Consider the following 68,155-nt stretch of genomic DNA (forward strand, 5'->3'; position numbering starts at 1 on the left):
ATAGTGGAGATCTATAGACCAAGTAACAAAACCCTGATCTGAAGGTCTCAGTCTCTGCTCCGAACATTGATCCCTAATGCAAACAGGAGGGGAATCTGACTGAAAGTGACCAAATAACAAATATGTAGAAAATAAGTCACTGATCACACACAGCCGGGTTATCTATCCCAACCGTATCATCTCCAAGGCCTCATTTCTATCATTTGGTGGGGTACCAGGCAGGGCACACCTGAGGCTAGCCTTATACTAGACTGACAGGAGACCACCAGCCACTATGTCTCATCTACTTACTAAACATATATATATATATATATATATATATATATATATATATTATATATATATATATACTCTTATTATTCTCCAATCAAACAATGAACAGAGAAATGCACAAAAAATGACACTATCCACTTTACAGTTGTTGCCCCTTATCAGAGCCCCTTGAAGCTCCCCCTGGGGCTTCTCTATTTCTGCTGCCTGAGGTGTTATAGATGGTGATGATGGTACTTGTAGTTCCTCCTGAGGTATTATAGATGGTGATGCTGATACTTGTAAATCTCCCTGAGGTGTTATAGATGGTGATGCTGATACTTGTAGTTCTCCCTGAGGTGTTATAGATGGTGTTGTTGGTACTTGTATTTCTCCCTGAGGTGTTATAGATGGTGATGATGATACTTGTAGTTCTCCCTGAGGTGTTATAGATGGTAATGATGATACTTGTAGTTCTCCCTGAGGTGTTTTAGATGGTGATGATGATACTTGTAGTTCCTCTTGAGGTGTTATAGATGGTGATGATGATACTTGTAGTTCCTCTTGAGGTGTTATAGATGGTGATGATGATACTTGTAGTTTTCCCTGAGGTGTTTTAGATGGTGATGATGATACTTGTAGTTCCTCTTGAGGTGTTATAGATAGTGATGATGATACTTGTAGTTCTTCCTGAGGTATTATAGATGGTGATGATGATACTTGTAGTTCTTCCTGAGGTCTTATAGATGGTGATGATGGTACTTGTAGTTCTCCCTGAGGTGTTATAGATGGTGAGGATGGTTCTTGTAGTTCCCCCTGGGGCTTTTCTATTACTGCTGCCTTAGGTGATAATGGAGAAGCCCTTGATGATGATGAGGAGCAGAGACAATCAGACAACAGGGAGTAGGGGCAGTGAGGTGCAACAGTGACTTTTACTTAAAGTGGAAGCATTAGAAGGATAGAACTTGAACAGTTCCTTTGTGCTTAATATCTGTCAATATGTCCGCCTGCCAGAGAAGGGTGACTGATGTTACATTGGAGATTGTTGTTGTGTGTGGAGTCGCCCTTTTGTATGCTGGTAGATAGAAAAGCACAACCCAGTGGGATGGGAATCCTTTAGGGTATCTGGGCCGGGCCGTAAGCCACAATGTTTCAGACCCCAGAATATATAAGGATATGTGGAGGAGCGGCCCCTCAGTGTGATACCGTGATGAGGAAGTAGATCAGGCTCCTCGCTCTCTTGGTAATGTCATCTGTAATATAAGCTCCTTGGCTCCACAACTCCTATAGGTCACACTATCTCGGGTATACAGACTTCCATAAATCTCCTGACAGGCTGTAGTCTCCTCAGAAGATGTTACCACAACTTCACCCCACTAACCCACCGACTAACTTCCTATCACAGCTGCACCCCACTAACCCACCGACTAACTTCCTATCACAGCTGCACCCCACTAATCCACCGACTAACTTCCTGTCACAGCTGCACCCCACTAACTTCCTGTCACAGCTGCACCCCACTAACTTCCTATCACAGCTGCACCCTACTAACCACCGACTAACTTCCTGTCACAGCTGCACCCCACTAACCACCGACTAACTTCCTATCACAGCTGCACCCCACTAACCCACCGACTAGCTTCCTATCACAGCTGCACCCCACTAACTTCCTGTCACAGCTGCCTCTTGAGGGGAGCTCCGCCCTCTTTCTGGAGCTTTCTCCTAGCTGGTGTAGTACAGTGAGGAGGCAGCTGGTGTTGCTATGGTAACTCCCTGCTGTGGTGCGTGTATCTATGGCGACCCATCTCCAGCATGGCTCCTCTCTATGTCACTATAACACAAGCTCCATTCTCTGCCTGACCGCAGGGAACATATACTGGTGATGTCCCCCAAGTCATCATGTGAATGGGGTGTGAGAACAATGGGAGTATTTCCTCATTGATCCTTCATCGCCGGTTTAGGCCTCCGCCTCCTGCCAGCTCCAGGATCCCCCATAATGCCTCATACCTTCCTCATCGCAGGCACAGCACAGGTTTTGGGGTGTACCCCCATTAATCACTCACATGTCGGGGTCTATAATAATTCATAATAATGATAATAATTTTTATTTATATAGCGCCACTTTTTATTATACAGAAAGATGATATAAATTACATTTAATGCCATTTCATTGTATTTTTTCTCTACAGCAATTAGTTATTTATTTTATTAGCACAAATGAAGCCAAAGTTCTGTCCAATTTATTGTGTGTGACGGGAAACCTCATAGACAGCCCCTCGAAGAAATAGGAGTCACCATTTCATAATGCAACCTGAATTGTACCGTCTACCAGGAACCGCCTTGTCCCACTGCTTACCGTCTACCGGGAACCGCCTTGTCCCACTGCTTACCGTCTACCGGGAACCGCCTTGTCCCACTGCTTACCGTCTACCGGGAACCGCCTTGTCGCACTTCTTACCGTCTACCGGGAACCGCCTTGTCGCACTGCTTACCGTCTACCGGGAACCGCCTTGTCGCACTGCTTACCGTCTACCGGGAACCGCCTTGTCCCACTGCTTACCGTATTCCTGTAACCGCCTTGTCGCACTGCTTACCGTCTACCGGGAACCGCCTTGTCGCACTGCTTACCGTATTCCTGTAACCGCCTTGTCCCACTGCTTGTTGTGCTGCTGCCTAGTGTGAATGGGGTCCATGATCCAACATAACCCCATTGACTTGTATGGGTGATGAAAGTGTGTGTTGAAAGTGACCTCCCCTTCAGTGTGTGACAGCGGCGTCTGGCAGCAGCTGCAGTCCTGATTGGCTCTCTAACTGCCGGAGCGCCCCCCCGCTGGCCAGGAGTGAGCGCACAGCTCGCACACCCCAAGGGCCGACCCTGAGACTCACACACACATAAGAATTGTCAGCAGTCGTCACTACTCCCAGCAAATCCTGATGGTGTGAACAGCGACTGAGAAATAAATGTGGCATATAGTGATATATAACCTAGTGCTGAGGTGGATAGGAATCCAGCGGGTGCAGTGCTGGGGGCCACAATATGGCTGCAGCTCTTATGCTGCATGTCACCATGGAATAATAGAAGATGGATTTACTGGGTAATGAGAATACTAGCGGAGGAGGCCGAGAGGTGAAGCTAGGAACCCTGACATGGGCCGGAAGACCCGGCAGCCTAATGATGCAGATAGGAGGCGGCCGGGGTACGGGCTATGTGGGAAGAGTCCTGGGCCTGAGGGAAGAGAGAAGGGGGAGGGAAGAGAAGAGGGGGAGGAAAGAGAAGAGGGGGAGGAAAGAGAAGAGGGGGAGGAAAGAGAAGAGGGGGAGGAAAGAGGAGAGAGGGGAGGAAAGGGAGGGGGAAAGGGAGGGGGAAAGGGAGGGGGAAAGGGAGGGGGAAAGGGAAGAGGGAGGGGAGAGGGAGGAGGGAGAGGGAGGAGGGAGAGGGAGGAGGGAGGGGGAAAGGGAGGAGGGAGGGGAAAGGGAGGGGGAAAGGGAGGAGGAAAGGGAAAGGGAGGGGAGGAGGAAAGGGAGGAGGGAGGGAGAAGGGAGGGGGAAAGGGAGGGGGAAAGGGAGGGAGGAGGGAGGGGGAAAGGGAGGGGGAAAGGGAGGGGGAAAGGGAGGGAGGAGGGAGGGGGAAAGGGAGGGGGAAAGGGAGGGGGAAAGGGAAGGGGAGAGGGAGGAGGGAGAGGGAAAGGGAGGAGGGAGGGGAAAGGGAGGAGGGAGAGGGAGGGGGAGGAGGAAGAGGAAAGGGAGGGGGAGGGGGGAGGGAGGGGGAGGAGGGAGAGAGAGGGGGAGGAGGGAGAGGAAAGGGAGGAGGGAGGGAGGGGGAGGAGGGAAAGGGAGGAGGGAGAGAGAGGGGGAGAGAGGGGGAGGAGGGAGAGGGAAAGGGAGGAGTGAGAGGAAAGGGAGGAGGGAGAGAGAGGGGGAGGAGGGAGAGGAAAGGGAGGAGGGAGGGAGGGGGAGGAGGGAGAGGGAAAGGGAGGAGGGAGAGAGAGGGGGAGGAGGGAGAGAGAAAGGGAGGAGGGAGAGGGAGGGGAAGGAGGGAGAAAGAGAGGAGGGAGAGGAAAGGGAGGAGGGAGAGAGAGGGGGAGGAGGGAGAGAGAGGGGGAGGAGGGAGAGAGAGAGGAGGGAGAGGAAAGGGAGGAGGGAGAGAGAGGGGGAGGAGGGAGAGAGAGGGGGAGGAGGGAGAGGAAAGGGAGGAGGGAGAGAGAGGGGGAGAGGGAGGGGGAGGAGGGAGGGGAAAGGGAGGACGGAGAGGAAAGTCTAGTGAAATTTTACAGACATTTCTCTAGTCTTTAATTTGCAATAAGGAAACAATCACACATCCGGGATCTGCTGCAGATTGATGCAATCACACATCCGGGATCTGCTGCAGATTAATGCAATCACACATCCGGGATCTGCTGCAGATTGATGCAATCACACATCCAGGACCTGCTGCAGATTGATGCAATCACACATCCGGGATCTGCTGCAGATTGATGCATCCTTAGGTCCCAGTCATACATCAGTAACCCTCTCTGTAATGGCGGACCCCTAACCACAGACAGGATCAGGAATGTGTAGCTGTCGGCATATGCAGGGACCTCGGTCATACAGGTGACACGGACGCACAATGTCCCCAATACAGATCATCAGTAACACCTACAGAGTACAGTCTATGGAGCCATAGAACTCAATGAGTCTGCATGTGTGACAGCGGCCATAATTTGGGGAGGGGGAGGGAGGATGTGTTATAGCAGGTCAAGGATAGGAAGGGGGGAGGTGTTATAGCAGGGTCAGGGATGGGAGGGGGAGGGAGGATGTGTTATAGCAGGGTCAGGGATGGGAGGGGGGGAGGTGTTATAGCAGGTCAAGGATAGGAAGGGGGGGAGGTGTTATAGCAGGTCAAGGATAGGAAGGGGGGGAGGTGTTATAGCAGAGTCAGGGATGGGAGGGGGAGGGAGGATGTGTTATAGCAGGGTCAGGGATGGGAGGGGGGGGAGGATGTGTTATAGCAGGTCAAGGATAGGAAGGGGGGAGGTGTTATAGCAGGGTCAGGGATGGGAGGGGGAGGGAGGATGTGTTATAGCAGGGTCAGGGATGGGAGGGGGAGGGAGGATGTGTTATAGCAGGGTCAGGGATGGGAGGGGGAGGGAGGAGGTGTTATAGCAGGGTCAGGGATGGGAGGGGGAGGGAGGATGTGTTATAGCAGGGTCAGGGATGGGAGGGGGAGGGAGGATGTGTTATAGCAGGGTCAGGGATGGGAGGGGGAGGGAGGATGTGTTATAGCAGGGTCAGGGATGGGAGGGGGAGGGAGGATGTGTTATAGCAGGGTCAGGGATGGGAGGGGGAGGGAGGAGGCGGGGCACATGAGATGATCTGCCCCTCCCTTACATATATGAAACAATCACTTGGCAGACATTTGCCAAGTTTACCTGTGACGGGACGCGGCTCTCCTACCTGGCACTATGATTAGTTCCCGCTACATTACAATTACAACTGAATTTTGATAATTTTTTATTTTATATCAAACCTGGAAGAATATAAGAGAATACAGGAAGCTAGAGGACTGATAATTCTAAGTAATTTATTATTACCCATTCCAGGGCTCCATGGCCTCCTCTCAGAGGTTACTGTTACATAATGATGTACTTCCTGTGATGCCGGGATACTTCTCCGGATCTGGGGAGCCCCCATAGTCACAGCCAAAGATACTTTTAAATAATGAACAAATAGGTAAAATGATTATTAATCTCTTAATTGCATTAACCTCTTAACATCCCATGACGTACTGGTACACGTGCATGATGTGAGCCTTCTCTGTACTACACCAGATCGGCTAATTAACCATTCAAATGCTGTTAAAAAGCCTTTCCTTGTCGTCTAGTGGAGGGAGATTGGCCCCAGATGGCCAATTAGTTGTACTTACCACCCTGGGCCTTAGCAATGCTCTGATGCTGGTCCTGACTCAGCAATTGCTAGACGCTGCCATTAGCAGCACTGAGTAATCGAGTGCAGATGACATAGATCAATGCAGTACATATGTGCTGCATTGATCTCTACGAGCAATCAGTGTATTGCTCATAGAAATGCTCGGGGGGGATTTCAAATGTGTGTAAAAAAAAAATATTAAAAAAATCCCTTCCCATATTACAACTTTAAATTGACCGCCTTTTCCTATCTATTTTTTTTTGAATAAACATATTTGCTTTGGCAGCGCGAGGAATCGCAATTACTGCTCACACAGCCCCATAGACCAAAAACTTACAGCGTCATCTCAGTAGGGAAGAAGACGTAAAATAAAATGAAAGTTCTATGAATTGCCGAGAGTTGTAATCGCACCGACCCAAAGAACATGAGCACGGAGCACGGAGCGTCAACACCCAACCCTCCGGAAATGAAAAAATAGCTTTTTCTTTTTATCTCACCCTGTAAATATTTTATTTTCCAGTTTTGTGGCATATTTGATGGAACCATTAAGTGTGTGACTGCACGGTACGATTGGCGTCAGAGTAAGATGCCGGTCTGTACAAGCGCTGTGGCCTCTTACACACCTGGAGGGAAAAATAAAAGTGCAAACAATGAATATTGTCTCCGTCCTTAAGGGGTTAATGGAGTGGAACGAGATCCGGCATTAGACGATTTCTCATACATCTTCCAGTTTCAGCCGACATTGGTCGTCACTTTCCAGCATCTCCAACTCTTTCATGTCCAGTAAAGGCCAGAGCTCTGAGAAGCTGGTGGCGTTCGTTTTTTGTGGTTGGGTAACAAGCCTTATGTCACGGAGAGTCTTGGTCTCGTCTGTCGGATATTTCCCCATTCTCTTCATATCGTTCTCCCAGGATTCATACTTTTCAAGGCTGGTCATGAAAACCTGGACATTCTCACATGACCCTTTGCAGGTGCGGAACTTGATGTCAAGGTCAACCTGGTCAATGGTGAGATGAATAAATGGGTCAAACACTCAATGTGTGATACGTATGAGGCTACATTAGGCTAGGAGCCGGATCTCCACACACAGGATTTTGCTGAATATTTTTATCAGTTTTTTGTAAACAAAACCAGGAGTGGACAGAAAACGAAGAAAGTCTGGCCGCCATTTATTAGCAAATAAAGGCCGTTGTTTTAAAATAATATCAGAATATTGGTAGCAGAATACTGAGGGAACCTCCTGTGTGAACATGGCCTAAGGCTGGGCTCACACTGGGTTTTTGCTTTCTGTTTAATGGATCCGTTTTTGAATTGTTAATTTTAACGTACAGGAAAAAGTTTATTTGTTCTCTGAAAAAAAAAAAGAAGGATCGGATTTTTATAATGTAAATCAATGGATAACGGATCCTAGGGGATGGCGTACACCGGCGTTAGTTTTTACACCCATTTTTTTTCCATAAAACAGATCAGTTAAATGGAAAATAAAAACACAGTGTGAACGCAGACCAATAAAGAGATACTGCGCAAACTAATAGTATGGGCCTCATCTGTGTGATCACCCAGGATATATAATATCACTAATAGTACCAATGTGATGTCCCACATGGGTGGGTTTTTTTTGGTTCTCCTGTGCACCTCTCAAAAAGTTTCTTCTTTCAGGTTAGAAAGTGGTGATGAAGTAGTCTGCAGTTTCGCCACTAGGTGATAGTGTTTTATATGTCCATGTATTGCACATTATTGTATTGTATATCACAGTCAGTGAAACCTTAAGAGGGTAGTGCGGCGCTCAGAAATTATTCACAGAATAACACACATTACAAAGTTATACAACTCTGTGATGTATGTTATGTCTGTGAACCGCCCCCTTCCCGTGTCCCACCACCCCCGCCCGTGTACCCGGAAGTGTGTGGTGCATTATATATTACCTGATCCGTGTCGAGGCCGTCCGCCATCTTGTGCCAAACGTCATCTTCGGACGGACGGCTGTGCTCAGCCGCGATTGGCTCAGCACAGTTATGCTCAGCCAATCGCGGCTGAGCAGCTGATGACGCGGCAGAGGACACGGATCAGGTCATGTATAATGCACCACACACTTCCGGGTACACGGTGGGGGTGGTGGGACACGGGAAGGGGGCGGTTCACAGACATAACATACATTACAGAGTTGTATAACTATGTAATGTGTGTTATTCTGTGAATACTTTTTTAGCGCCGCACTACCCCTTTAAGGTTTCCTATGTACCATGTGTTATTCTTGACCAATAGGAGGTGTTCTCTACTTCTAACCAATCTCTTTTCTCCTTTCTCCTGCACACACTCATCCCCACCACTCACATGGAACACTCTAGGCCCCTGTAGGAGGAGTTACATGGTGGAGGAGGTGCACAGTTAGTTCTTACCAGATTCTCAGAGAGGGAAGACACAAAAACAGATGTTACTGCAGTAGTTAAGCCAGGGCCTGGCTGATGCCAGGACCCTTTACAGGGACAAGCGATGCGGTCTAGTCTAGACACTCAGGTGTATAGATGCAGCTAGAGACAACCAGTTTTTGTCTATTACCACTAAGTTCATTATGCAGTGCTAGGCACTTTAAAGTGACCCTGTCCCCCTTTTTGGATTCTGACATCTCTACACAGGTGTAAAGGGTAAATTTAGCAGTTTTCACACCTTATTTTATATCATACGTCATGCAGCTTGTTCAAGTAAAAAGTGATCTTATCATCTGCAGATTGTGCTAAGTGGGCGGGGCTTCACAGCAACAGCTCCACTGAGCCCCGCCCCACCTCACCATTGGCCACGCCCCTCTGTGACATCATCAACATATAGGCCCCATCTCCTTGGCACCCATTGGTATGGGCTGACCCAGAGGGGGTGGAGCCTAGACCTTTAAGCCAGCCTGTTCCAATGGTCAGTGAGGGGAGGAGCATATGTGCCTATGACGTCGTGGAGGGGCGGGGCCAATGGTGGCGCTATGGGTGGGGCCAAGTGGCTAATGCTGTGAAGCCCCACCCACTTAGCACAATCTGCAGATGATAAAAAATCACTTGAACAAGCACCATGACGTATGATATAAAATAAGGTATGAAAACTGCTAAATTTACCCATTACACTTGTGTAGAGATGTCAGAATGCACAAGGGGGGGGCAGGGTTACTTTAAAGGGAGAGGAATCAAGGAACACCCTAACCCACGCCGAGAACACCTCTACACAGAGCAGGGCAGTATTCTGAGTACAAGAGGAACTAGCCTGGATAGGTCAAAGTTACTGTAAAGAAGGTCTACGTATCCTAGCTCACAGTGCAGGTAACTAGGACACCCCCCCTGGACACTTACAGTAGCTATGCCTAGATAACCACAGCTGGGGCTTGTAGGACCCTGACAGGACGGGTAGCTCAACACTGTAGGGCAGAAGGTGGTCAGACCAAAGTCTAAACACAACTACAAGTAAACTTCTCACTATAAAGTATATCTTTTCAAGTTCAGGCAGAGTACACAGCTACATTGGGTTGGGCCTACTCTGACAAACTCCTCTACTCTTCAAGCACTGCTACAACTACCTCTTTTACTCTACTCCTTCAGCATCTCCTTAAAGAGGACCTGTCACCCCCCGTGCCAGGGTGACAGGCTCCCGACCCCCGTTAGAGCCCCCTATACTCACGTGATCCCGCCGGGTCCCGCTTCCTGATCCGGTCGGGTCACAGAGATATCAGCGCCCGAAGCCCGCCGCGCACTGACAGGAGAGTCCGATGCCCATAGAGAGTGACGGAGCATTCATTCTCTATGGGCATCTGACTCTGCTGTCAGCGCGCACCGGGCTTCGGGAGCTGATATCTCCGTGACCCGACCGGATCAGGAAGCGGGACCCAGTGGGATCAGGTGAGTATAGGGGGCTGTAACGGAGGGGTCGGGAGCCTGTCACCTCGGCACGGGGGGTTGACAGGTCTCCTTTAAGTACAACGAGTTCCAGCACTAAAGTCTGTGTCAACCATTTATCTATTCTGTAAAAGTCTTGTGTATTATTCAGAGACTCTACAGTAAGCTTGTTCTATTTTTCCATCACTGGGACTCTATTCTATACGCACCAGCACCTACACACACAACACCGCACACCTTGGGTTATTTTTCCCCTTTCTATGGGTGGCGTAACTGATAGACCTCATGTATGTATAGGCCCCCATGTATGTATAGGGACCCCGTGTATGTACAGGGACCCCGTGTATGTATAGGGACCCCGTGTATGTACAGGCCCCCATGTATGTATAGGACCCCCGTGTATGTACAGGCCCCCATGTATGTATAGGCTCCCATGTATGTACAGGCTCCGTGTATGTATAGGGACCCCGTGTATGTACAGGCCCCCATGTATGTATAGGCCCCCATGTATGTATAGGCCCCCATGTATGTATAGGCTCCCATGTATGTACAGGCTCCGTGTATGTATAGGCCCCCATGTATGTACAGGCCCCCATGTATGTACAGGCCCCCATGTATGTACAGGCCCCCATGTATGTATAGGCCCCCATGTATGTATAGGCTCCCATGTATGTATAGGCTCCGTGTATGTACAGGCTCCGTGTATGTATAGGCCCCCATGTATGTATAGGCCCCCATGTATGTACAGGCCCCCATGTATGTACAGGCCCCCATGTATGTACAGGCTCCGTGTATGTACAGGCTCCGTGTATGTATAGGCCCCCATGTATGTATAGGCCCCCATGTATGTATAGGCCCCCATGTATGTACAGGCTCCGTGTATGTATAGGCCCCCATGTATGTATAGGCCCCCATGTATGTACAGGCCCCCATGTATGTACAGGCCCCCATGTATGTATAGGCCCCCATGTATGTATAGGCCCCCGTGTATGTATAGGCCCCCCATGTATGTACAGGCCCCCATGTATGTACAGGCTCCGTGTATGTACAGGCCCCCATGTATGTATAGGCCCCCATGTATGTACAGGCCCCCGTGTATGTATAGGCCCCCATGTATGTACAGGCCCCCGTGTATGTATAGGCCCCCATGTATTGCCCTTACATCAGACTAGTGAGTCCATCCCGGCTTATGTCGGCCCACATGAAATCCTTGCGTTACTATCTGCTCTTCATAGAAATACTATAGCCGCCATTTACCTCCAGTCTCCGCATTGCCGCCAGCTGCTCTTCTATCGCGCTGTGGAGGCGTCTGAGATCTCTTACTTGTTCCTTCACTTTTAGTTTCAGATCATTAAGTTTCTTCCTCAGTTTATTTCCAAGATTTGCAACATTTTTCACTGTTTCTGATTAAAAAAAAACACAAACAAACCCACAATTACCGATTTACGAGTACATTACTGGTCAATTAAAGGGGAACACTACCAATTCATTAAAGGGGAACATTACTGGTTAATCAAAGGGGAACATTACTGGTTTATTAAAGGGGAACACTACTGGTTTATTAAAGGGGAACACTACTGGTTTATTAAAGGGGAACTCTTGTCATAATACTCTGTAGGTTGTGGGGATCCATCCATGATCATTAGCGTCATAGAACCTCAGTCCCAGTGAGCAGGTTGTCGCTCGGCCGACATCAAGCATCATTTTGTTTTTTGTTTGTTTTAGTTTTTAACCCTTTAAGCCCTGAAACACTACGTTGACTTTTTTAGACATTGCCTTTAAGTTCTGTTTCTCCTTCACAGTATTTTCCTGTGTTGAATACAGCTCGCTAGGAACCCTATGCAAGGGATAAGCCTAGAGGTCAGACCCCCACTTTAACTATTTCAAGGCTGGGCCAGTGTGCCCCATTAGAGGGAATCCATCACTACAGAAATCTCATATATACCGGTGGCCCCTGTGCATCCATTTTAATAAAGCATCTAAACCCATACTCAAAGAAGCTTTCAATCAATCCAGGTGTCATGGAGGCGGAGTCTAGAGTGTCCTGTACCCTAGGCCTACAATGCTGCAGTATGCACACTCCAATATTCATCAGCAAGAAAGGCTCAACTTATGTCACACTGTGATTACACTATTGTGCGGACCCTCTGGGATGTTGTGTCGGAGGAGCGGCCGGTTACTTGCTAGGTGGTCAGGTGTGACGCCACTCCGGTGGTGATTGGCCGAGATACAGCCGGACCTTAGGATGTTACTTTGTCACGCCAGTGCCGGGTGGGCACACAGGTGTGATAGCACGCCTGCTTTTATTTTATAAGGCCGGTTGTACCCTTGTCCCCTGTGGGCGGTGCCCCTCCGGGTTGCTGCCGGGTCCCTTGGGATGGTGTATAGTGATAAGCGAGTACTAAAATGCTCGGGTGCTCGTTACTCGAGACGAATATCTCCGATACTCGAGTGCTCGTTTCGTGTAATGAACCCCATTGAAGTCAATGCGAAACTCGAGCATTTTTGCAGGGGACCCAAGTTCGGTAGAGGGAAGGTCGTGTGAAAACCTGTCAACTTCAAAAAACAAGTAAGGGATGAGGAAACCAGGAATACAGACACTATCACAGAGGCCGGATCTAGCAGAACAGACAAGCTGCAAAACTATCAAGAGCTCAGAGTGGAGCGAGGGAGAAGCACAGCTATAAGGGATCAGAAGTCCCGGACTCCAAGCGGAGAGGTGGAGCAGGAGAAACACACAAGAACTCCCAGAAGGCCAGAGGTGAGGAGACCTGTCAATCACACCACAGCAGACACAATCAGAGAACAGACCACAGCAAGGAAAGTGCAGGGAGAACTAAGAAACATGGACCGGAACACAGAAGACATCAGCAGAGAACACAGTAAAACCAGGAACGGATCATGGCCAAAAGCGCAGTCTTTGGCGCAGAGGTGGAATCTTCGCAGCAGAGGGGGGCACTGATGCCTTTTCAGGCGCGATCATGACAGCCTGACACCACAGACCCAGATCAAGATGGAGAATACAATCATCCAATAAAAATAGCCGGATTATGGCTGGATCTAGCCTCACCCCCTCATGCAGTTGTGTGTAAGAGGCAAAATCATTGGAGGTCGGGAAGAAGAATAACAATACAGTCTTCTTAGGAGGAATTTAATTTGATCGGATGAATACACTTTCAATCCTTTAAAAAGTCTCTAAGAGAGGGCAAGTGTCTATTAAAAAGACCCGGTCACTCCTGCCTTCAAAAGGCTACAACGTCCGAGGAAGGTAGAAGGTGCTGGTGAAAGGAGGGCAGAGGACACCCCTAAGATAAGATGACATCCAGATAATAAGGTTCGAAATGGACAAGACAAGGAAGGTAAATTGAATTTGACTTTGAATTTGACTGTAGCAGTTGGGGTAACATTCCCTGCATCATGTGACTCCCCACTTCTCCCCCCCACTGCTGTTTCGACTTTGAATTTGACTGTAGCAGTTGGGGTAACTTTCCCTGGTTGACTTGCGGAAATGCGCTCAGATGTGGTGCACCTTGGTGAGCAAGTCAGCCACATTGGGGAAGGTTTTAAGGAACCGCAGCAAAACTAGGTTGAAGATGTGGGCCAGGCATGGTACATGTGTGAGGCTGCCGAGTTGCAGAGCCGCCACCAGGTTCCGCCCGTTGTCACACGCAACCAAGCTCACTGCTAATTACACAGGGCGATGCAATACACAGGGCGATGCAATACACAGGGCGATGCAATACACAGGGCGATACAATACACAGGGCGATACAATACACAGGTGATACAATACACAGGTGATACAATACACAGGGTGATGCAATACACAGGGTAATACACTACACAGGTGATCCAATACACAGGTGATCCAATACACAGGTGATACAATACACAGGTGATACAATACACAGGTGATACACTACACAGGTGATACAATACACAGGTGATACAATACACAGGTGATACAATACACAGGGTGATACAATACACAGGTGATACAATACACAGGTGATACAATACACAGGTGATACAATACACAGGTAATACACTACACAGGGTAATTAGCAGAGAGCTTGGATATGGCTTCAATAGGACATAAATAAATTAAAAAATTAATAAAGGTCAGCGCTGTCAGTTGTCAGGTGGATGCGCTTAGTGACTGATGACCCCGCTCTGACAACACGCCAGGGGCCGCCCAGCACCTCCAAGTCAGAAAGTAAGAAAGACAGAAATCTGGAAATATACTGGTGGTCCCAATAGTTTTGGGGGGCTGTGAGATACAATCTGGTGGTGGCTGCACCTATATACACTCTCTGACACCCCCGTCCAATGAGCAGTGAAGTTCTATGCAGGATGTACTACAAATCCCAGCTATACAGTACAGTACACCAGGACCACACCTAACACCTAATGCCCCCTCTCTGCCAGCAGCCGGTCACCACAGTGTGCTGATGAAATCGCGGTAGCAGCACTGCAAGTCCCAGCCAGCAGTCTGTAGTAATAGTAATAATAAAAGCTTTAAGCCCTGAAAAGGTCTGTGTGTTTGTATTGCTGGTATATACCCGGCCTACTGGAAGGCTATATCCTACACTGACACTCTCCCTGACCAGCAGCAGCTCTCTCCCTGATCTCTCACAGCATGTGTCTGAAGCCAGCACTGCCCCCGCCCAGTTTTATATGGCAGGGTCATCTGATCTGGCCAACCAATCGCTGTTATCGACATGTATGGGTCCCACGTGATCGCAGGATGTACCAAAGAGTCTCCTGCATCTTTATTGGCTGAGAAATAGCGCCCAAACTTACAGGAAACGGATGCCGAGATTTCCTTGAGTATCGCGAGATGCTCGTCCGAGTAACGAGAACCATTGAGTACCCTAATACTCTAAGGAGTACCAAGCTCGGACCAGCATGCTCGCTCATCACTAGTAGTGTAGTCACAGATGGCCATAATGGTGTAGTGACCCTCCTGGACTATCGGATCTGCCACCCACAGAAAGGGGAAATGTCCCAGGCTCGTGATGAACACTGTGTCGGTGTGAGGCAAAGAATCACAGAGTCTCTTTATCTTAAATAAGTCATTTTGTACTGGAGAAGTACGTGTGTGCAGCAGGTTATACAGTTGTGCCTTGACAATAGAAGGTTCTCATGAGAAAGCACTTGATAAGACACTTGATAACACTGGACTATACAGCGACCAGATCTGTGATAGGAATACAGCAAGGAGTACAGTCGTGCTGACTGGGTAGCATGTTGAGACATACAAAGAATCAGAGTAGCAGAGAGGAGGATGTCATGAGAGTCTCAACCCAAGTAGTACTGTGCTCTGCCGGGATGTTGGAGGATGAGGTAGAAGAACACTTAGAAGAAGAAGGGAATATTTGTGCCCGTGTTTTGACTTTTGGGTCTTTGCACCACCTAATGCCCATCAGTGTCGGGTGACCCGTCCTAGAGGGTGACACAAGGCCCCAGACCTTGTTACCTGGGATGAGCGGAATGCTTAGAATTTCCTGCTGACAATGCTGAGAATTTCCTGCTGAGTTCCTAGGCTCTTAGCAACTTTGCTCTATCTGGATCAGTTTCTAGCTTACTGCTGTCTGTGGATACTGTCCTGCACTGTGACTCTTCTAGTCCATGGCGTCGGTTGAGGTTGTCCCTGACTTGTCCTCTACTGTGAGGGGTTTAACACTGCATAGTGTTGTATATAGTAATCTGAGGAGAAACTGTTAGCTGTGTCTTGTCTTGCTTCCTACCCATACGGGGTCTAGCTAACACTGACCTATTCGAGAGCAGGGGGACCTGGCAGAGGGCCAGAGCCCAGAGGGGACCACGGTAGAGAGCTGTTTAGCTTGCGTCCTTCCACTACAATGTCCAGCTCTAAAGACATACACACTTCCTCAGTGCATCTAAGGTGCGCTGTGAGTGGGTGAAGAGTGCAGTAGAAGAAGTAAAGAGAGAGATGATAAGAGAGAAGAAGAGGAGATTCCCATAGGTTAACAGATCCATGTGACACACAAATAAACAATAACCCTTTACATACTTCAGCCGTGCAGCATCTGAGTATATATATACCTAATACAGCGACATCTAGTAGCAAAACTCTATCACTACCTTCATCACCACCGACTAACAATAAGTATGGGCTTTTACGAAGGGTGTAACCTATAGCAACACCCGTGGTGGGATACCACACTATTGTGACACAGTCAGAGAGCCCTGAACACCTGTCACCCTGTGATGTCCTATTGTGCCATTCTGCCAGCTACAGCACACTGTCACCACATTAGGTGGTATATACAACTATACAGATATACAACTATATAAATATACAACTATACAGATATACAACTATACAGATATACAATGCTGAATGAAAACATAGCTGCTGCCCTCCAGGGTGAGAGGGGAAGGAGACCGCCCCACGTGTTTCCTCCTGGAACACTTCATCAGGGGGATTTATTAGCAGCCACCATGTGCCGGTATATGTCCTGGTTGTTGTACTGCTCTTGTGTGCACCTTATGGGGGTGACGTGGGTCACTGTGTTATATATATATATATATATATATATATATTTCCCTTACGTCCTAAGCAGCAGCACATAATGGGGAAGATTCTATCTTCCTGCAATGATAGGACAGATGGTAACAAGCAATAAAGGGTTATTTGCCCCGCCTATAAGGCCCTATGCTGACCCAGCCTCCTTGTGTTTTTTTCTGTCCTTCTGTGGGACAGGTGGTAGGAGGAGAGCAGGCTCAGGCCTATGTGTGTCCTGTAGGACAGGTGGTAGGAGGAGAGCAGGCTCGGGCCTATGTGTGTCCTGTAGGACAGGTGGTAGGAGGAGAGCAGGCTCAGGCCTATGTGTGTCCTGTAGGACAGGTGGTAGGAGGAGAGCAGGCTCAGGCCTATGTGTGTGTCCTTCTGTAGGACAGGTGGTAGGAGGAGAGCAGGCTCAGGCCTATGTGTGTCCTTCTGTAGGACAGGTGGTAGGAGGAGAGCAGGCTCAGGCCTATGTGTGTCCTGTAGGACAGGTGGTAGGATAGGAGCAGACTCAGGCCTATGTGTGTCCTTCTGTGGGACAGGTGGTGGTAGGAGGAGAGCAGGCTCAGGCCTATGTGTGTCCTGTAGGACAGGTGGTAGGAGGAGAGCAGGCTCAGGCCTATGTGTGTCCTGTAGGACAGGTGGTAGGAGGAGAGCAGGCTCAGGCCTATGTGTGTCCTGTAGGACAGGTGGTGGTAGGAGGAGAGCAGGCTCAGGCCTATGTGTGTCCTGTAGGACAGGTGGTAGGAGGAGAGCAGGCTCAGGCCTATGTGTGTCCTGTAGGACAGGTGGTAGGAGGAGAGCAGGCTCAGGCCTATGTGTGTCCTGTGGGACAGGTGGTAGGAGGAGAGCAGGCTCAGGCCTATGTGTGTCCTGTAGGACAGGTGGTAGGAGGAGAGCAGGCTCAGGCCTATGTGTGTCCTTCTGTAGGACAGGTGGTAGGAGGAGAGCAGGCTCAGGCCTATGTGTGTCCTGTAGGACAGGTGGTAGGAGGAGAGCAGGCTCAGGCCTATGTGTGTCCTGTAGGACAGGTGGTGGTAGGAGAGCAGGCTCAGGCCTATGTGTGTCCTGTAGGACAGGTGGTAGGAGGAGAGCAGGCTCAGGCCTATGTGTGTCCTGTAGGACAGGTGGTAGGAGGAGAGCAGGCTCAGGCCTATGTGTGTCCTGTAGGACAGGTGGTGGTAGGAGGAGAGCAGGCTCAGACCTATGTGTGTCCTGTAGGACAGGTGGTAGGAGGAGAGCAGGCTCAGGCCTATGTGTGTCCTGTAGGACAGGTGGTGGTAGGAGAGCAGGCTCAGGCCTATGTGTGTCCTGTAGGACAGGTGGTAGGAGGAGAGCAGGCTCAGGCCTATGTGTGTCCTGTAGGACAGGTGGTAGGATAGGAGCAGGCTCAGGCCTATGTGTGTCCTGTAGGACAGGTGGTAGGAGGAGAGCAGGCTCAGGCCTATGTGTGTCCTGTAGGACAGGTGGTAGGAGGAGAGCAGGCTCGGGCCTATGTGTGTCCTGTAGGACAGGTGGTAGGAGGAGAGCAGGCTTAGGCCTATGTGTGTCCTGTAGGACAGGTGGTAGGAGAGCAGGCTCGGGCCTATGTGTGTCCTGTAGGACAGGTGGTAGGAGGAGAGCAGGCTTAGGTCTATGTGTGTCCTGTAGGACAGGTGGTAGGAGGAGAGCAGGCTCAGGCCTATGTGTGTCCTGTAGGACAGGTGGTAGGAGGAGAGCAGGCTCGGGCCTATGTGTGTCCTGTAGGACAGGTGGTAGGATAGGAGCAGTCTCAGGCCTATGTGTGTCCTGTAGGACAGGTGGTAGGAGGAGAGCAGGCTCAGGCCTATGTGTGTTTCTCTTCTCTCCTTCCAATAATTCTTCTTTTCCACATGGTCGTGGAGTTTTTTGTATATGTATTTGGTTTTCTATCCTGCTTTGTTGTGTACAGAGCAAAGATATTATTTTTCTTATGGAAGCGGCCGCCATCTCAGTGATCGCTCAGCTTCTATGCTCTGGTCAGTAAGTATTATGGCGCCATCTCAGTGATCGCTCAGCTTCTATGCTCTGGTCAGTAAGTATTATGCCGCCATCTCAGTGATCGCTCATCTTCTATGCTCTGGTCAGTAAGTATTATGGCGCCATCTCAGTGACCGCTCAGCTTCTATGCTCTGGTCAGTAAGTATTATGGCGCCATCTCAGTGATCGCTCAGCTTCTATGCTCTGGTCAGTAAGTATTATGGCGCCATCCGCTGCCGGGCTGCACGTGGCTGCTAACCATGGCGCTGCTCAGACAGGATGCCGCTTCCTGGTGTCTGTCCTCGCTCTTCAGAGAGGTAAGTCCTAGTCATACGGCCTCTTCTGTGAGGAGCTGTATGGTGCCTGTGCGGGCTCTCTGCCTGGAAGCCTGACCTGTATTGCAGGAGGCCTGTGTGCAGGCTAATGGATAGAAATTTCATGAGGTTTATAATAGTTTATAATTTATTTATTTTTATTTCTTTTGCCTTTGCGAGCTCTGTGAGACAGTTCCGCTATGTGATCATGCGGTCTGGGTCCTGCTATGTAATAATACAGTGACAGCTATGGATCTGCTATATGTGAATGCAGCCTTAGATAAGAGCTGTTATGCCCCTATTCCACGAGTCGTTTGGAGGAGCAAACGAGCGCTATTAGCGCTCGTTTGCTCCTCGTTCCCCGCTCGCTGCCGCCGCTATTCAACGCGGCGTCAGCGAGCGGGTGAGTGCGGGAGGGGCGGCGGGGAGCTGCTGGGGGGGCTGCCCGGGGGATCGCTGATCGTCCGGGCAGCCCATAGGATATAGCAGCATCTGCTGCCGACGGTCCTATTCAACGGAGCGCCGGCAGCAGATCGCTGCTATATCAGTCGCTTGTTTTTCAACATGTTGAAAAACAAGCGACTGCAACGATCAGCCGACATGAACAATGTCGGCTGATCGTTGCACTCTATTCCACGGGACGAATATCGTTCGTAGCGGCTGTTATCGGCCGAATACGAACGATATTGCTCCTCTAAATGACCCGTGGAATAGGGCCTTTAGTTGTGCGGTCACTGAGCTGTTTGTGCACCTGGTGGCTGATTTCTTGCACTAGTTGCTGGTTGTGTATTGGTTGCACCTGGTGTCTTTCTTACACTCGCACTGCTTTTTCTTGTTGCATTGAAGCTATGAAGCTGCATTGTGTGTACACAACCCTAGATCTGCTAGGTGTGTATTGGTGACACCTGATGCGTGATTCATTACACCTGAGTGTGATTCCTGGCTCTAGTTCTGCGATTGAAGGATGCAGTGAAGCTGTGAGACTGCAGTGTGTGAACACAAGCCCAGAGTTGCTAGGTGAATATTGATTCCTTGCTCTAGCACTGCTGTGGAAAGATGCATTGTGTGAACACAAGCCTAAAGTTGCTATTTTTTTATTACACCTGATGTTTCTCTCAGTACTGCTATTGAATGAGGCAGTAAAGTTATGAAACTTTGTTGTGTGAACACAACCCTAGGATTGCTAGTGGTGTATTGATTGCACCTTAACCCCCAGACGACCCATGACGTAACCTTACGTCCTGGGTGTTTCTCCCGCTATGAAGCGTGCTCCGGAGCGGAGCGTGCTTCATAGCAGGTGGGGGCCGGCTGCAAACAGCAGCCGGGACCTCACCGGTAATGACACGCTGCAGCGAACGCGCTGCCGCGTGTCATTAACCCCTTAAACGCCGCGGTCCCCTGTCACTTACCGATAGGGACCCCCGCAGTGTGACTGCAGGGGTCCCGATCAATGAAACGGACTGCTGGAGGTCTCTTACCTGCCTCCGTGCGGTCCGATCGGCGATCTGCTACACTGAGCCTGCACAGGCAGGCTCAATGAGCAGATCGCCGATAACACTGATCAATGCTAGGCCTATGGCATAGCATTCATCAGTGTAGAAATCAGACTAATGTATGTACAAGTCCCCCGAAGGGACTTCAAATGTGTAGAAAAAAAAAGTTAATAACACTATTACACTACCCCAAAACCCCTCCCCCAATAAAAGTCTAAATCACCCCCCTTTCCCATTATATAAATAAAACATATAAAAATAAATAAATAGATAAACATATAATATACCGTAGCGTGCGTAATTGTCCGATCTATTAAAACATAACAAGCGTCATTGCGAACGGTAAACGGCGTACACGAAAAGAGGGAAAAAAGTGCGCGGATTACCGATTTTATGTTACATTATATATAAAAAAAAAATTTATAAAAAGTGATCAAAACGTCCGATCTTCACAAATATGGTATTAATAAAAACTAGAGATCATGGCGAAAAAATGACACCCCATACAGCCCCGTAGGTGAAAAAATAAAACCGTTATAAGCGTCACAATAGGCCCATTTTATTTATAATTAATTGCCAAAAAAAAGGATTTCATAAAAAAAAAATATATATAACATTAGAGAATCTGTGTAACCTGCATATGGTTGTGTTCAGACCTATAGAGTAATAGTGTCATGTCGCTGTTACCATATAGTGCATTACGTAGACACAGGAACCCCCCAAACGTTACCATATTGCATTCTTTTTTACGATTTCACCTATTTATATCTTCATACATAATATATTTGGGGTTCCATCATAAATAATATATTTGGGGTTCCATCATACATAATATATTTGGGGTTCCGTCATACATAATATATTTGGAATTCCATCATACATAATATATTTGGAATTCCATCATACATAATATATTTGGAATTCCATCATACATAATATATTTGGGGTTCCATCATACATGATATATTTGGGGTTCCATCATACATAATATATTTGGGGTTCCATCATACATAATATATTTGGGATTCCATCATACATAATATATTTGGGGTTCCATCATACATAATATATTTGGGTCTCCATCATACATGTTATGGTAGAATGAATGACGCCATTACACAGTACAACTATTCCTGTAACAAACAAGCACTTACATGGCCTGTAGATAGAAAACTGAGAGTGCTGGAGCTCTTAGAAGGGGAGGAGGGAAAAACGGAAACACTAAGATCAAAATTTGTGCGGTCCACTGGGTCATTTTGGGCCTGGTCCTCAAAGGGTTAATGTCATCTATAGCTCTGCTTTTTGTTTGATGCAGTGAAGTTCTGAGACTGCATTGTATGAACACAACCCTAAAGTTCCTGGTTGTGTATTGAGCATCTGGGATCTTTTCTAGCACAGTTACTGATATTTAATGTTGCATTGAAGCTATGAAACAGCATTGTGTGTACACACCCCTAGAGTTGTATAGTACTGCTATTTTAAAATAGTAAAACGTAGATATTGCAGGGTCTGATCACAACTTTAGTTTCTGGTTGTGTACCGAGTATACCTGGTGTCTGTCTTATATTAGTACTGCTATTATATACTGAGTACACCTGGTGTCTGTATTACATTAGTAATATTATATACTGAGTACACCTGGTGTCTGTATTACATTAGTAATATTATATACTGAGTACACCTGGTGTCTGTATTACATTAGTACTATTATATACTGAGTACACCTGGTGTCTGTATTACATTAGTAATATTATATACTGAGTACACCTGGTGGCTGTCTTACATTAGTAATATTATATACTGAGTACACCTGGTGTCTGTATTATATTAGTTCTGCTATTGAAACAATGATCCATTGAAACAATGAGGCTGCACTGTGTGAACACAGCCTTAGAATTGCTAGTTGTGTATCAGCTGCTCGGAGGTATCTGGTTTTCTTGCACTACACAGCAGTCTGTTGCCTCTTTACCTGGCGCAGGTTTATTATCATTTTATCTCACTTAATGCAGGAATCTAATGTCCAAAGTCTCAGGGTGAGGAAACCTATGGGAAAGCTCGGTCACTTATGTGTGTATCCTGCAAGAGTCCACATCCAGATGGCAGTGGGATTCAGTTCTGTTTGTAGATTGTATCTTCATTGTAACCCATTACAGAAGATGCTATATCTGAAGCAGATGGTGCTTACTTCTGAGTATGCGTGTCACTCCACATTTGGCTGCCTGCTCCGTGGCCCCTATATTACCTATATAGCCATGATATTACCCTGACAGAAGAATGGTCTCAGGACCAGGAGATGTTCTAGTGAATCGCCAGATATTACAGCGACCCATTGGTCCCATGGCCATTTCGGGTAAGACCAGGATGCGTGGTTTTAACTCCCTAAAAACTACTGTGGACAACAATCAGTAGAAGTCTTGTAAGAAGACAATGCAGGATCAGTCTCATTAATCCTGATAGCCACAGATTGGCCCAGGAGGTCATTGTGGTAATTGTTGTTCTCTCCAGATGAATATGTCCAAAAGGACATTTTGGCGACTTCTCCAGATTCCTCACCTACTGCCCCATGAGGACGGATTATGTCTGGCCAATCACCAGATATTATGGCGACCCTTACGTGGACCTAATGGCCATTTCAGATAACGCCAGAATACGTGGTTTTTACTCCCTAAAACTGCTAGGGACGACAACCCGTAGTGGTCGTGTAAGGACAAGACAGAATCCTGCCTCATTACTCCTATAGCTCAGGAAGGCATGGCTGTTCTCTCCTGATACAGGTGTCCAAGAGGCCATTTTGGAGACTTCCCCAGAATCCTCACTTACTGTCACAGAAGGGCAGATTGTGTCGGGGTCTGGACCACCTATGATTGACGGCCTGAAGATTGACAGGCCTGATGAGCTGAGGCTTTTTAGAATTGGTGGTAAACATGATTCTGCTAAGAGCAGAACCCACAAAGAGAACGTCCCTGAGGGTGAAGGACATTGTCTATCCTGGTGTGAAGAATTGGACTTCTCCCATATCACTGTCTATAAAGGCGATCCTCCGATTTCTCCAGGATGGGTTTGAGAATGGGCTGAAGCTGCGACCGTCACAGTCCATGTCTCTGCTCTTTATGCTCTTCCAGACAGCTGACTGTCCCATAAATCCCTAATACAGAGATTTAGTAAAGCTACGCAGAGGATTAAAGCCACTGTAATGGATCCAACTCCAGGTGGGATCCGGGACTCGTCCTTCATCACCTTGCTCGGCTCCGTTTTGAGTTCTTATCTTTAGATGAATTAAAATACCTGACCCTCAAGGTGCTTCCTAGTAGCTATTACATCTGCTAAACGCAGGAGGATGTTCAGACATTAGGAGCCACTGAACCAGATCTTGTTATCCTTCAGGACTTTGTCTTTTACCCTTAAGGTTCCTTCCTTATCCAACATTACTCAGCAGATTGAGTTACCTGTTTTTTCCTAAATTCCTCCAATGAGAAAGCGTTACAACTGCGCTCTCTGGTTGTGGGCGGAGCCTTGGGCCTGCGCTCTCTGGTTGTGGGCGGAGTCTTGGGCCTGCGCTCTCTGGATGTGGGCGGAGCCTTGTGCCGTCACTCTCTGGTTGTGGGCGGAGCCTTGGGCCTGCGCTCTCTGGTTGTGGGCGGAGCCTTGGGCCTGCGCTCTCTGGTTGTGGGCGGAGCCGTGAGCCTGCACTCTCTGGTTGTGGGCGGAGCCTTGAGAGTTTATTTAGTGAGAACCAGAGAAGTCAGAAGATTTTCTGTATCTTTTTCAGGAAGAAACAGTGATTGGAAGTCCTCAAAAGCCACTTTATCCAGATGGATACGGCAGACTCTGTGTGTTACCAAGAGGTGAGAGTCCAAGTACCTGAATCCATTAAGGCCCTTACCACAAGGGCAATGTCTACATCCTGGGTGGAGGAGATGTGCATTCTCATTGATCAGATATACAGAACTGCATTGTGGTCTTATACTTTTGGACATTAGAACCTCTGGGCAGCCAATCTTGGTAAACCGGTTGTCATGACTGCTGTATGATTCTCCCCCCTTTATGTGATCTTGCTATATCCCCATTATGTGCTGCTGCTTAGGACGTAAGGGAAAGGGGAATTTTATACTCACCGTAAATTCTCTTTCCTGTAGTCCGAAGCAGCAGCACAAACTAACCCTCCCTATAAAAGTTTATGCATCATACCTTGAGTGTTTGGGTTATGTTTTCCTAGATCGTTAGAAGTACACAAGGAGGCTGGGTCAGCATAGGCCTTATAGGTGGGGCAATTAACTCTTTATTGCTTGTTACCATCTGTCCTTACCATCTGTCCTATCATTGCAGGAAGATAGAATCTTCCCCCATTATGTGCTGCTGCTTCGGACTACAGGAAAGAGAATTTACGGTGAGTATAAAATTCCACTATATATATATATATATATATATATATATATATATATACCAGTGTAACTTATTGCTCATTTTTTAGTGTTTTTAGCCTATTGTGTAGCATCCATGGGGGACATTTATGAAGTCTGGCGTTTTTTACACCGGGCTTACAAATGTCCCCGGAGCTCAGGGGTTTCCGATCGCACAGAGCCTGTCCGTACGAAAATTTTCGCCGATTTGCCCCATCTGCGCCTAAACAAGTAATTTACACCTTTTCATAAATCCCCCCATGTGTTTACAATAGACGTGCGATCAGTTCTCACCTGTTTAGCTTCTTCTTGTGTTATATTAGACTTTCACTCCATTGTCCATTGTTTGTGTGGTGCCCGTCTGTTATTGTTTACTATTGTGGCCCATGGCAGCATGGTCGCAGATGTGCTGGAGTTGTGGACGGTTCCTGATGTAAGCCCAGCACAGTTTCCTCATGAACAGAGATAGGTGAACCTCATTCTCGCGTACATCTGAACCTGAGCGAGGAAGATGGATGCAGCCCTCATGTGCCTTGAAAACATGGATAGAGCCATAGGCATAGGTTGCATCCATGTTTTCCAGGACTCCCTAGGGCTGTATCTTACTTCTTCAGCCACCAGTAATGACATACCACAGAGTCAGGTGTACCCGAGCGTGCCTGAGGGTTCCCTCATCTCTACTGCCCCTCTGCATGCTGCCGCCTCAACCCCCCCCCCTCCCCCCGTAACGCCTCCTTTCTGCCCCACTAGCAAAGGTGGTGCAGATGGGGCAGATGCAAAGAAAATATTAGCAAAAATACCGTTTGCGAATATTTTTACGCCGATCTGCCCCATCTGCGCCTAAAAAAGCATTTACGCCTTTTCATACATGTCCCCCCAAAGTGAAACACTTTGACTGTTCTGAACTGTCCAGTGAATTTCCAGGAGGTCTGTCACTTGTTGCATGTAATGGTACACCCATACCCCAGATTGGTTACTGGGAAGCTACAATTCAGCTATGGAGATAGGATACCAGGTCAAGATGTAATTGTGAGTGAAACCTATGGCCGTACAGGTTCAGATATGGTACTGGGTATGAACGTAATGATGTTCTTAAAGCCTTGCAGCCTCTCTGTCGTCTGTTCCTTCCTCTGACAGATCCTCCGCCCAGGAAGCCATCAGCCGCCTCAGTGCTCAACAGAAATTCGCCAATTCCAAGGGAGAGATTTGCAGAGCCAGAATCGCAGACCCACGTCCAGTAACTCTTCCAGCCAATAGTGAAGTGGTGATCTGGTGCCGAGCACAACCCGGCATAGGAAATGAAGACTACCAAGCTGCCCTGGACCCCATTGAAGTAGAAGGGCATCCTCTCATCAAAGCAGCCAGGAGCCTTGTCACCATCTCTAACGGACGAGTACCTGTCCGCCTAGCGAACCTCAGCAGGGAACCAGCTCGACTTCCCAGGTACCATGCGGTGGCCCAACCATACCAACTCCATCCAGAAGATGTACTGACAGAGAACTCAAAAGCCAAGCAAAGTTCAGTCCACCTTAGCTCCATCTCTACACCTAATGCCCCTTGGTGGTCTGTCATCCACATGGGAGATGCCAATACTCCTCCAGAGCACATTAGCGGAGTCCTCAAAGTCATTAAAAGACATCATCTGGCCTTTAGCAAGAATCCTCTTGACTATACAGGAGAAAGCCTGCCAATCAAAGAGCGTCATTGTCCTATAGCCCCAGCAATGTAACAACCGGTCAAAGAACTTATCCGGGAAATGAAAGACGCTGGCGTGATACAAGATAGCCAAAGTCCTTGGGCTGCCCCTATTGTCCTGGTCAAGAAAAAAGACAGTGCCATTCACTTCTGTGTGGACTACAGGACGCTTAACAATGTTACCCATAAGGATGCCTATCCTCTCCCCAGGATAGAGGAATCGTTGGCTGCACTGGGATTAGCCTCCTACTTCTACACCTTGGACTTAACCAGCGGATACTGGCAAGTACCTGTAACCCCAGAAGACAGAGAAAAAACTGCCTTCACTACCCCCATGGGCCTCTATGAATTCACTGGGATGTCCTTTGGCCTATGCAATGCACCTGTAACCTTCCAGCGATTAATGTAAAAATGTCTTGGCCATGTCAACTTCCAGAGCGTCTTGCTGTATCTCGATGATGTCATCATGTATTCTGGCTCCTACCAGGATCACCTGCAACACCTGACAGAAGTCTTCCAGGTCCTTATTCGCCCCAGCTTAAAAAGAAAACCATTCAAGTGCCACCAGTTGAAACCCCATGTCAACTACCTGGGACACGTTGTTAGTTCCACAGGCATCCAGCCTGATCCAGAGAAGACAGCTGCTGTCACCAGTTGGGCTACACCCAGGTACTACAGGCGTTTCATCCCACATCCTTTGCCCAGATTGCTGCCCCTCTGACCGAGTTGTTGTGTGGCTGTCCAAAAGATGTTCCTGTGAAGAGAGTAACCATTCACTGACCACAGGAACAAGAAGAAGCTTTCCAAGCTTTGAAGGCTCTCCTTACTCAACCTCCAATTCTGGCCTACCCAGACTACACTCAACCATTCAGGCTGTAAACTGACGCCAGCTATCAAGGCCTAGGAGCTGTTCTCTCCCAAGTACAAGACGATAAAGAGAGAGTCATCGCTTATGTCAGCAGAAGCTTCATAGAAAGCGAAAAAATGATCAAAATTGGACTTCCTTCAAATTAGAACTTCTGGCCTTAGGGCCCTATTCCATGGGCCGAGCAGGGCCCGATCAACGATGTAAACGAGCGCCGATCTGCTAGATCGCCGCTCGTTTACTGGGCCGATGATCGTTGAGCGAGGGCTGCAGGGACATGGTTACCGATAATCGGCCCAATGGGGCCGATTCGGCTGATTATCATTCCTGTGGAATAGGGCCCTTAGTCTGGGCTGTGATGGAAATATTCAAAGACTATCTGGCAGTCTCCAGCTTCACCGTGTACATGGATAACAACCCCCTGGCGCACCTTAACACTACTAAACTGGGTGCCCTAGAGCAGAGATGGGCCTTGTGCAAACTTTTGATTCACCATCAAGTACCGCAGTGGCAAAGCCAATGTGAATGCTGATGCATTATCCCGCTTGCAAACCGGCGAAGAGCCATCATTTGAAGACCAGTGGGAAGATGTTGAAATGCCACCCTTCTATGATCATTTTGCTCACCAGGAGGCGGTAACCCTTGCCAAGCAAGAGCAGGAAGGTCCCAAGAGGCAGTAGTCCTCATAAAGGACTTGACAGCGAGAACCACTGCTATTATGCTGTACCACCATTACATCAAGCACTATGTTTGGCCTGAAGCCATCCTCTCAGACCAAGGTCTGGAATTTTAATCGCAGCTTTTCCAAGAACTCGAGTGCAAGAAGCTCAGAACCACAGAATATCGCCCTCAGGGAAATGGACTGTGTGAGCGCATGAACCAAGTGGTCATCAACATGCTGAGAACAGCTGCAGTCTCTAAAACAGGTGAATGGGCCGACTTTCTTGGAGAACTCGTTGAGATCTATAACAACACCATTCACTGTTCTATTGGCTATACTCCTTTCTACCTGATGTTCGGACGACAAGGCAAACTACGTAAGGACAGGGCCTTAGGAATCCAAGTTACAGATTCTCCTAACCTGCTACCACAAACAAACTGGGTTTAAGAACACCAGCGGAGAATCCAAGAAGCCCAAGAGATAGTCAACAGCAGAATAAAAGAAGTCTATCACTGCCAAGAGGAAGACTATAACCGGCGTGCCAACGCTGTTCCTCTCAGGGTTGGTGATAAAGTCTGGTTGAAGGATGGTGATCGTTCCAGGAAACTTGATCCATTCTGGGAGAAAGATCCCTTATACTATCATCTCAATTCCCCATGCAGCTACTGGCATGTACCAGATCCAAAAAACTGGGAAACAGCCTGTGAATGTTCATTGCAATAGGCTGAGGCTCTGCAGCAACAGAGACTTGTCCATCAAACCCTTGGCTGCTAAAGTGTCAAAGGGCACCTGGTTCCAGCTCGCCTACCTTCAATAGGAGAAGTGCTCCTGAACACAGAGCCCCTCTATCTGCCCTGCAGTCTCACTACTGGTCCGGTTCCAGCAGAGGTTCCCTATGACCTGCTGTTTAGTTTTGCCCCTCGATTTAGGCCCCTCGATTGACCAGCTATTTGCACTATGGACAATGGAACATTGCCTTTGCATCGTGTGAAACTGTTATTTCATATATACCTGTATTTTATAACCCATGCTGTGCTTTAACAAATGTCCAGTCTTTTCCTCAAGGTGTTACGCCGTGGACGGCTTTTCTCAAGTGGGGGAGTATGTGGTGTCCTTCCACGGGTGTTGCTATTGTTTACACCACTCGTAAAAGCCTGTACTTATTGTAAGTGATTATGAAGCGGTAATAGAGTTTCACCACTAGATGTCGCTATTGCAGATGTATGTACACAGATGCTGCTTGGCTGAAGTATGGAAAGGGTTATTGTTTATTTGTATGTCACATGGATCTGTGAACCTATAGAAGTCTCTTCTTCTTCTGTCCTACCTATCATCTCTCACTTTACTTCTTCTTACGCACTCTTTACCCACTCACAGCGCAGCTTAGATATGCTGGAGATAGGAAGTCACATGGGTGACAGGAAGTGTAGGTCAGTCTTAGTCAGATCCCTGTATGGGTAGGAAGCAAGACAAGACACAGATAACAGTTTCTACTCAGCTAACTCTACACAACACTATGCAGTGTTAAACCCCTACAAGAGAGGACAAGTCAGACATACCCTCAACCTACGCCGTGGACTAGGAGAGTCACAGAGCAGGACAGTATCCACAGACAGCAGTAAGCTAGGAACTGATCCGTATAGAGCAAAGTTGCTAAGAGCCTAGGAACTCTATCTCGCAACACGGTTGTCAGCAGGAAGTCCTCAGTATTCCGCTCATCCCAGGTTACAGGGTCGGGGGCTTGTGTCACCCTCATAGGACAGGTCACCCGATACTAGTGGGCATAAGGTGGTGTGAAGACCCAAAGGTCAAAACACAGGCACAGGTATTCTCTTCTTCTTCTAAAGTATTCTTCTACCTCATCCTCCAACATCCCGGCAGAGCACAGTACTACTTGGGTTGGGACTCTCACGACATCTTCCTCTCTGCTCCTCTGATCCTTTCTATCTCTTAACGCGCAACTCAGTCAGCACGACTGTACTCTTCACTATACTCCTATCACAGAACTGGTCGATGTATTATCAATTGCTTCTTCACCCCACACCGACACAGTGCACACTACATCCTTGGGACATTTCCCCCAGGAGGGTGACAACAACGCTCAACCCCACCGTTTTAGCAACCCAAGGGACCCCGCAGCAACCCGCCAGGTCACTGGCCATAGGAGAAGAAGGTGTAACCGGCCCGTTAAAATAAAAGCAGGTGTGCCACCATACCTGTGTGCCCAACTGGCACTGGCGTCACGACACAACATGTCAGGATCCGGTTACATCTCGGCCAACCACCACAGAAGTGGCGTCACACCTCACCATCTAGCAAGTGGCCGGCCGTTCCTCCGCCATAGCACCGCGGGGGCACACCACAATGTACATTAATGCCTGGTATATGTGATGAGGGGAACGAGCGCCTGGGAATCTATTCCAGCAAAGACTCTTAGGTGACAGGGATTTAGGACAGTCGATACAATGTAAATGGGGGAGGGGCCTATGTTACATGCAGCAACTGTCTCCTGCAGCAATTAGTGACCCGGGGGAGTGTGCTTATTCCAATGTTTGGGGGGCCTGAACACCCAGACCCTAAACAATCCAAACTTTAGACACAACCTTAGTGACAGGGGTGTAGCTAGGTTTCATGGGGCCCCATAGCAAAAAACTATGCAGCCCCCCGCATACTCACCAGACTCGGTGCAGTCCCCAGCATTTCTCTGTTCTCCCAGCTTCCTGTGATGTCACCAGTGGCGTAGCTACTGCGGTCGTGGCGGTCGCCGCCGCGACCGGGCCCGCCACGAAGGGGGGCCCCCCCGATCAATCACTCTTGTGACCGCAAGCATTGTTTTGCTTGCGGTCACAAGAGTCCGGCTCCGTCTTCCTCCGGCTGCTGCACGGCTGCCGGGGGTGTCACGTCTTATCCCCGGCAGCGCGCGCATTCCAGAGCTCCCTGCGCGCCTTGGGCCCTGACTTCCGGTTCCGGCGCGCAGGGAGCTCTGGGATGCGCGCGCTGCTGGGGATAAGACGCAACACCACTGGCAGACGCGCAGCACCCGGGGACAGACCAGGAGGAGTGAGGATCAACGTGGGAGCGCATTGTCAGGTGAGTTAAGTTTTTTTTTTTTTATCAGCCTGCAGGGTGGGGGGAAAGAGGGGGGCATCTATGAGGGGGGGGGGGGAAGAGGGGGCATCTATGATGGTGGGGGGAAAGAGGGGGGGCATCTATGAGGGTGGGGGGAAAGAGGGGGGACATCTATGAGGGTGGGGGGGAAGAGGGGGGCATCTATGAGGGTGGGGGGGAAGAGGGGGGCATCTATGAGGGTGGGGGGGAAGAGGGGGGCATCTATGAGGGTAGGGGGGAAGAGAGACCATCTATAACAGAGGGTGGGGGGAGCGGGGGCCATCTATGAGGGAGGGTGGGGGGAGAGGGGACCATCCATAAGGGAGGGTGAGGAGAGAGGGGGCCATCTATAAGGGAGGGGGAGAGGAGGCCATCTATAAGGGAGGGGGAGAGGAGGCCATCTATAAGGGAGGGGGAGAGGGGGCCATCTATAAGGAGGGGGCAGAGGAGGCCATCTATAAGGAAAGGGGAGAGGGGGCCATCTATGAGGAGGGGGAGAGGAGGCCATCTATAAGGAGAGGGAGAGGAGGCCATCTATAAGGAGGGGGCAGAGGAGGCCATCTATAAGGAAAGGGGAGAGGGGGCCATCTATAAGGAGGGGGAGAGGAGGCCATCTATAAGGAGGGGGAGAGGAGGGCCATCTATAAGGAGGGGGAGAGGGGGCCATCTATATGGAGGGGGAGAGGAGGCCATCTATATGGAGGACGAGAGGAGGCCATCTATATGGAGGACGAGAGGAGGCCATCTATATGGAGGGGAAGAGGAGGCCATCTATATGGAGGGGAAGAGGAGGCCATCTATATGGAGGGGAAGAGGAGGCCATCTATAAGGAGGGGGCAGAGGAGGCCATCTATAAGGAGGGGGAGAGGAGGCCATCTATATGGAGGGGGACCATCTATAAGGAGGGGGCAGAGGAGGCCATCTATAAGGAGGGGGAGAGGAGGCCATCTATAAGGAGGGGGAGAGGAGGCCATCTATATGGGAGGGGGTAGAGGGGGCCATCAATATGGAGGGGGAGAGGAGGCCATCTATAAGGGAGGGGGCAGAGGAGGCCATCTATAAGGAGGGGGCAGAGGAGGCCATCTATAAGGAGGGGGCAGAGGAGGCCATCTATAAGGAGGGGGCAGAGGAGGCCATCTATAAGGAGGGGGCAGAGGAGGCCATCTATAAGGAGGGGGCAGAGGAGGCCATCTATAAGGAGGGGGAGAGGAGGCCATCTATAAGGAGGGGGAGAGGAGGCCATCTATATGGGAGGGGGTAGAGGAGGCCATCTATATGGAGGGGGGAGAGGAGGCCATCTATAAGGGAGGGTGGGGGGAGAGGGGGCCATCTATAAGGAGGGCAACATGGGGGGAGAGGGGCCATCTATTTGGGGGGGCAACATAGGGGGAGAGGGAATACACAGAGGGGGGCATATATTATTAGGGGGTCACATAGAGTCAGGGCTACCCACTAAAATAGAGTGTAAAGGGGCAAATACAGATGTGCAGTGTGTATATAGATGAGGATGGTGCCAGTGTGAGGAGCCTAATATGTCTGTCTGGCAGATTCTGTGGATTTGTGGCTCGGAGAAGTTCTCATAACGGCCCAGGACGGATGGAGAAGATGAAAAGGAAAGAACTCTGATCAGAGAAGACGTCTCCTGTGAGTCACCTGATGTAACTGCACTGTAATGTATATGGTGTATAGAGCCTGTGTAGAGCTGGGGCCACCTCTATATGACTGGATGAGGTGATTTAGTATACTGGATTTGGTCAGTAACAATATGGTGGTGATGGTTGTGGTGTGGCAGTAATGTTTCCTTCCTATATACTGGTATTACCGGTAATATTGGTCTCAGTATACAGGATTTGGTCAGTAACAGTATAGCGGTAATATGTACGGTGATAATACTTTCTCTTCCAATATGCTGGTGTTATTGGTAATATCTGTCATGGTGTATATATATATATATATATATATATATATATATATGAGGGGGGGGCCGAAGTTGGCCTCTCGCACCAGGCCCAGGAGACATTAGCTACACCCCTGGATGTCACTCATGTATTGGGGAGCTGGGAGAAGAAACACGAGACTGCGCTGGGCCAGGTGAGTATGTGTATGGGGGGCTCCAACCACGAGAGAGACTGGCAGGGCAGGGAGCCAATGGCTTTTTCTCTGTCAGAGTGTGGCAGCATTCATAAATGCTCATACTTAAAGGGCCTGTAAGCCCCTTAGTGCATGGGCCCCATAGCAGAGGCATGGTCTGCCTCTATGGTGGCTATACCACCACTTTGTGACATGTCAGAAGTTTATAATGACAAGAAGACATGGGGGGGGATTTATCAAGCCTTAAATTAGGCCCCGCCCCCTTTCCCCGGCTGAATTCACTATAAGGCGCACACCTGTTAGTGAATCCGGCAGGTGTAGATTTGGTTCAGGTGAGCTGCGTGCGGGTGTAATGATAAATGGGGCGGCTTGCTGCACCTTCTCCCTGGCGTACACCCCGGCCGTCAGCTTCAAAAATGTCCCGCAAAATATTGAATGTAGTTTTCTATCTGGTTTATAGAATGAGCCAGTGCAGGGCACATTGTCCCCCTGGGTGTAAGCCGCAGCCGACATAGTAATTACTGGAGCGGTTCTCCTCCTCATAGTCCCTATAGATTCATACAATGGCCGTACTTGCCTGTCTCCGCTCGGCCGTTTCCACCTGTAACTTCATGAAGCCGCTTTATTTCTGCCAGAAGTTTTATACTGTGAGAGTTACTTGTGGCCCCGGATAGTCGGGCAGAATCCACCCGACTGAGAATCTCCCTCTCGGCTTTGGTGATCAGACCTTGTACCCAGCAGCCACTGGGGCACCCGCTGACCTGCCAAGAAGGAGAGTGGCAGTCAGTTCTCTGGGCTTTGTCCATCCTCCTCATCAATCACTATTATTATATCCCGTCCGCCATCTATGAGACGTCCGGAGCCATTACAGACAGCCGAGGAGCCGGGAGACCGTGTTCTCTCTACCGTCCAGGCCGCAACGTCCTCACTGGGTTATAACCGTGTATTATGGGAGCAGGCTACACCGACTATATGGCCGTCCCATAGAGTAACCAACTATGACGTGTGCCAGGCCACATATATCCTGCTACCATATAGTATATAGGGGTATACAGCCAGGCCACATGTATCCTGCTACCATATAGTATATAGGGGTATACAGCCAGGCCACATATATCCTGCTACCATATAGTATATAGGGGTATACGGCCAGGCCACATATATCCTGCTACCATATAGTATATAGAGGTATACGGCCAGGCCACATATATCCTGCTACCATATAGTATACAGAGGTATACAGCCAGGCCACATATATCCTGCTACCATATAGTATATAGAGGTATACAGCCAGGCCACATATATCCTGCTACCATATAGTATATAGGGGTATACGGCCAGGCCACATATATCCTACCATATAGTATATAGGGGTATACAGCCAGGCCACATATATCCTGCTACCATATAGTATATAGAGGTATACAGCCAGGCCACATATATCCTGCTACCATATAGTATATAGAGGTATACAGCCAGGCCACATATATCCTGCTACCATATAGTATATAGGGGTATACAGCTAGGCCACATATATCCTGCTACCATATAGTATATAGGGGTATACAGCTAGGCCACATATATCCTGCTACCATATAGTATATAGGGGTATACGGCCAGGCCACATATATCCTGCTACCATATAGTATATAGAGGTATACAGCCAGGCCACATATATCCTGCTACCATATAGTATATAGGGGTATACAGCTAGGCCACATATATCCTGCTACCATATAGTATATAGAGGTATACGGCCAGGCCACATATATCCTGCTACCATATAGTATATAGAGGTATACAGCCAGGCCACATATATCCTGCTACCATATAGTATATAGGGGTATACGGCCAGGCCACATATATCCTGCTACCATATAGTATATACAGGATATAACAGCTGACTATACGGCTATAGGGGTATACGGCCAGGCCACATATATCCTGCTACCATATAGTATATAGAGGTATACAGCCAGGCCACATATATCCTGCTACCATATAGTATACAGAGGTATACAGCCAGGCCACATATATCCTGCTACCATATAGTATATAGGGGTATACAGCCAGGCCACATATATCCTGCTACCATATAGTATATAGAGGATATAACAGCTGACTATATGGCTATAGGGGTATACGGCCAGGCCACATATATCCTGCTACCATATAGTATATAGGGGTATACAGCCAGGCCACATATATCCTGCTACCATATAGTATATAGAGGTATACGGCCAGGCCACGTATATCCTGCTACCATATAGTATATAGGGGTATACAGCCAGGCCACATATATCCTGCTACCATATAGTATATAGGGGTATACAGCCAGGCCACATATATCCTGCTACCATATAGTATATAGGGGTATACAGCCAGGCCACATATATCCTGCTACCATATAGTATATAGGGGTATACAGCCAGGCCACATATATCCTGCTACCATATAGTATATAGGGGTATACAGGCCAGGCCACATATATCCTGCTACCATATAGTATATAGAGGTATACAGCCAGGCCACATATATCCTGCTACCATATAGTATATAGGGGTATACAGCCAGGCCACATATATCCTGCTACCATATAGTATATAGAGGTATACAGCCAGGCCACATATATCCTGCTACCATATAGTATATAGAGGTATACAGCCAGGCCACATATATCCTGCTACCATATAGTATATAGGGGTATACGGCCAGGCCACATATATCCTGCTACCATATAGTATATAGGGGTATACAGCCAGGCCACATATATCCTGCTACCATATAGTATATAGGGGTATACGGCCAGGCCACATATATCCTGCTACCATATAGTATATAGGGGTATACAGCTAGGCCACATATATCCTGCTACCATATAGTATATAGAGGTATACAGCCAGGCCACGTATATCCTGCTACCATATAGTATATAGAGGTATGCAGCCAGGCCACATATATCCTGCTACCATATAGTATATAGGGGTATACGGCCAGGCCACATATATCCTGCTACCATATAGTATATACAGGATATAACAGCTGACTATACGGCTATAGGGGTATACGGCCAGGCCACGTATATCCTGCTACCATATAGTATATAGGGGTATACAGCCAGGCCACATATATCCTGCTACCATATAGTATATAGGGGTATACGGCCAGGCCACATATATCCTGCTACCATATAGTATATAGAGGTATACAGCCAGGCCACATATATCCTGCTACCATATAGTATATAGAGGTATACGGCCAGGCCACATATATCCTGCTACCATATAGTATATAGGGGTATACAGCCAGGCCACATATATCCTGCTACCATATAGTATATAGAGGTATACGGCCAGGCCACGTATATCCTGCTACCATATAGTATATAGGGGTATACGGCCAGGCCACATATATCCTGCTACCATATAGTATATATCGGTATACGGCCAGGCCACATATATCCTGCTACCATATAGTATATAGGGGTATACAGCCAGGCCACATATATCCTGCTACCATATAGTATATAGAGGTATACAGCCAGGCCACATATATCCTGCTACCATATAGTACATAGGGGTATACGGCCAGGCCACATATATCCTGCTACCATATAGTATATAGAGGTATACGGCCAGGCCACATATATCCTGCTACCATATAGTATATACAGGATATAACAGCTGACTATATGGCTATAGGGGTATACGGCCAGGCCACATATATCCTGCTACCATATAGTATATACAGGATATAACAGCTGACTGTATGGCTATAGGGGTATACGGCCAGGCCACATATATCCTGCTACCATATAGTATATACAGGATATAACAGCTGACTATATGGCTATAGGGGTATACGGCCAGGCCACATATATCCTGCTACCATATAGTATATAGAGGTATACAGCCAGGCCACATATATCCTGCTACCATATAGTATATAGAGGTATACAGCCAGGCCACATATATCCTGCTACCATATAGTACATAGGGGTATATGGCCAGGCCACATATATCCTGCTACCATATAGTATATAGAGGTATACAGCCAGGCCACATATATCCTGCTACCATATAGTATATAGGGGTATACGGCCAGGCCACATATATCCTGCTACCATATAGTATATACAGGATATAACAGCTGACTATACGGCTATAGGGGTATACGGCTAGGCTATATACAGCCTGTTCGGCTATCACATACTTTGCATAAGAACAAAAAGCAGACAACAAAGAGTTAATGGAAGTTCTTTAGTCGTCTTTTCAGATACAGTCGCTATACAGAGATGCGGGAACAATAAAAACACATAATACAACGGTGCTTATGGGAGTGCAATAGGATATATATATATATATATATATATATATATATATATATATAAACACTTTTATGCAGTTTCCACAGGTCGAATCTTCATTCTCACAGTTTTTAGAGAGTAATCGGCTGGTCTGAACAACACCCAAACCACCCCGTTTTCTGCCTCGTATGGGACGTTATTCCTGGGATCATAGTGGCCGCCATTATAGTAGATGCCATTGAGGTTGGCGGCCTGGCAGTTGTTATACCACCACCCCCCTCCGTACATCTCGGCACAGTTCTCCTCCCACTTGTCACTGTCCCTATCGAAGGTGCTGAACCTCATGTTGCTGTGAGCGGTGAATTGTCGGTCGTCTTTCGATCCTTCCACCAGGGCGTCTCCGGCAGATCCTTCATAGTCGCTGACAGTAAGAGCATATCCCTCCACCTCAGATCCCAGGCGGAAATTGTATTCTGCAATCACCTGATTCCCCGACCAGTCTTCTAACTCTATTCTCAATATGGTCTCTTTTTGGCTGAGGAGATGGACGTTCTCATTGCCCAGCCACAGTTCTCCTCTCCCGGACGCATCCACACATCCAAATCCAGTCTTGTAGTCTTGCCACGTTCTGTTAAAGTTGACAGATCCGTCTTCCCTTTGTTGGAGTAAGATCCATCCTCCTAACTGGGTGTCTTGGTCGCAGAACACTGACAGGTCTTTATTGGATCCTTCAGGCCTGATTGTGAAAATGCCACTTTTGGCCCCAGAACTGTGTTTGTGGAGGATATCAGCACAGTCTAAAAAGAAATGCATGTCATCTGCATGTTACCCGCTTTATTCTCCTATGTACTGTGTATGTGTATGTATGTACTGTGTATGTGTATGTATGTTCTGTGTATGTATGTACTGTGTATGTATATATTGTGTATGTATGTACTGTGTATATATATGTATGTACTGTGTATGTATGTACTGTGTATGTGTATGTATGTACTGTGTATATATATGTATGTACTGTGTATGTATATATTGTGTATGTATGTACTGTGTATGTATATATTGTGTATGTATGTACTGTGTATGTATATATTGTGTATGTATATATTGTGTATGTATGTACTGTGTATGTATATATTGTGTATGTATATATTGTGTATGTATATATTGTGTATGTATGTACTGTGTATGTATATGTATGTACTGTGTATGTATATATTGTGTATGTATGTACTGTGTATGTATGTACTGTGTATATATATGTATATATTGTGTATGTATGTACTGTGTATGTGTATGTATGTACTGTGTATATATATATGTATGTACTGTGTATATATATGTATGTACTGTGTATGTATGTACTGTGTATGTATGTACTGTGTATGTGTATGTATGTACTGTGTATATATATATGTATGTACTGTGTATGTATATATTGTGTATGTATATATTGTGTATGTATGTACTGTGTATGTGTATGTATGTACTGTGTATATATATATGTATGTACTTTGTATGTATATATTGTGTATGTATATATTGTGTATGTATGTACTGTGTATGTGTATGTATGTACTGTGTATGTATATATTGTGTATGTATATATTGTGTATGTATATATTGTGTATGTATGTACTGTGTATGTATATGTATGTACTGTGTATGTATATATTGTGTATGTATGTACTGTGTATGTATGTACTGTGTATATATATGTATATATTGTGTATGTATGTACTGTGTATGTGTATGTATGTACTGTGTATATATATGTATGTACTGTGTATGTATGTATATATTGTGTATGTATGTACTGTGTATGTGTATGTATGTACTGTGTATGTATATATTGTGTATGTATGTACTGTGTATGTGTATGTATGTACTGTGTATGTATGTACTGTGTATATATATGTATATATTGTGTATGTATGTACTGTGTATGTGTATGTATGTACTGTGTATATATATGTATGTACTGTGTATGTATGTATATGTATGTACTGTGTATTCTTATGGTTACTAGTCAGACATGGCTTATTCTGCTCCCTAGATGTGTACGATTACTAAGTGTTTGGTATTTGCAGCATCTTTTCTGGCTTTTTGCTGATTGTGTCTACAAGGGTCTTAGAGTTCTTCTTCATCTTAGTGATGTTCTAAATGGGTGATATGGTTTAATAAGCGGTTCCTGGTATAACCCGAGGAGTGGGCCGCGTCTAACGGGAGGGCTTGTGTCCTGTTTCCTAGCGTGTGACTGCAGATCCTTGTTCCTCCTCTGTAAGCATCCTGCTGGATATGTTGTTATAGTGGTGACTTATGTGTTTTCCGGACTCACTATCTGACGCTAGCGCTGTATCTATGACTTGGATTTACCTGTCCCAGTGTAATCTCCAGTCACTTTCACTCCTGTCTGCACAGTGCGGGCCCCAAAATCTGGGGTGTCTTCCTCGCTGTTTTCATGCTGGATCGGGCCAAGGTCTTCGAATACGGGCCCGCTCTTGACTTGCTTTGACTGGTACCCGTCCTTTGCGCTGCTACTGCTGTATACTGTCTTGGTAGATGTGGAGCTAGAGGTGGCTTTGGTTTTCACAGGTGTGAAGCTGGGAGAGCCGTGATCTATGTGGCTAAAGTCATCAAACTCATCGTCTCCAGTGATAGAGCCCTGGGTTTTGGTGCTGCTCATCGTCTTGCCGCTAACAAAGTCTTCCCAGGTTGGGAGGTCGATCCCTCCGGTGCTCGATCCCCCTGTGACCCGAATGTTGTAGGTGCCGTCGGCTCCTAGCTCCCCCTTTCCTTCTTCCTTCAGCTTCTCTAGTCGCTCACACTCTTCTCCACCGCTCCATACCTCACTGATCTCCTCCTTGGTTCCAGTCGGCCCCCTGGTAATTCTCTTTTGAATGGTTTTAGTACATGAAATAGTGCGGCTAGCTGAAGCCCCTGCCCCCGCCTTACTGGGCTGTCCGCTCGGATCCCCATAGATGACAAAGTCAGTGGTCTGAGACGGCAGACCCCCCGCCACATTAGGGACATACTTAGTAGACGTCGGCTGCCCCGTTACCTCTTTTCCCAATTTCCCTTCTAGCACAAAGGAATATTGGTTAATGTCCGAGAACATGGGATACTTTTCCTTCTCCTGAGCCAGAGTTTTGTATCTGGAGTCGACGGTGGAATCCTTCATGGGCTTCATCTTCAGGATGGGGAGAGGGTTGATGTTTGGCCTCAGATCGGTGGACTCGGCCTGTAGGAGCTGTTTCTGGATGTTCTCGTAGCTCGTCACATCCACATTGAAGTCCACCCCCTTGGCACATGATCCCTTACAGGCACGAAGCTTAATATCGATATCGACCTACAAACAAGGGGGTAACGTTAGTGGCTGGGGTGAAGGAGAGCCGCCATGGGTGAGATATAGAGGATCACTTGGGACTAACCTCAAGCCGCTTCATCTCCACCACCTGCTCTCTGATGTTCTTCTGTAACATCTGGATTCGCTCTATTTGCCGGGAAACTTTTACTTTCAAAATGTCAATTTTCTGCCTTAGGTTATCGGACACCTGGTTGTAAGAGCCATCGGTCTCTGAAGAAGACACAAGCAGATGCATTACCCTGTGCAGGATAGCCCCAACAGGAAGGTACAAGGGTAATAGAGGCACAAAGTAAGCAGCGTATCCACCGATACTACCGATACCACCAATACCACCAATACCACCGATACTACCCATACTACCGATACAAGCAGATGCATTACCCTGTGCAGGATAGCCCCAACAGGAAGGTACAAGGGTAATACTACCGATACCACCCATACTACCCATACTACCGATATTACCAATACCACCAATACCACCAATACTACCGATACCACCGATACTACCCATACTACCCATACTACCGATACAAGCAGATGCATTACCCTGAGCAGGATAGCCCCAACAGGAAGGTACAAGGGTAATACTACCTATACCACCCATACTACCGATATTACCAATACCACCAATACTACCAATACCACCGATACTACCCATACTACCCATACTACCGATACAAGCAGATGCATTACCCTGTGCAGGATAGCCCCAACAGGAAGGTACAAGGGTAATAGAGGCACAAAGTAAGCAGCGTATCCACCGATACTACCGATACCACCAATACCACCGATACTACCGATACTACCGATACTACCCATACTACCAATACTACCGATACAAGCAGATGCATTACCCTGTGCAGGATAGCCCCAACAGGAAGGTACAAGGGTAATACTACCGATACCACCCATACTACCGATATTACCAATACCACCAATACCACCGATACCACCGATACTACCCATACTACCCATACTACCGATACAAGCAGATGCATTACCCTGTGCAGGATAGCCCCAACAGGAAGGTACAAGGGTAATAGAGGCACAAAGTAAGCAGCGTATCCACCGATACTACCGATACCACCGATACTACCGATGCAAGCAGATGCATTACCCTGTGCAGGATAGCCCCAACAGGAAGGTACAAGGGTAATAGAGGCACAAAGTAAGAAGCGTATCCACCGATACTACCGATACCACCGATACCACCGATATTACCGATACCACCCATACTACCAATACCACCGATACCACCGATACTACCCATACTACCGATACTACCGATACAAGCAGATGCATTACCCTGTGCAGGATAGCCCCAACAGGAAGGTACAAGGGTAATAGAGGCACAAAGTAAGCAGCGTATCCACCGATACTACCGATACCACCAATACCACCAATACCACCGATACTACCGATACTACCCATACTACCGATACTACCGATACAAGCAGATGCATTACCCTGTGCAGGATAGCCCCAACAGGAAGGTACAAGGGTAATAGAGGCACAAAGTAAGCAGCGTATCCACCGATACTACCGATACCACCAATACCACCGATACTACCCATACTACCAATACTACCGATACAAGCAGATGCATTACCCTGTGCAGGATAGCCCCAACAGGAAGGTACAAGGGTAATAGAGGCACAAAGTAAGCAGCGTATCCACCGATACTACCAATACCACCGATACCACCGATATTACCGATACCACCCATACTACCGATACCACCGATACTACCCATACTACCAATACTACCGATACAAGCAGATGCATTACCCTGTGCAGGATAGCCCCAACAGGAAGGTACAAGGGTAATAGAGGCACAAAGTAAGCAGCGTATCCACCGATACTACCGATACCACCAATACCACCGATACTACCCATACTACCAATACTACCGATACAAGCAGATGCATTACCCTGTGCAGGATAGCCCCAACAGGAAGGTACAAGGGTAATAGAGGCACAAAGTAAGCAGCGTATCCACCGATACTACCAATACCACCGATACCACCGATATTACCGATACCACCCATACTACCGATACCACCGATACTACCCATACTACCAATACTACCGATACAAGCAGATGCATTACCCTGTGCAGGATAGCCCCAACAGGAAGGTACAAGGGTAATAGAGGCACAAAGTAAGCAGCGTATCCACCGATACTACCGATACCACCAATACCACCGATACTACCGATACTACCCATACTACCGATACTACCGATACAAGCAGATGCATTACCCTGTGCAGGATAGCCCCAACAGGAAGGTACAAGGGTAATAGAGGCACAAAGTAAGCAGCGTATCCACCGATACTACCAATACTACCGATACTACCGATACTACCCATACTACCGATACAACCAATACCACTGATACTACCCATACTACCGATACTACCCATACTACCAATACTACCAATACCACCGATACTACCCATACTACCAATACTACCGATACAAGCAGATGCATTACCCTGAGCAGGATAGCCCCTAAACGCTAGGACACCTAACAGGAAGGTATAAGGGTTATAGAGGCACAAAGTAAGCAGCATATCCACCAATATTACCGATACCACCCATACTACCGATACTACCGATACCACCCATTCTACCGATACCACCCATACTACTGATACTAACAATACTACCGATACCACCTATACTACTGATACTACCGATACCACCCATACTACCGATACCACCCATACTACTGATTCTACCGATACCACCCATACTACAGATACCACCCATACTACCGACACTACCCATACTACCGATACAAGCAGATGCATTACCCTGTGCAGGATAGCCCCTAAACGCTAGGACACCTAACAGGAAGGTACAAGGGTTATAGAGGCACAAAGTAAGCAGCATATCCACCAATATTACCGATATCACCCATACTACCGATACTACCGATACCACCCATACTACCGATACTATCAATACCGCCCATACTACAGATTCTACCGATACCACCCATACTATCGATACCACCCATACTACAGATACCACCCATACTACAGATACCACCCATACTACTGATACTACCGATACCACCCATACTACCGATACCACCCATACTACTGATTCTACCGATACCACCCATACTACAGATACCACCCATACTACCGATACTACCCATACTACCGATACAAGCAGATGCATTACCCTGTGCAGGATAGCCCCTAAACGCTAGGACACCTAACAGGAAGGTACAAGGGTTATAGAGGCACAAAGTAAGCAGCATATCCACCAATATTACCGATACCACCGATACCACCGATACTACCGATACTACCGATACCACCCATACTACAGATACCACCCATACTACCGATACCACCCATACTACTGATACCACCCATACTACCGATACCACCCATACTACAGATACCACCCATACTACCGATACTACCCATACTACCGATACAAGCAGATGCATTACCCTGTGCAGGATAGCCCCTAAACGCTAGGACACCTAATAGGAAGGTACAAGGGTTATAGAGGCACAAAGTAAGCAGCATATCCACCAATATTACCGATACCACCCATACTACCGATACTACCGATACCACCCATACTACCGATACTACCGATACCACCCATACTACTGATACTACCGATACCACCCATACTACTGATACTAACAATACTACCGATACCACCCATACTACTGATACTAGCGATACCACCCATACTACTGATACCACCCATACTACCGATACCACCCATACTACTGATACTAGCGATACCACCCATACTACTGATACCACCCATACTACTGATACTACCGATACCACCCATACTACCGATACTACCGATACCACCCATACTACTGATACTACCGATACCACCCATACTACTGATACCACCCATACTACCGATACCACCCATACTACTGATACTAGCGATACCACCCATACTACTGATACCACCCATACTACTGATACTACCGATACCACCCATACTACTGATGCTACCAATACTACCGCTATCACCCATACTACTGATACTACCGATACCACCCATACTACCGATACTACCGATTCCACCCATACTGTGATATCACTGATGTGTGACATAAGTGGTGTGTGTGACATCAGCGGTGTGTGTGACATCAGCGGTGTGTGACATCAGGAGAGCACCAGGTTACAGGAAACATATCAGGTTCCATATACTTTGCTGTTACATCCTTGTCTCTCTCCTATGTAACATCAGTATTCAGTGGCATCGGCCAGAGCCCCCCTGGGACATTAGGTTTGGGCTCTATGGTCACGCATGGCAAGCTGGTGGTCACATGAGGCAGGCAGGTCTGCCCCAATATCAGGTCAGACACTAATGAAGTAGATTTGCATCTCCAGTGCTCAACACATTTGTTCCCATTTTGTTTTACATTTAGCATTGGAAAAGCTCCTGACCCCTATACCACTATGTCCCAGGGGGGCTCTGGCCGATGCCAGCGACTACTGATGTTACATGAGAGAGACAAGAATGTAACAACAAAGTAAATGGAACCTGATATGTTTCCTGTAACCTGGCGCTCTCCTGATGTCACACACACCACTGATATCACACACACCGCTGATGTCACACACACCACTGATGTCACACACACCACTAATGTCACACACACCACTAATGTCACACACACCACTGATGTCACACACCACTGATGTCACACACACCACTAATGTCACACACCACTGATGTCACACACCACTGATGTCACACACCGTTGATGTCACACACACCACTGATGTCACACAACGCTGATGTCACACAACGCTGATGTCACACACACCACTGATGTCACACACACCACTGATGTCACGCACCCCACTGATGTCACACACACCACTGGTACTTACGCTGGGCAGCCACCAGGTTATCCTTGAGTTGTTTATAGGTTTCTTTGGTTCTGATGTCGATAGATTCATAACTGGTTTCACTGTCCTTTAGTTTTTTCTTAATTGCATCAATTCTGGTGTTAAATTCTTTGTCCGTCTTGTCTGATAAACCTTGAATTCTGCATCCGGAAGGACATTTAGGACCCTGCAGAGGAGAGATGGATATTTGTATATGATCCCTTATAACTATAACCCCTCATACACTTATTACCCTGCAGATAGTATATATCCTTATAGCTATAACCCCTCATATACTTATTACCCTGCAGATAGTATATAATCCTTATAGCTATAACCCCCATACACTTATTACCCTGCAGATAGTATATAGTCCCTTATAGCTATAACCCCTCATATACTTATTACCCTGCAGATAGTATATATCCTTATAGCTATAACCCCTCATACACTTATTACCCTGCAGATAGTATATAGTCCCTTATAGCTATAACCCCTCATATACTTATTACCCTGCAGATAGTATATATCCTTATAGCTATAACCCCTCATATACTTATTACCCTGCAGATAATATATATCCTTATAGATATAACCCCTCATATACTTATTACCCTGCAGATAGTATATAATCCTTATAGCTATAGCCCCTCATATACCTATTACCCTGCAGATACTATATAATCCTTATAGCTATAACCCCTCATATACTTATTACCCTGCAGATAGTATATAATCCTTATAGCTATAACCCCCATACACTTATTACCCTGCAGATAGTATATAGTCCCTTATAGCTATAACCCCTCATATACTTATTACCCTGCAGATAATATATATCCTTATAGATATAACCCCTCATATACTTATTACCCTGCAGATAATATATATCCTTATAGATATAACCCCTCATATACTTATTACCCTGCAGATAGTATATATCCTTATAGCTATAACCCCTCATACACTTATTACCCTGCAGATAATATATATCCTTATAGCTATAACCACTCATACACTTATTACCCTGCAGATAGTATATAGTCCCTTATAGCTATAACCCCTCATACACTTATTACCCTGCAGATAGTATATATCCTTATAGCTATAATCCCTCATACACTTATTACCCTGCAGATAGTATATAGTCCCTTATAGCTATAACCCCTCATATACTTATTACCCTGCAGATAGTATATATCCTTATAGCTATAACCCCTCATATACTTATTACCCTGCAGATAGTATGTATCCTTATAGCTATAACCCCTCATATACTTATTACCCTGCAGATAGTATATAATCCTTATAGCTATAACCCCTCATATACTTATTACCCTGCAGATAGTATATATCCTTATAGCTATAACCCCTCATATACTTATTACCCTGCAGATAATATATATCCTTATAGCTATAACCCCTCATATACTTATTACCCTGTAGATAATATATATCCTTATAGCTATAACCCCTCATACACTTATTACCCTGCAGATAGTATATATCCTTATAGCTATAACCCCTCATACACTTATTACCCTGCAGATAGTATATAGTCCCTTATAGCTATAACCCCTCATATACTTATTACCCTGCAGATAGTATATATCCTTATAGCTATAACCCCTCATACATTTATTACCCTGCAGATAGTATATATCCTTATAGCTATAACCCCTCATACACTTATTACCCTGCAGATATTATATAATCCCTTATAGCTATAATCCCTCATATACTTATTACCCTGCAGATACTATATAATCCTTATAGCTATAACCCCTCATACACTTATTACCCTGCAGATAGTATATAATCCCTTATAGCTATAACCCCTCATACACTTATTACCCTGCAGATAGTATATAATCCTTATAGCTATAACCCCTCATACACTTATTACCCTGCAGATAGTATATAATCCTTATAGCTATACCCCTCATACACTTATTACCCTGCAGATAGTATATATATCCTTATAGCTATAACCCCTCATACACTTATTACCCTGCAGATAGTATATAGTCCCTTATAGCTATAACCCCTCATACACTTATTACCCTGCAGATAGTATATATATCCTTATAGCTATAACCCCTCATCAGTAGTGGATCATAATAGGGGCGTTTCGGCCGGCAGGCCGGGGCCCTGAGCTCCTGGGGGGCCCATGACCACGCAAAAAGACTAATACTTTCAGTGGTGTATTGTCTCCTGGCTACACTTCCGCCATGATTTGCAAAAATCACAGTTTTTTTATGGCAATTTTGCACAAATCATGACATTATCTGTCCTGTACTATGAACGCCAGGCTAGTGCTGCCATAGTTACAGTGGGGTGGGGGGACCCAGGCTTGGTGAACAGCCCAGGGCCTATGGTAAAGTTAATCCGCCCCTGCCCCTCATACACTTATTACCCTGCAGATAGTATATATCCTTATAGCTATAACCCCTCATACACTTATTACCCTGCAGATAATATATATATTCTTATAGCTATAACCCCTCATACACTTATTACCCTGCAGATAGTATATAATCCCTTATAGCTATAACCCCTCATACACTTATTACCCTGCAGATAGTATATAATCCCTTATAGCTATAACCCCCTCATACACTTATTACCCTGCAGATAATATATATCCTTATAGCTATAACCCCTCATACACTTATTACCCTGCAGATAATATATATCCTTATAGCTATAACCCCTCATACACTTATTACCCTGCAGATAGTATATAGTCCTTATAGCTATAACCCCTCATACACTTATTACCCTGCAGATAGTATATATCCTTATAGCTATAACCCCTCATACACTTATTACCCTGCAGATAATATATATCCTTATAGCTATAACCCCTCATACACTTATTACCCTGCAGATAGTATATAATACCTTATAGCTATAATCCCTCATACACTTATTACCCTGCAGATAATATATATCCTTATAGCTATAACCCCTCATACACTTATTACCCTGCAGATAGTATATAATCCCTTATAGCTATAATCCCTCATACACTTATTACCCTGCAGATAGTATATGATCCTTATAGCTATAACCCCTCATACACTTATTACCCTGCAGATAGTATATAATCCTTATAGCTATAACCCCTCTTACACAAATATAAGAAGATACTAATGTACAAATGTACTAATATACTACTAAATGGCTATGTTCACACTACGTAAGAGACCGGCTGTTTCCTGACCTGGCCGGGTCACCGAACTAACAGTCTCAGAAAAGATCCTCCCGGCCAGAATCTGCAGTACCGGACGGATGATCTTTAGCACCGCTGTGTGCACTGTCAGTTTTCTACGGCGCCACTAGGGATCCTGGCCGGAGTGTATACTATGGGGGGGATTTAGGAAGACCGGAGTACAAGTACATTAGGTCCCGCCCCTTTCCCCCTTTCCCCCTAAAGGATGCACTAAGAGGCGCACAACATCGGGTGAGCAGGGCATACGGCAGGCGTACAGCATGGAGAAGGGGCGAATCTGCACCTTCTCCCTGGCGTACACCTCGGGCGGACCGTTCACAAATGTCCCCCTATGTGTATACACTCCGGCCGGGATTCCCTCAGAAGGCAGCACTACAAAAGTTCCGTGGGAATCATGGCCGTTGTAACAACGGCCGTGATTGCCACGGAACTTACGTTGTGTGAACATAGCCTACTAACGTACAAATATACTAATGTACTAATGCACAAGTATACTAATGTACAAATATACTAATGTGCAAATATAATAATGTGCAAATATACTAATATACTAATGTGCAAATATAATAATGTGCAAATATACTAATATACTAATGTGCAAATATAATAATGTGCAAATATACTAATGTGCAAATATAATAATGTGCAAATATACTAATATACTAATGTACTAATATACTAATGTACAAATATAATAATGTGCAAATATACTAATATACTAATGTACAAATATAATAATGTGCAAATATACTACTATACTAATGTACAAATATACTAATGTGCAAATATACTAATGTGCAAATATACTAATATACTAATGTGCAAATATACTAATGTACAAATATACTAATGTGCAAATATACTAATGTACAAATATACTAATGTGCAAATATACTAATGTACTAATATACTAATGTGCAAATATAATAATGTGCAAATATACTAATGTGCAAATATACTACTATACTAATATACTAATGCACAAATATACTAATGTACAAATTTACTAATGTGCAAATATACTAATGTACAAATATACTAATGTGCAAATATACTACTATACTAATGTACAAATATACTAATGTGCAAATATAATAATGTGCAAATATACTAATATACTAATGTGCAAATATAATAATGTGCAAATATACTAATATACTAATGTGCAAATATAATAATGTGCAAATATACTACTATACTAATGTACTAATATACTAATATACTAATGCACAAATATACTAATGTACAAATATAATAATGTGCAAATATACTACTATACTAATGCACAAGTATACTAATGTACAAATATACTAATGTGCAAATATAATAATGTGCAAATATACTACTATACTAATGTACTAATATACTAATGTGCAAATATAATAATGTGCAAATATACTACTATACTAATGTACTAATATACTAATGTGCAAATATAATAATGTGCAAATATACTAATATACTAATGTGCAAATATACTAATGTGCAAATATACTACTATACTAATGTACAAATATACTAATGTGCAAATATACTACTATACTAATGTACTAATATACTAATGTGCAAATATACTACTATACTAATGTACTAATATACTAATGTGCAAATATAATAATGTGCAAATATACTAATGTGCAAATATACTACTATACTAATATACTAATGCACAAATATACTAATGTACAAATTTACTAATGTGCAAATATACTAATGTACAAATATACTAATGTGCAAATATACTAATATACTAATGTACTAATATACTAATGTGCAAATATACTAATATACTAATGTACAAATATACTAATGTGAAAATATAATAATGTACTAATATACTAATGTGCAAATATAATAATGTGCAAATATACTAATATACTAATGTGCAAATATAATAATGTACAAATATACTAATGTGCAAATATAATAATGTGCAAATATACTACTATACTAATGTACAAATATACTAATGTGCAAATATACTACTATACTAATGTGCAAATATAATGTGCAAATATACTACTATACTAATGTACAAATATACTAATGTGCAAATATACTACTATACTAATGTACAAATATACTAATGTGCTAATATACTACTATACTAATGTACAAATATACTAATGTACAAATATACTAATGTGCAAATATAATAATGTGCAAATATACTACTATACTAATGTACAAATATACTAATGTGCAAATATACTACTATACTAATGTGCAAATATAATGTGCAAATATACTACTATACTAATGTACAAATATACTAATGTGCAAATATACTACTATACTAATGTACAAATATACTAATGTGCTAATATACTAATGTGCAAATATAATGTGCAAATATACTACTATACTAATGTACAAATATACTAATGTACTAATGTACAAATATACTAATGTGCAAATATAATAATGTGCAAATATACTACTATACTAATGTACAAATATACTAATGTGCTAATATACTAATGTGCAAATATACTAATGTACAAATATACTAATGTGCAAATATACTAATGTACAAATATACTAATGTACTAATGTACAAATATACTAATGTGCAAATATACTACTATACTAATGTACTAATATACTAATGTGCAAATATACTACTATACTAATGTACTAATATACTAATGTGCAAATATACTACTATACTAATGTACTAATATACTAATGTGCAAATATACTACTATACTAATGTACAAATATACTAATGTACTAATGTACAAATATACTAATGTGCAAATATACTACTATACTAATGCACAAATATACTAATGTACAAATATAATAATGTGCAAATATACTACTATACTAATGTACTAATATACTAATGTGCAAATATACTACTATACTAATGTACAAGTATACTAATGTACTAATATACTAATGTGCAAATATACTAATATACTAATGCACAAATATACTAATGTACAAATATACTAATGTGAAAATATAATAATGTACAAATATACTAATGTGCAAATATACTACTATACTAATGTACAAGTATACTAATGTACAAATATACTAATGTGCAAATATAATAATGTGCAAATATACTACTATACTAATGTACAAGTATACTAATGTACTAATATACTAATGTGCAAATATAATAATGTACAAGTATACTAATGTACTAATATACTAATGTGCAAATATGCTAATGTACAAATATACTAATGTACAAATATACTAATGTGCAAATATACTAATGTGCAAATATACTACTATACTAATGTACAAATATACTAATGTGCAAATATACTAATGTACAAATATACTAATGTACAAATATACTAATGTGCAAATATAACAATGTGCAAATATAACAATGTGCAAATATACTACTATACTAATGTACTAATATACTAATGTACAAATATACTACTATACTAATGTACAAATATACTAATGTGCAAATATACTAATGTACAAATATACTAATGTACAAATATACTAATGTGCAAATATAACAATGTGCAAATATAACAATGTGCAAATATACTACTATACTAATGTACTAATATACTAATGTACAAATATACTACTATACTAATGTACAAATATACTAATGTGCAAATATACTAATATACTAATGTGCAAATATAATAATGTACAAATATACTACTATACTAATGTACTAATATACTAATGTGCAAATATACTAATATACTAATGTGCAAATATAATAATGTACAAATATACTACTATACTAATGTACTAATATACTAATGTGCAAATATACTAATATACTAATGTGCAAATATACTAATGTGCAAATATACTACTATACTAATGTACAAATATACTAATGTACAAATATACTAATGTGCAAATATACTACTATACTAATGTACAAATATACTAATGTGCAAATATACTAATGTACAAATATACTAATGTACAAATATACTAATGTGCAAATATAACAATGTGCAAATATAACAATGTGCAAATATACTACTATACTAATGTACTAATATACTAATGTACAAATATACTACTATACTAATGTACAAATATACTAATGTGCAAATATACTAATATACTAATGTGCAAATATAATAATGTACAAATATACTACTATACTAATGTACTAATATACTAATGTGCAAATATACTAATATACTAATGTGCAAATATAATAATGTACAAATATACTACTATACTAATGTACTAATATACTAATGTGCAAATATACTAATATACTAATGTGCAAATATAATAATGTACAAATATACTACTATACTAATGTACTAATATACTAATGTGCAAATATACTAATATACTAATGTACTAATATACTAATGTACAAGTATACTAATGTGCAAATATAATAATGTGCAAATATACTACTATACTAATGTGCAAATATAATAATGTACAAATATACTACTATACTAATGTACAAATATACTAATGTACTAATGTACAAGTATACTAATGTGCAAATATAATAATGTGCAAATATACTACTATACTAATGTACAAATATACTAATGTACTAATGTACAAGTATACTAATGTGCAAATATAATAATGTGCAAATATACTACTATACTAATGTACAAATATACTAATGTACAAATATACTAATGTGCAAATATAATAATGTGCAAATATACTACTATACTAATGTACAAATATACTAATGTGCAAATATACTACTATACTAATGTACAAATATACTAATGTGCAAATATACTACTATACTAATGTGCAAATATACTAATGTACAAATATACTTATGTGCAAATATACTACTATACTAATGTGCAAATATAATGTGCAAATATACTACTATACTAATGTACAAATATACTAATGTACTAATGTACAAGTATACTAATGTGCAAATATAATAATGTGCAAATATACTAATGTGCAAATATAATAATGTGCAAATATACTACTATACTAATGTACAAATATACTAATGTGCAAATATATTAATATACTAATGTGCAAATATAATAATGTGCAAATATACTACTATACTAATGTACTAATATACTAATGTGCAAATATAATAATGTGCAAATATACTACTATACTAATGTACTAATATACTAATGTGCAAATATACTACTATACTAATGTACAAATATACTAATGTGCAAATATAATAATGTGCAAATATACTACTATACTAATGTACAAATATACTAATGTGCTAATATACTAATGTGCAAATATAATGTGCAAATATACTACTATACTAATGTACAAATATACTACTATACTAATGTACAAATATACTACTATACTAATGTACAAATATACTAATGTGCAAATAAAATAATGTGTAAATATACTACTATACTAATATACTAATGCACAAATATACTAATGTACAAATATACTAATGTGCAAATATACTAATGTACAAATATACTAATGTGCAAATATACTAATGTACTAATATACTAATGTAGTAATATACTAATATACTAATGTACAAATATACTAATATACTAATGTACTAATATACTAATGTAGTAATATACTAATATACTAATGTAGTAATATACTAATATAATAATGTACTAATATACTAATGTAGTAATGCAGAAGCCTTAGCACCTGTCTGATGGATGGGGGAGTGAGAGTAGGAATCTGGGAGCGCTAGGACTAACAGTATCATTTGCTGTAATGTATTATAGACTTGCTGACGTATAGAGCAGCCGTACCCAGTCATCATCCGCACAGACTTGCCAGTTACTTTCTTGCTTGCATCCGCCATCAGCTTTCTGTTCTGTAAGTCGGGGGCCACGACCAGTTGCTCCGGCTTCCTCGAAGGTCTCCTGTGACTAATGCAGAGACAATACAGATTGATATATCATCAGAGTGACTGGTATATAACAGGGCTAAGAACCCCAGACATTAGAGCCGCCAAACCCATTGATATTGCTGGGAGCTCTATATATAATCATTAGTCTATGCTTCATCCTAGTATCTGCTTCTAGTCGTGTGAATTCAGCATCTGATATAACTATATTATCAGGTAGATGAGCGCGAGGGCTCGGCCTGACGCCACATAAACAGTAACAACAATATGTTCTACAAGGAACGTCCAGGGTGACGTGCTGCATTATGGCGTATGGCGTCCCTGATGAAACTAGAATACAGAGCATGACCCCCCGGCTAGGTGAGCTGTTGTACCAGTAATAAAGTCCTGTTATTTATCTATATATATAAATACTTATAGAACATTATATAGAATAATCGTGTCCTACCCGAGCAACGGCCACAAGGCAGAGCCACAAGGCGACCAGTGCTGCTCTCAGCTTCATGTTGCTTTGGCTGAAGGATCTCGTGTGGGCTCCGGGTCCCGGGGTCCTTTATAAGGCGGCTCACCAGTCTGAACTGGTTGCTCCATCCGGCTCTGTTTACCGAGCTAATAGGACCTCTGGCCGCTCCCGTCCTGCTCACGATTGCTCAAGCTCTGACCCCACTGACCCCACGATCTCTGACCTGATGTTCCCGCATTGTAACTAGAAAAGAAAAAAACATGTAAGAAAGATAAAAAGCGTGGGACAAAACCAGTAAACAGGTGGAAGAGGCATCATGGCCGTTCTCTAATCATTAATGAACGGACACTGATTTCCCAAAATGTTCTCCAGCCATGATACAGTTACCAGGAATGAAGAGGAGTATGATGGGGACATCACAACGGACACAATGAACGGCCTGGGGAAAGTTACCGGATGGAGAGAGCCGGATGCCAGGCCTGCACTGGTTACACTATTATAAGGAGGCAATGATCTGTATGGGTCTCCCATGTAGGGGGGACCTAGGGGTTCTGGGTCATTCCAGATACCGCACTGTGCTCCTGGGACCAGTAGTACGCCACTCTAGACTATATCGATATCATATAAATGGAGGTTTTGCAATCTCTTATGGTAGCGGTATTCTTTCTAGGCCTCTTGTTGGCAGTGAATATTGCAGTGTGGCCCCCAGAAGTGTGGTGTACCTGCCCCAGGAGTGTGGTGTACCTGCCCCCAGGAGTGTGGTGTACCTGCCCCCAGGAGTGTGGTGTACCTGCCCCCAGGAGTGTGGTGTACTGGCCCCCAGGAGTGTGGTGTACCTGCCCCAGGAGTGTGGTGTACCTGCCCCCAGGAGTGTGGTGTACTGGCCCCCAGGAGTGTGGTGTACCTGCCCCAGGAGTGTGGTGTACCTGCCCCCAGGAGTGTGGTGTACCTGCCCCCAGGAGTGTGGTGTACTGGCCCCCAGGAGTGTGGTGTACCTGCCCCCAGGAGTGTGGTGTACCTGCCCCCAGGAGTGTGGTGTACCTGCCCCAGGAGTGTGGTGTACCTGCCCCCAGGAGTGTGGTGTACCTGCCCCCAGGAGTGTGGTGTACTGGCCCCCAGGAGTGTGGTGTACCTGCCCCCAGGAGTGTGGTGTACCTGCCCCAGGAGTGTGGTGTACCTGCCCCCAGGAGTGTGGTGTACCTGCCCCCAGGAGTGTGGTGTACTGGCCCCCAGGAGTGTGGTGTACTGGCCCCCAGAAGTGTGGTGTACCTGCCCCAGGAGTGTGGTGTACCTGCCCCAGGAGTGTGGTGTACCAACCCCTAGGAGTGCGGTGTACTGGCCCCCAGGAGTGTGGTGTACTGGCCCCCAGGAGTGTGGTGTACCTGCCCCAGGAGTGTGGTGTACCTGCCCCAGGAGTGTGGTGTACTGGCCCCCAGGAGTGTGGTGTACTGGCCCCCAGGAGTGTGGTGTACCTGCCCCAGGAGTGTGGTGTACCTGCCCCAGGAGTGTGGTGTACCTGCCCCAGGAGTGTGGTGTACTGGCCCCCAGGAGTGCGGTGTATCGGCCCCCAGGAGTGCGGTGTACCGGCCCCCAGGAGTGCGGTGTATCGGCCCCCAGGAGTGCGGTGTATCGGCCCCCAGGAGTGCGGTGTATCGGCCCCCAGGAGTGCGGTGTACCGGCCCCCAGGAGTGCGGTGTACCGGCCCCCAGGAGTGCGGTGTATCGGCCCCCAGGAGTGCGGTGTACCTGCCCCCAGGAGTGTGGTGTACCGGCCCCCAGGAGTGCGGTGTACCGGCCCCCAGGAGTGCGGTGTATCGGCCCCCAGGAGTGCGGTGTACCTGCCCCCAGGAGTGTGGTGTACCGGCCCCCAGGAGTGCGGTGTATCGGCCCCCAGGAGTGCGGTGTACCGGCCCCCAGGAGTGCGGTGTATCGGCCCCCAGGAGTGCGGTGTACCTGCCCCCAGGAGTGTGGTGTACCTGCCCCCAGGAGTGCGGTGTACCTGCCCCCAGGAGTGCGGTGTATCGGCCCCCAGGAGTGCGGTGTACCGGCCCCCAGGAGTGCGGTGTATTGGCCCCCAGGAGTGCGGCGCTCCTGTTAGTTTTAGCTCTTTCTTCTTGGCTTAGTCCTATAACACTATGTGCAAAACCTCAGTTCAGAAAGCATCATATTCTGGCCAGTCCGGAGCAGTCAGTGTTACAGAGCGGAGTCCGGAGCAGTCAGTGTTACAGAGCAGAGTCCGGAGCAGTCAGTGTTACAGAGCGGAGTCCGGAGCAGTCAGTGTTACAGAGCGGAGTCCGGAGCAGTCAGTGTTACAGAGCGGAGTCCGGAGCAGTCAGTGTTACAGAGCGGTGTCCGGAGCAGTTGGTGTTACAGAGAGGAGTCCGGAGCAGTCAGTGTTACAGAGCGGAGTTGGGAGCAGTCGGTGTTACAGAGAGGAGTCCGGAGCCAGTAGTGGATTATAATAGGGGTGTTTTGGGCGGCAGCCCGGACCCTGAGCTCCTGGGGGGCCCATGACCACCCAAAAAGACTTATACTGTCAGTGGTGTACTGTCTCCTGGCTACACTTCCGCCATGATTTGCAAAAAATCACTGTTTTTTTATGGCAATTTTGCACAAATCAGGACATCATGACATTATCTATCCTGTACTATGAACGCCAGGCTAGTTACAGGGGGGTGGGGGGGCCCAGGCTTGGTGAACAGCCCGGGGCCTATGGTAACGTTAATATGCCCCTGTCCGGAGCAGTCAGTGTTACAGAGCGGTGTCCGGAGCAGTCGGTGTTACAGAGCGGAGTCCGGAGCAGTCAGTGTTACAGAGCGGTGTCCGGAGCAGTCGGTGTTACAGAGAGGAGTCCGGAGCAGTCGGTGTTACAGAGCGGAGTCCGGAGCAGTCAGTGTTACAGAGCGGTGTCCGGAGCAGTCGGTGTTACAGAGCGGTGTCCGGAGCAGTCGGTGTTACAGAGCGGTGTCCGGAGCAGTCGGTGTTACAGAGCGGTGTCCGGAGCAGTCGGTGTTACAGAGCGGTGTCCGGAGCATTGGGGGAAATCTACTTCATATGGTTCAGAAGATCGTCGGATTTAGGTCATATGGTTCCTTATATTTCCGTCTCTGGGACACTGATAAGACGTCACTAGAACTGATCCCCTCTATCACGCTGATCCCCTCTATCACGCTGATCCCCTCTATCACACTGATCCCCTCTATCACGCTGATCCCCTCTATCACACTGATCCCCTCTATCACACTGATCCCCTCTATCACACTGATCCCCTCTATCACGCTGATCCCCTCTATCACGCTGATCCCCTCTATCACACTGATCCCCTCTATCACACTGATCCCCTCTATCACACTGATCCCCTCTATCACGCTGATCCCCTCTATCACGCTGATCCCCTCTATCACACTGATCCCCTCTATCACACTGATCCCCTCTATCACACTGATCCCCTCTATCACGCTGATCCCCTCTATCACGCTGATCCCCTCTATCACGCTGATCCCCTCTATCACACTGATCCCCTCTATCACACTGATCCCCTCTATCACACTGATCCCCTCTATCACACTGATCCCCTCTATCACGCTGATCCCCTCTATCACGCTGATCCCCTCTATCACGCTGATCCCCTCTATCACACTGATCCCCTCTATCACACTGATCCCCTCTATCACACTGATCCCCTCTATCACGCTGATCCCCTCTATCACGCTGATCCCCTCTATCACGCTGATCTCCTCTATCACGCTGATCTCCTCTATCACGCTGATCCCCTCTATCACGCTGATCTCCTCTATCACGCTGATCTCTATCACACTGATCCCCTCTATCACGCTGATCCCCTCTATCACGCTGATCCCCTCTATCACGCTGATCTCCTCTATCACACTGATCCCCTCTATCACGCTGATCCCCTCTATCACGCTGATCCCCTCTATCACGCTGATCTCCTCTATCACGCTGATCCCCTCTATCACGCTGATCCCCTCTATCACGCTGATCCCCTCTATCACGCTGATCCCCTCTATCACGCTGATCCCCTCTATCACACTGATCCCCTCTATCACGCTGATCCCCTCTATCACACTGATCCCCTCTATCACGCTGATCCCCTCTATCACGCTGATCCCCTCTATCACGCTAGGTTCACACTTTTTTTTTTTTGTAAAGAACGGACGCTGATTGTCATGGCCTCAGCGTCCGTTCTTTACTGCAGGGGTGGCATTGCATTGAAGTCAATGGTGTTCATCCATTGTTATAACGTCCGATCTTTAGAATAATGTGCCTGTCCATTATTTCCGGATGCTGTTCCCACAAAGCAATGGGCAGCGCGGCCGTACACTGATTGGAGTGAATGGCTAATAGATTTGAGGGCACAGCCGGCGGTACGCACAAATTGTGAAAAAAGAACCTGCCTGCAGCCGATACAGAGGTATCAGCTGCAGGAGAGGGCTGAGCGCAGACCGGCGGCCGGCTGTTTAGTAGTGTCCGTTGCAATACAACGGACACTGTTAAATGATGTGTAAACATAGCCTTACACTGATCTTCTCCCTCGGTGTCCTCATAGGTGATGGAGAGTCATGTGATCAGGAGAGTCATGTGATCAGGAGTCAGTCACATGTATAAGACAGAGCTCAGCAGTGACACCTGTGGTGGTTACAGGTACTGACTATGGGGAATGTGTGAGAGAGCAGGAAAGCTGCAGGTAGTATATACAGTATATATATATACAGCACAGAGTGAGGATGCAGGAGCCAGTGCTGGTAACAAGATGGCCGCCCTACAGGTGAGCTGGGGGACCATTCTCTGACACACTGAAACACACACTGACTGTCTCTGTCTCACACACTGACTGTCTCTCTCACACACTGACTGTCTCACACACACACAGACTGTCTCACACACACACACTGACTGTCTCTCTCACACACTGACTGTCTCTCTCTCTCACACACACTGACTGTCTCTCTCACACACACTGACTGTCTCTCTCACACACACACAGACTGTCTCACACACACACACTGACTGTCTCTCTCTCACACACTGACTGTCTCTCACACACTGACTGTGTCTCTCACACACACTGACTGTCTCTCTCACACACACACTGACTGTCTCTCTCACACTGACTGTCTCTCACACACTGACTGTCTCTCACACACTGACTGTCTCTCTCTCACACACTGACTGTCTCTCTCACACACACACTGACTGTCTCTCTCTCACACACTGACTGTCTCTCTCTCACACACTGACTGTCTCTCTCTCACACACTGACTGTCTCTCTCTCACACACACTGACTGTCTCTCTCTCTCTCACACAAATATGCAAAAGAAGACCCCATGGAGCCTCATTGAAGAGTCTCAAAACCCAGGACCAGCCAGATATCCCTCCGGGAAGGACCCAGCCAAGGGACGGCTCCTGTAGGGAAACCACCAAAACCACCATATTAAGTGGCCCTATAAGTCAGTGTAATGACCAGGGAAAAACCAAGGCCTGGGGGCAATGCACCTAGGACTTTACTGCATTGAGCGCTTTCACTAGCAGCCGGCAGTGTTGTCGTTTGGCCGTCTCCCTGAGATCAGTGATCTGTCTCTCTCACACACTCCCCATCACTAATATACTGATCATTCATGACCCCCCATCACTAATATACTGATCATTCATGACCCCCCCATCAGTAATATACTGATCATTCATGACCCCCCCCATCACTAATATACTGATCATTCATGACCCCCCTATCACTAATATACTGATCATTCATGACCTCCCATCACTAATATACTGATCATTCATGACCCCCCCATCACTAATATACTGATCATTCATGACCCCCCCATCACTAATATACTGATCATTCATGACCCCCCTATCACTAATATACTGATCATTCATGATCCTCCCCATCACTAATATACTGATCATTCATGACCTCCCCATCACTAATATACTGATCATTCATGACCCCCCCATCACTAATATACTGATCATTCATGACCTCCCTATCACTAATATACTGATCATTCATGACCTCCCTATCACTAATATACTGATCATTCATGACCCCCCCATCACTAATATACTGATCATTCATGATCCCCCCATCACTAATATACTGATCATTCATGACCCCCCATCACTAATATACTGATCATTCATGACCCCCCCCATCACTAATATACTGATCATTCATGACCCCCCCATCACTAATATACTGATCATTCATGATCCCCCCATCACTAATATACTGATCATTCATGACCCCCCTATCACTAATATACTGATCATTCATGACCCCCCCATCACTAATATACTGATCATTCATGATCCCCCCATCACTAATATACTGATCATTCATGACCCCCCATCACTAATATACTGATCATTCATGACCCCCCCCCATCACTAATATACTGATCATTCATGACCCCCCCCATCACTAATATACTGATCATTCATGATCCCCCCATCACTAATATACTGATCATTCATGACCCCCCATCACTAATATACTGATCATTCATGCCCCCCCATCACTAATATACTGATCATTCATGACCCCCCCATCACTAATATACTGATCATTCATGACCCCCCATCTCTAATATACTGATCATTCATGACCCCCCTATCACTAATATACTGATCATTCATGACCTCCCTATCACTAATATACTGATCATTCATGACCCCCCCATCACTAATATACTGATCATTCATGACCCCCCCATCTCTAATATACTGATCATTCATGACCTCCCCCCATCACTAATATACTGATCATTCATGACCTCCCCATCACTAATATACTGATCATTCATGACCTCCCTATCACTAATATACTGATCATTCATGACCTCCCCCCATCACTAATATACTGATCATTCATGACCCCCCCATCACTAATATACTGATCATTCATGACCCCCCCATCACTAATATACTGATCATTCATGACCTCCCCATCACTAATATACTGATCATTCATGACCCCCCCATCACTAATATACTGATCATTCATGACCTCTGGGCCTCATCATCCATAATGAACCCTGGAGCTCAGGATCTGTGTAAATCTTAGCGCTCCTGTACTGGCAGAGCGTGCACCGGCCGTTCTTACACAACGTGTGAATGCCCCCTCACCATCCCCCATACCCATAAAGTCAACCGAAGCGGCTGCTGGAAGGTTTATGAGTCTGCACCAGCAGGTCAGTGGATATAGGCGTCACACGTGATGGGTTTTCACTTCCCGTCTTTATTGTTCTCAGAGGAATAAGCTGATGTGAGAGCTGTTCGGCTGAGGCTTACCCCTCCCCATAGAGAACACAGGAACGCAGAATATTTATGTGAATGAGAAGGACGGAAGAGATAAATGTCAGCCCAACAATCATTCAGCCAAGTTATGGAAGGTGTATGGCAGCGCCCGCACTCTCCACCCACACATGGAAGAAGCTCTGTCGAGTTTATTGGATTTTTAACCACCTGACCCTATTGTTCTCGGAGAGATAAGTTGGCACCAGACTCTTCTGGCTGCTGCCCACCCCTTCCCATAGAGGACACAAACATTTGGCTTTCCCAGATATCGGGGCGGGGAAGTCGGGAGAGAATATTTAGCTGGAAGTGTCCTGTATGGCCACGAGGGACGCGCGAACGCAAATGGACCCCAGTTACTAGTCGCACATTCCTCATTGTGGCCCTGTGGGGCTCGCCCGCTGCCTTGTTACCCTGTAGGGCTCGCCCGCTGCCTTGTTACCCTATGGGGTTCCCCGCTGCCTTGTTACCCTGTGGGGCTCGCCCGCTGCCTTGTTACCCTGTAGGGCTCGCCCGCTGCCTTGTTACCCTATGGGGCTCGCCCGCTGCCTTGTTACCCTGTGGGGCTCACCCGCTGCCTTGTTACCCTATGGGGCTCCCCGCTGCCTTGTTACCCTATGGGGCTCGCCCGCTGCCTTGTTACCCTGTGGGGGCCTTGTTACCCTGTGGGGCTCGCCCGCTGCCTTGTTACCCTGTGGGGCTCGCCCGCTGCCTTGTTACCCTATGGGGCTCGCCCGCTGCCTTGTTACCCTGTGGGGCTCGCCCGCTGCCTTGTTACCCTGTGGGGCTCGCCCGCTGCCTTGTTACCCTATGGGGCTCGCCCGCTGCCTTGTTACCCTGTGGGGCTCGCCCGCTGCCTTGTTACCCTGTGGGGCTCGCCCGCTGCCTTGTTACCCTGTGGGGCTCGCCCGCTGCCTTGTTACCCTGTGGGGCTCACCCGCTGCCTTGTTACCCTATGGGGCTCCCCGCTGCCTTGTTACCCTATGGGGCTCGCCCGCTGCCTTGTTACCCTGTGGGGCTCGCCCGCTGCCTTGTTACCCTGTGGGGCTCACCCGCTGCCTTGTTACCCTATGGGGCTCCCCGCTGCCTTGTTACCCTATGGGGCTCGCCCGCTGCCTTGTTACCCTATGGGGCTCGCCCGCTGCCTTGTTACCCTGTGGGGCTCGCCCGCTGCCTTGTTACCCTGTGGGGCTCGCCCGCTGCCTTGTTACCCTGTGGGGCTCGCCCGCTGCCTTGTTACCCTGTGGGGCTCGCCCGCTGCCTTGTTACCCTATGGGGCTTGCCCGCTGCCTTGTTACCCTGTGGGGCTCCCCGCTGCCTTGTTACCCTGTGGGGCTCCCCGCTGCCTTGTTACCCTGTGGGGCTCGCCCGCTGCCTTGTTACCCTGTGGGGCTCACCCGCTGCCTTGTTACCCTATGGGGCTCGCCCGCTGCCTTGTTACCCTATGGGGCTCCCCGCTGCCTTGTTACCCTGTGGGGCTCCCCGCTGCCTTGTTACCCTGTGGGGCTCGCCCGCTGCCTTGTTACCCTGTGGGGCTCCCCGCTGCCTTGTTACCCTATGGGGCTCCCCGCTGCCTTGTTACCCTATGGGGCTCGCCCGCTGCCTTGTTACCCTGTGGGGCTCCCCGCTGCCTTGTTACCCTGTGGGGCTCCCCGCTGCCTTGTTACCCTGTGGGGCTCGCCCGCTGCCTTGTTACCCTGTAGGGCTCGCCCGCTGCCTTGTTACCCTATGGGGCTCGCCCGCTGCCTTGTTACCCTATGGGGCTCGCCCGCTGCCTTGTTACCCTGTGGGGCTCGCCCGCTGCCTTGTTACCCTGTGGGGCTCGCCCGCTGCCTTGTTACCCTGTGGGGCTCGCCCGCTGCCTTGTTACCCTGTGGGGCTCCCCGCTGCCTTGTTACCCTGTGGGGCTCGCCCGCTGCCTTGTTACCCTGTGGGGCTCCCCGCTGCCTTGTTTCCCTGTGGGGCTCCCCCACAGGGTAACAATGTAAAATTGGTTCTTGGTTTTGGTGTATCTCCCACCACCGTATCATCCTTCGCTTTGAATAAGGTATTTGCGGCAATTAGTAGATGGGAGGAATCACCGGTTATAATTCTGGGGGATATGAATTGTGTTATGAATGAGGAGAAAGATAGGCTAAGAGTGAGGAAGGTGAAAAGTAGACCTAAAGGTACTCTAAAATGAGTGCGGAATCGGGTTAGAGAGACTTATGGAGAGAGGAACCCCGAAGTATCTGGTTTGCTGTCAGACAAGCTCTCGAATAGATTTGGCCCTGGTAAAGGATTTGTTTATCCGGTATATAAAGGAGGTAAAATATAAGAGCTGAGCGGTATCAGATCTCGCCCCCTTATGGGTGGAGATATACTCTGGGGAGGAGAAGAGATCAATGGGATGGAGAGCGAACGCACATTGGATCAAACCAATGAATAGAGATTAAGGGAGAATTAGAGGGGATGCTGAGCAGAAACGGGGGGTCCGCCCCAGGTAATGTGGGAGGCCATGAAGGCTTTTCCCCGGGGCGTCCGCAGGAAAAATACGGAGACTAAGAAGGAGGGAAAAGAGCTAGAGAGTAAGGTGGGGAAAATGGAGAAGAACTATCAGGAGGACCCTGGGAGACAAATAAGAGCGATTGGTTACACGTGCAGGAGGAGCATAACAAAACGCAAAACGTTAGACGAAAAGGCCAGAAAAAAGATATTTTTTCTGGGAAAGGAGAAGTACTTAAAGTGACACTGCTCTCCACAGGTGTAAAGGGTTAATGTTACAGCTTTCATTACTTATTTTATATCACACCTCATGGTGCTTGCTCTGGTAAAAAGTCATTTTTATTACCTGTGGATTGGTATATGTGGGCGGGGCCTCACGGCCTATGTGCCACATCGCTCCTCCCCTAGCGTTCATTAGCCACGCCCCATCCGTGACGTCATCACCACACAGGCCCCACCCCCTCAGCAGCCATTGGAATGGCCAGCCTAAATCTCTAGGCCCCACCCCCTAGATTGTCTCACACCAATGGCTGCTGAGGGGGCAGGGCCTATCCGACGATGATGTCACGGATGGGGGCAGGGCTAAGTGGCACATAGGCCGTGAGGCCCGCCCAATCCACAGGTGATAAAAACAACATTTTACCAGAACAAGCACCATGAGGTATAATATAAAATAAGTAATGAACACTGCAACATTTACCCTTTACACCTGTGGAGAGCAGTCAGACTGCAAATAGGGGGCGACAGGGTCACTTTAAGTGGAGGTAAACCCAATAAACCGACAATGGCTATAATAGCGAACTAAAAACCCAGGAAAGGGATCTCAGTAATAAGAGATAGTAAGGGCGGACAGAGACTGCAGGGAGCAGGAAGGAATGAGCAGGACAGATGTGGGCACATACATGCAGCACTCTCTGTCCGGGGAGAGACGGGTTACAGCTATGGAGAGATTACCTCCACAGTCCTGTCCCCTGATGCAAGCCCCAGCCTGAGGTGGATCTGCTATGATTTGGAAGGTGAGGGAGTCTTCCTGGGTCAGAGTACAGGGCTGTAGACCCCGCTATGCAGACCATGCCCCTCCCCCACTCCCCCTCGCACCCAGTACAGGGAGCTCTTAAACCAAAGCAATGCTCTTAAACCAAGTCATAATTTTGAAAAACTGTGAGCTCTTAAACCAAAACGCTCTTAATCCAAGTTACTCTTAAACCAAGGTACCACTGTACTTGGATTTGGTGATGTTCCCAGTAGTGTCTGAGGATCAAAGAGCAGAATTGGGGGCCCCAGTAGAAATTGCTGAGATTGAAAGGGCGTTGAAAGAAGTAAAAGGGAATACCCCCCCCCCCCTGGGGGGGGGATGTACTTATACCAGCATTATGTAGGGCAATGAGAGGGGCACTGGACACAGGGCAATTACCAAGCTCTATGAGAGAGGTGAGTATAACACTCATACCCAAGGGAGGTAAAGATCTGCAGGAAGCCGGGGCCTACGGGCCAATCTGACTCCAGCTGGATGCAAGAGTGTTAGCAAATCGTATGAAAACAGTGATAGCAGAAGCGGTGCATGAGGACCGGGGGGGTTTGTGCCGGAAAGAACGATTATGCGCAACATCGCTAGGGCCTTCCATAACATGCAGATGATTGAAGGGGGGGGGTCCACTCCATCCTGTCATTGGACGCGGAGAAGGCCTTTAACAGGGTGGAGTGGGACCTCCTTTGGAAGGTAATGGAGCGATTTGGGTGATGAATTTGTGGGGAAAGTAAAGCTCGTGTATAACGACGTAAGATCAAGTGTAATTGTGAATGGGATTCAATCGGAGAGCTTTAAGCCGTACCCGGCAGGGGTGCCCCCTGTCCCCCTCTTATTTATCTTGGCACTCGAGCCGCTCGCAATCATGATTAGAGCCGACAGGAGGATACAGGGCTTTGGGGTAAATGGGGGAGAGGACAAAGTTAGCCTATTGGCGGATGACCCCCTGCTCCTCATTAGCAACCTGAGAAGACGGCTAAATATGTAGTAAAGACAATGGAGGGCTATGGGGCCGACTCCGCTCTCCAGATTAATTGGGGCAAGTCTATCATTCTGCCATTATCAGAGGATCTAGTTAAAGGAGGAGACGGGGGGATTACGAGAGGATAAAAGTGTTGAAACCGGGAGAACGTTTTAGGTATTTAGGAGTCGAGATCACGGGGAAGATCAATGAATTCCACAAAAATAATACGTATAAAGTTCTGAAAGTGATAAATGATAAGGAAGGTATATGGATAAAATTAGGATAGAATCATGCCCCAACCATAATCCTACCAAACGTGCCCCACCTATATGGATAGATGAGAATCACCGCTAAACAGACTCATCTGGGGAAGGAAACGGGGGAGATTGCGGGAAAAATGTCTCTGCTTACCCAAAGGAGGAGGAGGGCTTCCCAATCTGTATATCTATATCTGTGTGTGTGTGTGTATATATATATATATATATATATATATATATATATATATATATATATATATATATACACACTGGTGCCTTGAAATAGGAGTATAATCCGTTCCGGGACGGCGCTTGTAATCCAAATCACTCTTACACCAAAGCAAATTTCCCCGTAAGAAATCACTGATCTCCAGACAATTGGTTCCACCCCCAAATATACTGATTATTATTCTGAATAACATGTAGAAGAAATAAAACAAACATTCAGAAGCAGCAGAATCTGTGATATTATAAGTTAGGGACAGTTCACACTGAGCAAGATCGTAGGAAATCTCTGCCCCGGAATCCCGCTGCGCTCAGTGTGCTGCTGTAAGTGAATGGGAGAGCGCGCGCTCATCCGCTGCCACCGCTCTCCGCTCAAAGGACAGGACTAACATGTTAGTTCTTTGAGCAGAGAGGAGAGGAAGCGGATGAGCGCATGCTCTCCCATTCGCTCAAAGCAGCACACTGAGCGATTCCGCGGCAGAAATCTCCGCTGTGGAATTCCAACGAACTTGCTTAGTGTGAACTGGTTCTTACTGTACAGTAATGGAGAGGATGGGAAACACCAGGGTGGACAGAGACTGCAGGGAGCAGGAAGGAATGAGCAGGAGAGATGTGGGCACATACAT

General features: G+C 46.1%; 2 protein-coding genes across 2 annotated transcripts; both read right to left on the bottom strand.

Moving 5' to 3' along the window:
* Positions 1 to 5,792: 5,792 nt before the first annotated feature.
* LOC138797915 (fibrinogen alpha chain-like) lies at positions 5,793 to 34,197 on the bottom strand. Its single transcript, XM_069978717.1, has 3 exons — positions 33,766 to 34,197; positions 11,286 to 11,431; positions 5,793 to 7,153 (listed from the first exon to the last, which is right to left on the bottom strand). Exons 1-3 carry the CDS (start codon positions 34,001 to 34,003, stop codon positions 6,872 to 6,874), a joined length of 666 nt encoding a protein of 221 aa, XP_069834818.1. The 5' UTR covers positions 34,004 to 34,197; the 3' UTR covers positions 5,793 to 6,871.
* A 3,236-nt stretch (positions 34,198 to 37,433) lies between these two features.
* Positions 37,434 to 55,347, bottom strand: LOC138797916 (fibrinogen alpha chain-like). Its single transcript, XM_069978718.1, has 6 exons — positions 55,241 to 55,347; positions 54,695 to 54,814; positions 45,752 to 45,935; positions 40,923 to 41,068; positions 39,868 to 40,840; positions 37,434 to 38,291 (listed from the first exon to the last, which is right to left on the bottom strand). The coding sequence occupies exons 1-6, from the start codon at positions 55,295 to 55,297 to the stop codon at positions 37,585 to 37,587; spliced, it is 2,187 nt and encodes a 728-aa protein (XP_069834819.1). The 5' UTR covers positions 55,298 to 55,347; the 3' UTR covers positions 37,434 to 37,584.
* Positions 55,348 to 68,155: the final 12,808 nt, after the last annotated feature.

This window comes from Dendropsophus ebraccatus, chromosome 7 (genome assembly GCF_027789765.1).
Source record: "Dendropsophus ebraccatus isolate aDenEbr1 chromosome 7, aDenEbr1.pat, whole genome shotgun sequence".
NCBI classification, from domain to species: Eukaryota; Metazoa; Chordata; class Amphibia; order Anura; family Hylidae; genus Dendropsophus; species Dendropsophus ebraccatus.

Bases quoted from the DNA above. Each gene is read 5' to 3' on its own strand.
- LOC138797915 (XM_069978717.1), bottom strand. From the start codon at position 34,003: ATGAGGAGGATGGACAAAGCCCAGAGAACTGACTGCCACTCTCCTTCT. The intron at 11,432-33,765 runs GCAAGTACGGCC...TTTTTTAATCAG, and splicing joins AAACGGCCGAGCGGAGACAG to AAACAGTGAAAAATGTTGCA. The intron at 7,154-11,285 runs GTAAATGGCGGC...ACCATTGACCAG, and splicing joins CGGCAATGCGGAGACTGGAG to GTTGACCTTGACATCAAGTT.
- LOC138797916 (XM_069978718.1), bottom strand. From the start codon at position 55,297: ATGAAGCTGAGAGCAGCACTGGTCGCCTTGTGGCTCTGCCTTGTGGCC. The intron at 54,815-55,240 runs GTAGGACACGAT...TCTCTGCATTAG, and splicing joins GCCTTGTGGCCGTTGCTCGG to TCACAGGAGACCTTCGAGGA. The intron at 40,841-40,922 runs GTTAGTCCCAAG...CCTTGTTTGTAG, and splicing joins TGGAGATGAAGCGGCTTGAG to GTCGATATCGATATTAAGCT.